Source organism: Ziziphus jujuba, chromosome 12, assembly GCF_031755915.1.
Source record: "Ziziphus jujuba cultivar Dongzao chromosome 12, ASM3175591v1".
NCBI lineage: Eukaryota > Viridiplantae > Streptophyta > Magnoliopsida > Rosales > Rhamnaceae > Ziziphus > Ziziphus jujuba.
The window spans coordinates 882,905-954,993 of NC_083390.1; the positions used below are offsets into that span (position 1 = coordinate 882,905).

The following is a 72,089-nucleotide window of genomic DNA, read 5'->3' on the forward strand; positions in this document are numbered from 1 at the left end:
CACGAGAGTTGGTTGTTGGTTTAAGGATGCATGCTTTAGAAGCACCTTATGGTTAGCGTTCGACTATGACCAAGACTTGCAGATCGTGTTCTCGTGGACCAATTTGAATATCCTTACTTAGTGGGCATGAGAAGGAAAGTTGCACAAGAGGGAAGTTAAAGTCACTATTAGGCGAATGTAGTGGCAGATGCCTTGAGTAAGAAGGCTACTGGATCCCTTGCTCACATCCAAGTCATCCAACTACCTCTCATGGTGGAGTTGAAGAAGATGGGGGTGTTAATGCATATGCATCCTTCAGGAGTTCTCATGGCTAGCTTCCAGGTACGACCGGTGTTGGTGGATCGTATAGTAGAGACCCAAATGGAAGATCCTAAGTTGAGGACAATTAAAGGCAAGGTACAAGAAGGTCTTGATCCGGAATTTTCCATAAGGAGGGATGGAGCCCTCGTGTATAAAGGACGACTTTGCGTTCCGGATATCCCAGGACTCAAGAAGGAGATTTTGGAGGAGGCGCATAGCTCGATGTATGCGATGCATCCTGGGAGTACCAAGATGTATCGGACGCTTGTTAAGTATTATTGGTGGAGAGAAGTGGCAGACTTTGTATCAAAGTGTTTGATTTGTCAACAAGTGAAAGCAGAAAGACAGAAGCCTTCGGGACTACTCCAACCTTTACCGATTCCCGTGTGGAAGTGGGAAGAACTCAACATGGACTTCGTATTCAAGCTTCCTTCCACACCTAGAAGGTACGACGGCATTTGGGTAATCATTGATCGTCTCACCAAGTCGGCACACTTCCTACTGGTACGAGAACGTTTTTCACCAGAGAAGTTAGCCCAGTTGTTCGTGCAAGGCATACGTGGGATCAGTTCAAGATGGCCTTCTCTACTGAGTTTTGTCCTCCTGCCTACCGTGAAGCAAGAAGGAGAGAGTTCGAAGAACTACGACAGGGGAACATGACAGTGACAGAGTACGAGAGGAGATTCCGAGAACTATCAGAATTCTACATGCACCTAATTCCCGACGATCACACGAAGAAGGTGAGGTTCATAGACGGATTGAAAGAGAGCATCAGCTACACCCTTTCTGGATCAGTACATCCCACCTATCAGTCTGCCAGGGATGCAGCGCTCGAGCTAGAGAGACAGGAGGAGATACACAGACCCGCGAGGCGCAGAACATTCGAAGGTTCGTATAGCGGAGTACCTCGACAGGGGGCAGCTAAGAAGAGCCATAGCTCAGGCTCAGACAATGATGGGTTAAGCCCACGAGGCAGATTCCAAAGGAGAGATAGTTATCGTATGCCCCAGCCAGCTCGCCATTCGATCAGTGTGGATACAAGCTCGTATCAGCAGTCACGCATTGGTTCTCCGCGGATTTGTCCACTTTGTAGGGGGGAATCATTCTGGGCAGTGTCAGATGGATGGTTTATGCTTTCGGTGTGGGCAGCCAGGCCACATAAGGAGGGATTGCCCTTATGGTAGCGGCAGTGTGCTAGAAGCAGGTCGACGGACACAGCATACGGGGATATTTCCAGGACAGAGTTCCCAGGGGAGTCAGCCAGTAGGAGTTTCTTCGGGATCAGTCCAGCCGTCTGCAGGATCAAGTCGAGGTAGAGGAAGGAGAACCCAGCAGACAAGTCAAGGCCGGGTGTTTGCTATGACGCAGCAGGGAGCCAAGACTACGCCCGACGATTTCACAGATCAAGGGATGGAAGCAGACCTGATCCTGTTGGATCTATCCGGACTTGAAGTAGTGTTGGGCATGGATTGGTTGGCAAGGAACTACTTAGTCGAGGAACCAACGTGGGAACCCGAAGCACAGATGCGTGAGCAGTACCCGTATCTGTTCCAGTGACGTGCGGAAATTTCGAGGACGAAATTTTTGTAAGGGGGGAAGGCTGTAACACCCCGTCCCAAATCGCACCGGAATCCGTGCACGTTGACCGAGGTTGACTGTTGACCGTTGACCGAAGGGGGTCAAAAGTTGACTTTTTGACTCGGTGAGAATTTTGAGTTGACTAGGGTACCGTGGCGAAGTGCACGATGCCACGAGTTCGTAGACTGGTAGCACGTCGAAAATGGAGCTATGGTTTGAAAGTTATGGACGAAACAAGTTGCGGTCCAAACTGTCCAAGGGGTGCCGGAGTTGACTTTTTGTTTATGGGGAATTGAGCTTTGACTCATGCATGGTTGTGAAGGGCTCGTCGATACGAGTTCACAGACTAGCGGCACGCTCAAAACGGACATCCGGTTAAAAAGTTATGGACGTTTGAAGTTTACCGGATACCGTATTATTTTAATATTTTTTTTGGGTCGGTGAACAGTGAAACGCCACGTGTCAGTTTCTGATTGGTCCACGTGGCATGAACAGTGTCACACAGGGTTTTAATTTTGAAAAACTCTCGGGGAAGAGAGAGAAAGAGAAAGAAGAGAGAGAAAGAGAGAGAGGAGAGAGAAAGAGAGAGAGAGAGAGAGCCACCGCCGGCCACCGGATTTTGCCACTATTCTGGCCGAGTTACTGTACACGCGCCGGACAGAAAGCTTGCCCACCTCATTTCCGGCAAAACCTCCAAATTTCACGGCGAACGGCCGCCGGACGCGCCCGGATCGGACGTCCGAAGTTTGGCGGCGATTTTTCCCCTCCACCGCCGGCCACCGTGAATCGGCACTATTCCGGCCGATATACAGTACACGCGCCATACACCCAGCATCCTCTCCTCAAGTCCGGCCTACCCACCAAAAATCACGGCCATCGGACCACCGACGCGCCGGGATCGGAGCGTTTTCCGGCGAGGGGTCGAAAATCTTCAAACGGTGATTTCTCCGCCGTCCGACCTCCGTTTGGCTCACCGTTGGTCCCGTTGGATTGCTCTCCTCACGATCTACAAATCTGCAAAATTTCACAGCAAACGGCCACCGTCGGAAATTACTGTTCCGGCGACGGTTGCCGGTGACGTGGCGGCCCGCCGGAAATTACTGTTCCGGCGAGTACCCGAAAATTCCGGCCAGCTCCAGTCCGCAGTGTTCGACCTCCTGAACCCAAATCCGACTTCCGTTTCCGCCAATTCGCGACGGTTTGGGAGAATTGCGGAGCCGAAACCCGAAAAGCTTCCCGACGAAATTCAAACCCCGTCGGGTACGATCATCGGAAATTAAGACCGGATCTGTGATTAGCATCACTCGAGCTTCGATTCGGTATATGATTCGTAAATTTTAGTTATCGTTTGTGTTTTGACCCCCCGGGTACCGGGTATTATTTACCCGAATAAAATATTAATTTATTTGACTGTCTGTGAATTTTGTTCTAGGAGCACCGGTGAGTCGTAGAATTGATCCCGTAGTGGATCATGGGTTAATTGCGTGTTCCAGGTGAGTGACCCACCTTCAAATTAATTTTGGGGAATTTAATTGATGAATATATTATGTGTGAATTAAATATTTGGAATTTAATTTCTATGTGCCAAATATTTATTGGATTTATTGTAGAATTATTTATGAATTTATTGGATTTAAGAAAATATGAATTCTACAATTTATGCCATGTGGAATTATTTTATGGTTTTGAGGATTTTGAAATTGGTGTGGTTTTAATGGTAAATTGGGCACGATTTGATTTTCAAATATTTCAAGGAAAATATTTGGTTATGTTGGTGATTTCAATTTTTATGAAATATGCCCATAAAATATTATGCGATTTGATTATGATATTTCGAGAAGTTATTTATGCTTGGAAAAAATGTGGATATTTGAATTGATGGATTTGGGAGTTGGTGGATTTGAAAATCATGGAATTTATGGTATGGATTATAAGGAAATTGTGGAGAATTTCCCGGTTCAAACGGATGGATTATGCCCGCTATGCTTATGAAAAATGTGAAATTTGTTTTATGATTTAAATTTATGGATTTTATAATTTTTAGATGCACCGTGCACGTACTGGTGTTCTGATTATGTGATACGGTATATGTGATATGGTTAGTGTGCACACAGTTGTGATTAGCGCGCAGGTGGGTGTGAGTAGCGCGCGGTTGATATTATGAGGGTGTCCTGTGGATGCCATCGGAGAGGGCGGCCACCCCCCTTTGGCCGGGACACCAGGTTACCAGCGGCGCTGTGGGACGCCACGCGACCGTATGCCGGTTTCTTTCTATAACCTCCTGTCTGGCGGTACCTTGGGACGCTGGGTACTGTTGGCGCCACTGGTATATAGTGGGTGCATCAAATGATTTTCAGAACTGTGTTTTAAAAATAAAATGTTTGGAAACTGAATTGGAATTAAAAATATAATTGTTACCGCTTCTGGTATTTAATTGATGTCTTGGTTTTCGGGGAATATGGATAAAGGGTTTTGTGAAATTGTTTTCAAAGGGGAACCTTTCCAACTGAGAGAATTGTAAGGGTTTTGAGAGAAAATATTATTTCCAAATAATTATTATTTATACTTATTACTGTGATATTATATGGTATAGTAGTAGGGTCGCTCACTGAGATGATTAGCATCTCACACTCTTAAATTCCGTTCCTCTAGGTACCAGGTTGTCGGTGTTCACTCGGAGCGGACTTGATCTTCCTCGCTGTTTTAGTTCGGCAGTACCCTGTTATTCTTTTATTGCAGTTGTAATATTTCTTTCATTCTTGTTGTATTTATTTTGCACTGGATTACTGTATTTTGTTTTGAAGTGCTGGAATTTGTGGAACCAATTTGTAGTTTGTGGGAGGAACAAGGGGATATTTTTGAAGTGTGTTTTCAGTGTGCAGGTAAATTTGTGGTAAGTAAATCCCTTAGGGGAGGCTCTGCCGGATTTTCCGTTGGAGAGTTCGGTAGGGTTTCCCTGGGATCAGGGCTGTCTAGGGTTCCGGGGAAGGAATTCTGGACGGGTCGTGACAAAAAGCATTGGTTTTGGCCTCCCAATTATTTTTTTATTAAGTTTGAATTTTATAATTTTAAATGATTCTTGTAAAAGTATCAAAAAAATTTTAAAAATTACAAAAGAATTAAAAGAATTAAAAAATTGACATAAGCGGACGCTTTTACAATGTAAAGCGTCGTCTTTTAACTCCTCAATTTTTTATTGTTTTAATTATTTTTAATATATCAAAGGAAGAGCGAATCAAATTACAAACACTCAGCCTAAGAAATAATGGCGTCTGCTTTTTGTGAGGCCAACACTATGTGTTTATTTCCTAGCCACATGTATGTTAGGACCCGTCCAAAATTCCTCACCGGAACCCTAGACAAGCCCTGATCCCAGGGAAACTCTACCGAACCTTCCTATGGAAAATCCGGCCGAACCTCCCCTAAGGGATGGACTTATCACAAATTCCTGCACTGAAAACACACTTCTATAAACATCCCCTTATTCCTCCCCACGATACTACAAGTTGATTCCATAAATTTCAGCACTTCAAAATAAATAACAGTAATCCAGTGCATAATAAATACATAGGTGTCCCATACAGTATACAGAGCTTCATGAAGTACTACTAAGTAGAATACAGCAAGAGTGAAAGAAATATTACAACTGCAATAAAAGAAGAACAGGGTACTTCACGAACTAAGACAGCGATGAAGATCAAGTCCGCTCCGGATGAACACCGACGACTGGTACCTAGAGGAACGGAATTTAAAAATATGAGATGCTAATCATCTCAGTGAGTGACCCTATCTACTATACAATTATAATACCACGGTAGTAAAGTAGATAAATAATAATTAATTGGAAATAATAATTTCTCTCAAAACCCTTACAATTCTCTCGGTTGGAAAAGTTCCCCTTTTAAAACCTTTTCACAAAACCCTTTGTTCGTATTCCCCGAAAACCAAGATATCAATTAATTCACCAAATATCAAATAAAATATAAGAAGTCAAGCATCCAAAAATTATAATTTAAAGGAAATTTATTTATTGAATAATTAAGTAAAGAGAAAATTAAACCAATTTAAAATCCCCAATCAAATAAATACCAGAAATAGTAATAATTATATTTTTAATTCCAATACAATTTCAAAATATTTATTTTAAAATTCCAGTTCTGAAAATCACTTGATGCACCCACTATATACTAGTGGCGCCAACAGTACCCAGAGTCCCAAGGTACCGTCAGACAGGAGGTTATAGAGAGAAACCGGCATATGGTCGCGTGGCGTCCTACCGCACCGCTGCTAACTGGTGTCCCGGCCATGGAGGGGCTGCCTACCCTCATCCGATGGCAACCACAGGACAACTTCATAGAATCACCTGTGCGCTACTCACACCCACCCGCGCTAATCACATCCGTGTGCACACTAATCATATCACATATAAACAGAACACCAGTACGTGTACGGTGCATCTAAAAATCATAAATCAATACATCTCAAAATTCCAAATTTTCCATAAATATACCGAGTTTATTCCATCCAATTAAACCCGTAAATTTTTCACAATTCCTTTATAATCAACGTCATAAATTCCATGAATTCCAAATCCACCAACTCCCAAATCCACCAATTTAAATATTCCAATTTTTCCAATAGCATAAATAATTCTTGAAATATAATAATGTAAATCACATAATATTCCATGGGCATACTTTATAAAAATTGAAGTCACCAACATAAACAAATATTTTCCTTGAAATATTTGAAAATCAAATCATGCCCAAATTAATGTTAAAACCACAAGAATTTTGCAATCCTCAATACCATAAAATAATTTTCACATTTGCATAAATTTATATAATGCATATTTTCTTAATCAAAATAAATTCACCAATAATTCCACGATAAATCAATTAAATATTTGGCACATAGAATTTAAATTCCAAATATTCAAATCATACATAATATTCACCAATTTAATTCCCGAAATTAATTTGAAGGTGGGTCACTCATCTTAAGCATGTATCTCAATCAAGATCCTCCGTAGGATCGATTCCGCTACTCGCACGTGCACCTAAAACATCCACAATACACCAAACCACAAATATTAATATTTTAATCGAGTAACTCCCAAATGGGTACCCGGGAAGCGAACACCAAACGACAACTAAAGTTGACGAGTAATATACCAAATCGAAGCTCGAGCGACGAGGATTACAAATCCGGTTTTACTTTCCGGAGATCGGACCGGTGGTGGCCGAAATCTCGGCGGAAAGCTTTCGTGATTCAACTCTTCGATCCTCTCAATCCATCACGAATTAGCGGAAAAGGATGCCGGATTCGGGTTCAGGAGGTCGAACACAGTGGACAAGGACCGGCGGTGTAACTGGGTACTCGCCGGAACAGCAACTTCCAGCCAGCTGCGATTTTTGGCAGTTTTGTAGATCAAGGGGAGAGGATTCCAACTGGACCAGCGGTGAGGCAAACGGAGGCCCGACGGCGGAGAAATCGGGGTTTGAAGATTTTCGGCCCCCCGCCGGAAAACGCTCCGATCCCAGCGCGTCGGAGGTCCGGTGGCCGTGAAATTTGGCGGGTAGGCCGGACTTGAGGAGGTGGTGAGGGGTGGCTGGTGCGTGTGGCCTGAAAATGGCCAGAAACAGGGCAAACGGCAGTGGCCGGCGGTGGAGGGAAAAATCGCCGCTGAACTTCGCCGCCTCGATCTGGGCGCATCCTGCGGTCGTGAGATTTTGGGGTTTGGCCGGAAATGAGGAGAGGCTTCCGTCTGGCCGGCGCGTGTAACGAGAATCGATCGAAAAATTGGTCGAAATCCGGCAGCCGGTCGGTTTCTCTCTCTCTCTCTCTCTCTCTCTCCTCTCTCTCTTTCTCTCTCTTCCCCGAGATTTTTGTCAAATAAAAACCAGCGTGGTGACACTATTCATCCACATGGACCAATCAGGTGATGACACGTGGCGTTACTGTAACACCCCGTCCCGAACCATGTCGGAAAGTTTTTTGCACGTTGACCGAGGTTGACCGTTGACCGTTGACCAAGGGATCGAAATTTGACTTTTTGATCCGGTTGGAATTCTAGGTTGACTGAGGTACCGTTACGGAGTACACATTGGCACGAGTTCGTAGACTAGTAGCACGTTCAAAATGGAGCTACGGTTTGGAAGTTATGAGCAAAACAAGTTGAGGTCCAAACTGTCCAAGGGGTGTTGGAGTTAACTTTTTATTCATGCAAGGTTGAGCGTTGACTCATGCATGGTTGTGAAGTGATCGTCGATACGAGTCCGTAGACTAGCGGCACGTCCGATTTGGACATGTGGTTTGAAAGTTATGGACCTGTAAAGTTTTTCAAATACCGTATTATTTTAATATTATTTTTAAACGCGTAACGATGTGCCACGTGTGACTTAATGAAGGTGACCATGTGTCACCATGGTGAAATGCCACATGTCAACCATGTGTAAAAATCAAATTGTTTTATTATTATTTTAAATAATAATATTATTATTAATATTATTTAATCATTTTTATTTTATTTCTTTTTCTTTTTCTTTTTCTTTTTCTTTTCTTTTCCCCACGTGGGAAAACACCTATTTTTTTTTTCTTTTTTTTCTTTTCCTTTTCTTTTCTTTTTTCCCTTCTTCCCCGAGCATCAAAACACAAAAAAACACAGTTTTTTTCTCCCACCGGTCGTCCCTCTCTCTCTCCTTGCTGCACTTTTTCAGGCCACCCATAGCCCTCACGCGCCGGCCACCAAGGAAGCCCGCCACCCCGCGACCTCAGCCACCAAATTTCCTGGCCAGCCGCCGCCGAACGCGCCCAGATCGGGCCGGTGAAGTCGCGGCGGCGAGGTGAAATTTTCCGGCGATTCTCACCGTTTCCGACCAACCCAGCCCATCCCATACCTCTATCCCACTATTTTCGACTCCTCGGAGTCCATTTCCGGGGTTAGATTGCCCAAAATCCCCACCGTTTGAAAGATCCCTCAAGATCAAAACCGGCCGAAGCTTTCCGGCCACCTCCGGCGGAATTGGGGTCGATGGAGACCGGTAATGCACTCCTCGTTCCACGAGCTTCGATTCGGTATATCATTCGCCTATTTTGGTTACCGTTTGTGTTTGACCCCCGGGTACCGGGTATTATTTACCCGAATAAAATATTAATTTATTTGACTGTCTGTGAATTTTGTTCTAGGAGCACCGGTGAGTCGTAGAATTGATCCTGTGGTGGATCATGGGTTAATTGCGTGCTCCAGGTGAGTGACCCACCTTTAAAAATATTTTTAGGGTAATTAATTGTATTTATGTGGTATTAATTTGATATCTGTAATTTGTGCTCATGTGGTGTATTTTAAATACAATCGGGAAAAATATTATTTTATATATATAATTACCCATTGGTGCTGAATGAAATTTTGGGGTCATTAGAAATTCCCGATTATGATTTTATTATGATTAAATGGTATTTATTACACATGAGCAAGTATTTTTCAGAAATTAATTGCGTCTGGATTTTTTATCATTTTTGGGCAATTAATTATGTTTAATTGGTATTTAAATTAGACTCATGTGGTATGATTTAATTATGGTTTTATTGTGGTTTAATTTATTTATTATGCATGAGCAAAGTATGTTTCGGTATTAATTGTATGTGATTTTAAGTAATAATTTCCGGGCATAATTGGGTTAAATATTTTACGAAAATATTTGTTTAAATTTTATAAATTATGCCCGCGGTATTTTTATAGTTGCATCTCGTACTTCGAGGAAATTGTGGTTTGTTGGTTATCAATATTTCGTACCGGGTTATTGAATAAAAAATATGTGGGATGGTAAGTGTGAGAATTTAATGTATTTCCCACGGTAATTTTGGAAAACGGTACGGTTGGTTATTATTGTTTATTTTTAGACGCACTCATACAGTATTGGTGTTCTGGTGTATGGTGTATGGACACATGGTAGCACGCGGTTATTATGTGGTTTAGCGTGCGGTTATTACTTCACCCGTGAGTTGCCATTGGACCGTTGGCAGGCAAGATTGTTGTGCACAGCCGCCCCCCTCCTTGGCCGGGTTGATGGTTTTAGCAGCGGTACTGTCGGGACGCCGAAGTGACCGTTGCAGGTTTCTCTCTTTAACCCCCCCCCCCCCCCCAGTCGGTGCTCAAGACGCTGGGTGTCAGGACCCGTCCAGAATTCCTTTTCCCGGAACCCTAGACAGCCCTGATCCCAGGGAAACCCTACCGGACCCTCCAACGGAAAATCCGACAGAGCCTCCCCTAAGGGATTTAATTACCACAAACTACCTGCACTGAAAACACACTTCTAAAAAAAACATCCCCTTATTCCTCCCACAAACTACAAACTGGTTCCACAAATTTCAGCACTCCAAAATAAAACAATAGCAGCAACCCAGTGCATAATTAACAACCACACGTCCAATACAGTATACAGAGCATTATACAACAAATGTGGAATTTATAAAATAACAGATAAAGAAGCAATACAAGACAGAGAGGAAAAAGGGAAGAAAACTTCTTGAACCTTCGGCAACGAACTGAGACGTTGGGCTCGCCCCGGACAATCAACGTCTCCAACCTGGACCTAAGGGAACAGAATTTAAGAGTGTGAGATGCTAATTATCTCAGTGAGCGACCCTATCTACTATATAATATAATACTACGGTAATAGGTATAAATAGTAATTATTTGGAAATAATATTTTCTCTCAAAACCCTTGCAATTCTCTCAGTTGGAAAGGTTCCCCTTTTAAAATATTTTCACAAAACCCTTTATTCGTAATCCCCAAAAATCAAGACATCAATTAATTCACTAAATACCAAATAGAATATAATAAGTCAAGCATCAGACAATTAATTTAAAGGAAATTAATTTATTGAATAATTAAGTAAAGAGAAAATTAAACCAATTTAAGAACCCCAATCAAATAAATACCAGAACAGTAATAATTATATTTTTTGTTCCAACACAGTTTCAAAACATTTTATTTTTAAAACACAGTTCTGAAATCAGTTGATGCACCCACTATATACCAGTGGCGCCAACAGTACCCAGCGTCCCGAGGTACTGCCAGACAGGAGGTTATAGAAAGAAACCGGCATATGGTCGCGTGGCGTCCCACTGCGCCGCTGCTAACCTGGTGTCCCGGCCAAAAGGGGGTGGCCTACCCTCATCCGATGGCAACCACAGGACAACCTCGTAATATCAACCGCGCGCTAATCACACCCACCTGCGCGCTAATCACATCACCTGCGCGCTAATCACACCCACCTGCGCGCTAATCACAACCGTGTGCACACTAACCATATCACATATAAACAGAACACCAGTACGTGCACGGTGCATCCAAAAATCATAAAATCCACATATTTAAATTATATAACAAATTTCACATTTTTCATATAAATAGCGGGCATAGTCCATCCGCTTGAACCCGGAAATTCTCCGTAATTTCTTTATAATCAATACCATAAATTCCATGATTTTCAAATCCACCAACTCCCAAATCCATCAATTCAAATATCCACATTTTTCCAAGCATAAATAATTCTCGAGATAAAATAATTAAATTTCATAATATTCCATGGGCATATTTTATAAAAATTGAAATCACCAACATAACCAAATATTTTCTTTGAAATATTTGAAAATCAAATCATGCCCAATTTAACATTAAAACCACCCGAATTTCAAAATTCGCAAAACCATAAAATAATTTCACATGGCATAAATTGGTGAAATGCACATTTCTTAAATCTGATAAATTCACAAATAATTCCACAATAATTCAAATAAATATTTGGCACATAGAAATTAAATTCCAAATATTTAAATCACACATAATTTATTCACCAATTAAATTCCCAAAATCAATTTGAAGGTGGGTCACTCACCTGGAGCACGCAATTAACCCATGATCCACCACGGGATCAATTTCACGACTCATCGGTGCTCCTAGAACAAAATTCACAGACAGTCAAATAAAGTAATATTTTATTCAGGTAAATAATACCCGGTACCCGGGGGTCAAAACACAAACGTTAACCAAAATAGGCGAATGATATACCGAATCGAAGCTCGTGGAACGAGGATCACCAATCCGGTCTCCATCGACCCCAATTCCGCCGGAGGTGGCCGGAATTTGGCCGGAAAGGTTCGGCCGGTTTTCAATCCCTCGTATCTCGCACACCACTTCGAATTTTTGAGATTGAAGGCCAGTTTTGGATTCAGAGGACCCAAAACAGGGGGAGAGGAGGCTCAATTGGGAGTGGGCTGGCTGGAAAACACAAGAAAAGAGGAGAGAGAAAATCCGACGGCCGGCGGCTTCTCTGGCCCGATCGGCGCGCGTCCGTCGGCGGCTGGCCGTGAAACTTGGCGGCTGAGCTCGCCTCCTCCTTCCGCACGTCACTGGCCGGCGCGTGTACAGTATGGGTGGCCGGAATTTGAAAAATACGGTGAGAGAGAGACGGCCGGTGGGGAGAGAAAAAAAAAAAGGTACTGTGCATGTGTGTGTGTTTCGGGGAAGAAGAAGGGAAAAAAGAAAAGAAAAGGAAAAGAAAAAAAAAGAAAAAAAGAAAAACAGGTGTTTTCCCACGTGGGGAAAAGAAAAAGAAAAAGAAAAAGAAAAAAAGAAAAGAAAAGGAAAAGAAAAAGAAATAAAATAAAAATAATTAAATAATATTAATAATAATATTATTAATTAAAATAATAATAAAAATAATTTGATTTTATACATGGTTGACATGTGGCTTTTCACCATGGTGACACATGGTCACCTACATTAAGTCACACGTGGCACATCGTTACGCGTGTAAAAATAATAATAAAATAATATAGTATTTGAAAAACTTTACAGGTCCATAACTTCCAAACCACATGTCCAAACTGGACGTGCCACTAGTCTACGGACTCGTATCGACGAGCACTGCACAACCATGCATGAGTCAAAACTCAACCTTGCATGAATAAAAAGTCAACTCCGGCACCCCTTGGACAGTTTGGACCTCAACTTATTTTGCTCAAAACTTTCAAACCGTAGCTCCGTTTTCAACGTGCTACCAGTCTACGAACTCGTGCCAACGTGTAATCCGTAACGGTACCTCAGTCAACCTAGAATTCCAACCGGATCAAAAAGTCAACTTTTGACCTCTTCGGTCAACGGTCAACAGTCAACCTCAGTCAACGTGCAAAAATTCCGACATGGTTCGGGACGGGGTGTTACACTGGGTATCGGAGGGCATCACCGGTATATGGTGTGGTGCGTCGGTGTAAATTGCAAATAATGTTTTAAACCCCAAAGGTGTTCTAAAATTATTTATTATAATTTATTGCAGTTTATTTATATTTGGGGTATTTATTTATTTATTTGTTATTTGTTAAATATTTGGTTCCTTGGTTTTCGGGAAGTATGACTATCGGGTTTTTTGAAAATATTTTAAAAGGGGAACATTTCCAACGGAGTGAATAGTGAGGGTTTTGAGAGAAAGAATTACTTCAATTGTTTATTTATTTATTTATTTAATTGTTCGGTACTGGTTAATTAAATTCCTTTATTTTTATATTATTATTATTAAAGGTATATAGTAGATAGGGTCACTCACTGAGATGATTAGCATCTCACACTCTTAAATTCCGTTCCCCTAGGTTCAGGTTGGAGACGTTGATTGTCCGGGGCGAGCCCAATGTCTCAGTTCGTTGCCGAAGGTTCAAGAAGTTTTTCTTCCCTTTTTCCTCTTGAACTTGTATTGTTTCTTTATCCGTCATTTTATAAATTCCACATTTATCTGTATAATGCTCTGTATACTGTATTGGACGTGTGGATGTTATTTATGCACTGGGTTGCTGCTGTGGTTTTATTTTGAAGTGCTGCAATTTGTGGAACCAATCTGTAGTAATGTGGGAGGAATAAGGGCATGTTTATAGAAGTGTGTTTTCAGTGCAGGTAGTTTGTGGTAAGTAAATCCCTTAGGGGAGGCTCTGTCGGATTTTCCGTTGGAGGGTCCGGTAGGGTTTCCCTGGGATCAAGGCTTGTCTAGGGTTCCGGAGGAGGAATTTTGGACGGGTCCTGACAGTTACTGTACACTTAAGTCAGATATAATAAAATATTACGGTATCCGGCGAACTTCAAAAGTCCATAACTTTTTAACCAAATGTCCGATTTAAGCGTGCCGCTAGTCTATGAACTCGTATTGACGAGTACTTTACAACCAAATAAGAGTCAAAACAAAATTACACAACAAGAAAAAGTCAACTCCTGGTACCTTTTGGACTGTTTGCACCTCAACTTGTTTTGCCCATAACTTTCAAACTATAGCTCCGTTTTCGACGTGCTACTAGTCTATAAACTCAGGGCATCATGCACTTTGCCATGGTACCCTGGTCAACTTGAAATTTCAACTGAAACAAAAAGTCAACTTTTGACCCGCTCGGTCAACGGTCGGTCAACCTCAGTCAACGTGCACGAATTCCGATGTGGTTTGGGTCGGAGTGTTACATGTATGCATCAAGTATTTTTAATTTCTCGCTCTATTTCAAAATGGTCCCACTGAAAACTTATTTTGGATGCTTTATAGGTCAAAGCAGACGCTTTTAAATTTTAAAATCGTTTGTTTTTGTAAATTTTTTTAATTGTTTTATTATTTTTTGAATTTATATATATATTTATATATATTTTTATTTTTACAAATATGATTCAAAATTATAAAATTTAAATTTAACAAAACAAATTGAGTGCCAATTGAAAATTACAACATTAAAAGATAACAAAAAAAAGGGGGTCAAAGCCAATGTTTTTACATTGTAAAGCCGTTGGCTTTTGTAACTTTTTTTTTTTAATTTTTTTGGTAATTTTTTTGAGTAATTATTTTGTAATTTTTTTCTTTTTCTTTCTTTATTTTTATTTATTTATTTTTTTTGATAAGTTTGAGTTTGGTACGACGAGGCTGCAACAGCTTACGTGCGAGCTGGAGATGATGGTGAAAGCAGAGGAAAAAAATACTATAGGAAAAGAGGAAGGTGTGAATGGGAATTAGAGGAGAAGAAGAGAAGAGGCATGGTGCGAATGGGTATCAGAGAAAAAGAGACTCGGTGCGAATAGCAATTTTTGACACTTTTTGGCACGTGAGCTTCCTTACAATCTGAGTCGTCCGAATAAAACCATTTGACTCCAATGGTCCATTTTTTTTACCTTTTTTTGGTCCGCACTACATTGGTCACGTACGACCTGACCATAAAAGGATTATATATATATATATATATATTTGTATGTATAAATATACATAGTTTTGATAGACAATGAATAATTAAAAATGAGTCAATTTTGAACAATAAATAAAGCGTATATTTAATAGCTAAACCAATCTTGAATAACTTATGAATACAATACCTTAAAATATCTCTAATGGTGAATGTGAATTTCTCTATATGTAGCAGAGACATTGACGCTGTCTAAGACATTGTTCGGGGTTGATTTTAGAGCTCAAATTCTAATTGGTAAAGAACCTAAAGCTAATTTTAGTGTTTGGTAAAATAATAAAATTTTAATTTTACAAAAATTTATATTTTCTAACAATTATTTTTTAAAAGCAGCAAAATACTAACCTTTGAGACTGTGATTTTAGCTTTTATAATTATTTATAATGAAAATACCAATTTTTACCCTTATTTATAAAGTTAATATCATTCTTGTCTTAGGTGTAGAACTTGAGAAATCCAATTACTGAAAGTGTTATGCATAGTAGATAATTTTTATATACATATATATATATATATATATATTGTAATTTCTTTTCTACATGGATTATTTTTTTTAAAATTCTCATTTTATAAAATTTTAGTTACGCATTTAATATATTTTATCCTTTAATACTGTTGTGATGAAAATATAATTTTTGATAAATATTTAGTAATATAGGTTGTATATATTAACAAAAAACGATACCACAACCAAAAAAGATGATGATAAATCATGTATATTTTAATCATTACAATAGCAATAATAATTAAATAATAAAATACTGATTTTGAATCGTACAATAATATAAAATAATAGTTTACCAAACACTTAACTGATTTTTTCTGCATAGTTAAAGTTGATTATTTTAGAAGCTACAACAATATCAAACTAAAGTCTGAATCTAAATATATAAATATATAATCAATTATAAAATTATTTTTCAATCGTAATATGCATAAAAGCAATTTATGGCTATTAATTAATTGAATATATCATTAGTTTATTTTATTTTGCATAAAAAAAAAACTAAATAACTTTTTAAAAAAAAAATTTGTTTTTTAAGAAATTTTAGAATGCCTAAAAGACGGTGTTTAGTTTTGTTTTCGAAATCACATCAGTTTAACATGGTATTTAGGCAAATCCATTGGAGAGAGTTTTTTTTTTTTTTTTTTGTTTTTCTTGGACATGGCAAAAGAATAATCTAACAATAGTAAAAACCATTAGAGATGCTCCTATGAATTCTTTGATATTTTAGTAATAATTTAAACATATAGAAACTTTTAATGCATTAATAATATTATTTATATTTAATTTATAAATAAATTAACAAAAATAAATGAAATGTACTAATAATCTAACATTAAAAAAAAAAAAAGTAAATGCTCAATTTCTTTTAAATTTTTGTCTTATAATGAGTTAGCCGAGTTAAGCTTTAACTTTTTATCAATGAGTCGAGACAATTTTTAACAAAAAATTTCAAAATTTTGCAAGTTTTAACTGACTTTGATCACTTTTAAAATTATGCTAGCCGAGTTTGAGAATTCTAATTTAGATTTGGCTTGACTGATTGACACTCTTACAAAATACATTTCATATAACTCAGTAATCTTAGATATAGTTTCTACAGTGTAAATGCAATGACAAAATTATTATTTCCTTATATAGTGATCCCAAATTCGAATTCCTTACTTATCAATATTGGAAAAGCCCCAAAAAAAAAAAAGTCTTAATTAATTATAAGCAAGGTGGCAGAGCTCTTCAACATCCATAAAAAGAAATAAATAATCTTAGCCAATAAACACACAGACAGGGATAGATGGAGCCCTAAAATTTTTAGAATTGATCGATACCTATATATGCAAGGCGTGCATTAATTGTGTGTGCCATTGTGTGATTATCTCATAGCCTAGCCACAGAAAGATGGACCCTAAAATTTTTAGAATTGATCGATATCTATGTATGCAAGGCGTGCATTAATTGTGTGTGCCACTGTGTGGTTATCTCATTGCCTAGCCAGAGAGAGATGGAGCTGTAAAATTTTTAGAATTGATCGATATATACATATGCAAGGCGTGCATTAATTGTGTATGCCACTGTGTGATTATCCCATTACCAAGCCAGCACCATACGAGACATGCGCACAAATGCTTGTGGGAGATGCTTTACAGGATGACCTAAAGTTCTTCATCAACCCGCGGATTGAACCGCACCTTTATGTCCAGATTTTTATTTGCCGATCATAATCGCAATAACAATACGTACATATAATCAAAATTGGCATATAATGTACCACAATGACTGCAAGGGACTTATAAGTAGAAGTTTCTAATAAAAAAATCCCAAACATTTTAATGTTTTATTCATCCATTCACACTTCTTACTCGAGACCATATCTCTAACAAATTGGATTAATTGTCTAGAGTGAATTTGAAACGTATATTAGGACCATCTATTTATTTCCTTGCCAATTTTTCTCATGCTGACGGGATTTCATTATTTTATTAGAAAAGAAACTATTCTATTACAAACTTGTACGTTCACATTAGACATTCTTTGTTTAAGGACAAAACGAAAGAAAATTCGAAATATATATATATATATATATATATATATGTATATATATTTTTGGTAAATATGTATATGTATATACTTTGAGGGGACTACTAATGACCTGTTGCATGTTTGTACTTCACTATCCCTAGTCATAGCTCCCTATAAATGAGTCCCCATGATTTAACGCCAGGTGTATTAAATTTTTCCACGTTGCTGACCTCATGCACTGTGACGTCAAATACCAAATGGAAATAGTTTCACACGATAAAACATATATGGGAGTCGTAGACCTGGGAGACTGGTCAGCAGTTCTCTAGCTAGTGCAGATATAATCTTTTTATTTTAATTCATCTTAATTGTTATTATATTTTATTAGTTAATTTGTCAATGCAATTCAAAAAATTTATACAAAATAATTAAATTATTTAACCGCCATCATCTCAAAAAATACGAAATCCAATTTTAGTTATAAAAATAAAAATAATTATGATAAAAACTACATCTTGTGTTTTTTATTTGGTTCTTCGTTTAACAAGATGTATGGACGTATAGTGATTATGTACAACAGCACTCTACTCATGTAGATCAACATCAAGACTGGAGCCATCATAGAAACTCTATCTTTTCTCATCTAACAAATAGATATGAGAGAGATAGTTTACCACGTGAACAATTTAAGTGCAAATTATTTTAGCAACAAAATAATAATAATAATATTAATAAATAAATAAATAAAACACAAAAAAAAAAAAACTCTTTTTACGAAACAAAATTTAAGTGTAAAGCTCTTTTAAAAGATCCGTATGAAGTTAGGTCGGTTCTGCTTTACTGTACCATAATTAAAGTTGTTGTGTACAAATTGTATGAATACATGCAGTCGCTTGTTAATATACAGTAAATATGTTCAAGTTTATTCATATATATTTTCTTGATTTCCTTATTGTCAAAATTTATCATATAGTTTACAGTTGGTGAACTCACGCATGTATATATGTAAATTTATAAAGCATCAAATACAGGTTATATACAATTATATGATGTGTTGTGAACCAATATTTAATGGGTGTGGAAATTTTGCATCAATTAATTAATTACCCAACCTAGAGCAGTGGGCCAGATCCGGAGTTTGTTTTTTTCTAAATAGATAGCACTGAGTAATTAGTGCCCAGCTACTTGTGCTAGCTGGCACAAATTTTCTTACTATATATATAGATATATAGTTTATTGATTGGCAATGAACAATTAAACTATTTTCTTAGTACGTACTTAAGAATATAGTGAGTAATAGCTAGCTGATCCAAGAAATGGCCATTGAGAACCTGTTCACGTTAGGCAAAATCTACAATGCCACTGGAATCAAACTTTCTGGGCGGCACCATGACTGGTATGGTGTGTATGGAAGTCAAGGATACCCAGCACAGCTGGATCGAGGACAGAAGGGTTGGTTTATTCATCTCGGATCTGTTCCAGTTGCAGGACCACCTGCTCGTTCATCAGGGGCCATCGTCTATCGTGGCCATATTAATGACGAAATTGAGTTTGATTGGATTGTGGCGTGGGACAATCAAATCAATTCCCCGAATAAAGTAACTACATAAATATAATTAAGCTACCTTGCTACTATATATTATATTATATCATATTTTAATAATATTGTACTACTGTTTTATTACGTAAATTACATACTAGCAAATCATCATGATGCTCATGCATTTTCTATATAATTGTTTTATTTATATATTATTATTTTTTCATTTTATATGTATATATATATATATTTGCTTAGTTTTATCAAATACATGATTAGACATATATATGATTGGGATTTTTATACGCATGATATGATATGCAGGTATACACTTCAGTCAGGGCACCAGTCCTGAAGCCCGTTGATTGGAACGAGATACAGCAAGAGCTGATCAATTCTAAGAATGAAAGCACTAGCAGCGATGGTGGATTATTGGCCCATGTGTCAATTGGTGATGGCAATTTTCCTGTACTTCGCGCAGTACTCTCACCACAAGCACCTTCCAGGAACTAGGCTGCCATCTGGCACTAGTCATATAGTATATATAATATATGTGCATGCATGCTTGCATGTATGGTATGTGGAATAATGCCATCATATAATATGTATGGTCACATTTTATGTTAAGTATATTGTATGCTGAGGCTGCCTAGCTGTAGCTGATGACAGTCATAATTAATATGCAAGGTGTGTGGAATAATGCCATTGTGGTTTATGACATGGCAACTTTATGTTAATTTTATGTTATATATGCTATGGCTTTCAATGAATATTATTAAATTATATTATCATTTTGTCTTCACATATATCAAGAAACAATTCTTGTTATGTATGTCAACTATCGAATCCAGATTTTCAAGTCCATTTTTAATATTTTTATCCTTGTGGAACACTGATATAATTTCATCTCATGCATTAAAAATCGTTAATAAAAAAATAAACGAACTGTAAAAAAATAAATAAATTATTTTTTAAAATAAAATAAGATTCTATCAGCCATATATAGGAACAAAATAATAAAAATAAAAGATTTCCATCCGTCATATACATTTGAAGTGTTGCTATATACAACAGCCAATTGATTGTCCTATCCTTCAAAAGTTTTGGGTATATTTTATTTAGATCTTTAAAATTTATACCTATTACAATTTAGTAAATATTTTAGTGTATGTAACATAAGTGCTCTAATAAATTGGTTTAGGTTTTGTTTGGTAATATGGTTTCTTTTTTATTTCTTGTTTTTCATTTTTGTTTATGTTTTGTTTTTTTTTTAAAAATAGTAACATATTTGATGATCATTTCTGTTTTTTATTTTATTCATAAAAAAAAAATTAGAAAATATGTTTGGTAACCTCTTTTCGTTTCATGTTTCTTTCATTCGTTTTTTTTTTTTTTTTTTTTTTTTTTCTTTCCCTCCCAGAATTCATTAGTTATTACCAGCGAGGTTTGAATCGATTAAACAGGGGTCAAAGTTTACCTAATTCTCATGGACTAGTTACCCAAAACTTTGACCCATCAGAATTTAGGGCACTCAGCCTTTGGAAGAAAAAAAAATAAAGAAAAAAAAAGGGAAAATTTTCATTCTCTATTGTTTAACAATTTTTTTTCTCGAAAAAAAACAAAAACAGAAAAGGATTACTGCACATATTTATGTTTTCTTTTCTTAAAAAAAGGACAACACCTTAATTGTCCAATGTGAATATGATATATATATATATAGAGAGAGAGAGAGAGAGAGTTTAAAGTAAAATCTATATTTATTTATTAAACTAAGGTTCATTCTTAATAACTACTGGATTCTATATCAATGAGTCAAGTCTTATATTTTAATAAAAATTCCCTAATCATCAAGGGTGGATCTTAGTTAATAAAGTAAGGTAAACCTACTTGAGACGAACTATGTATTAATTCATGTTCTTAACATTAGGATTCTATTTTTTATTTTTTGGATTGCATCAAGGGATGAAATTGAAAATTATATTAATTACTAAGTTCTAACAAAATTCGCTTTTACTAAATAGGATTAGTATATCCCGACAAGATTTATTTTTTCTAAACAAATTAGTATATCATTAAATCTATAATTGATCTTTTTTAAAATTTAAATTTTAATATTCGATATGATTCAAAATCTAATAAAAGAATATTTGATATTAAAGTCATCACATCATCATGTATATATTCTTACCATCATCTAAACTCTATTTATCTTTTATTCAATATTTTTTTTCTATTTTTATCGGACATCATTATATATTATATTACTTAATTTCCTGCTAATATATATATATATATATATAGTACAATATATACTTATTTCAAAAAATAATGCTATAGTTAATATGTATCCTGCTTGATAGTATGGGGGGTCTAATTATTTATCTGTATATTTTTAAATAGATAAAAGTCTAAAAAAATTTTAAAAATGTGTCTCTTTGAATATATATATATATATATATATATTAGATCGTATTCTAAGTGTGCTTAATTGTCTAAGGAGAGTATGAAACGAAAGAAAATTGTAGAATTTGGGACTACTCATGTCACGTATGTACTCACTACTCCTATAGCTACCTGTATGATTTAAGGCAACGCCACGTATATTAAATTTTTACACGTTGCATGCTGATCTCATGCACTGTGACGTCAAATACCAATTAATAATTACTTTTCATAGCGACGGGCCTACTTCTACAGCCACAGGAGGGTGGGGGGAGCAAAGCTCTGCTAAAAAAAATCTTGATTCTTCGTGGTTATCCGGGCACATTCATTGACAATTGTTCTAATAACAGGAATGGAGGGGTGTCTTGAACGGCCACAATGTATGAATTGAAAATTTTGAAGAAAAACAACTAAAGAAACCCAGAAAAACAAAAAAAAAAAAGGGAAAATTTTCTTTCTCTATTGTGATAAATATCAGTTTTGTGGTTGTCTATTGACAGATTATATGTCAATATATTGAGCTATTATTTTGAGATTTTCTTTTTCAATTTTTTACATGAGACGCTGATATGGTTTGATGCTTATGATAATTAGGTCATTGTGAAATGTATCTTAAAAGGTTTAACTAGTTAGTTGCTTTTTTATATTAAAAATTAAGTACATACAATCAAAAGAAAAAGTATATAGCTATAATATGTATATATATATATATATATATAATATAATGTGAATGAATTAATAATAATTAAAAAAAAAAGTTCAATGGATAAAAGAATTGATTGCCTTATTAATTGCCTTTTTGTGGTTGGTTATGAAATATTTGTAGTATGTGGAGCTTAATTGTTTGTTTTATGTTCATTTCCACCAAAAACATGCTGAATATAATTTTATTAATGATCCTTAACCAAAAAATCTACAAAAGATTTAGAAAAAAATGAGAAAATTTCAAACAAAGTTGATTATCGACGGTCCAACGGTAATTATCGATGAAACCGTCGGTAATCCAATATGGGTCTTAACGTATTTGTTCCGATAACTTTGATAATGTGTGTTTTTTACCAAGAACACGTAAAAACTAACTTTATTAATGATCCTCAACAATACAATCCACAAAAAATTTGGAAAAAGTTAGAAAATTTCAACCAAAGTTGATGACCAATGGGTCATCGATAATTACCAACGATCCGTTGGTAATCAACTTTGGTTGAAATTTTCTAACTTTTTCCAAATTTTTTGTGGATTGTATTGTTAAGGATCATTAATAAAGTTAGTTTTTGCATGTGCTTGGTGGAAGCACATATTATCAAAGTTGTTAGATTGAAAAAAATGACAAATTGTAATTATCGACAAGGTTTCAGTAATTACCGATGAAATCGTTAGCATCTGTAATTACCGATGCACCATTAGTAATCAACTTTATTTGAAACTTTTCCACTTTTTTCCGATTGTTTTTGGATTCTTTTGTTGAGAATCATTAATAAAGTTAGATTTAGCATGTTCTTGATGGAAACTCTCATTATTGAAGTTGTATAAGTTTTCGTTTTGTTGATTTGGATTCAACAATTGGAGAATTTGCAATTACCGAATATATTTGTGCAACCTTCAATTCCAGTAAATAAGTATAGCCTATTAATACCATGGACTAAAACATCACGCTTAAAATCCAATAACGTAGAAACTAAGAAGAAAAATTGGACTAGGAGAAGTGACATTACCAATCAAATATTGCATTCAAGAAAAAATCATCATTTCATCAAATATATGTACAGGCAGATTTAACTATTTTGTTATGATTCCATTTTCATTTCCACTTGAGCCAAAGTATAATCAGCAGACAAAAGCAAGACGTATACCATAACCACATTTCACTTATAAACATGATTCAACAAAATTGATAAATTATTGATGGAGGTGCAGAAACACGGCAACAGCAGCAGCACGGCAGCAACACAGCAGCATGGCAGCACCAGTAGCAACAATGGCAACAACAGTAACCTCAAAACAATGGCAACTTCAGCATGAATAGTAACAACACCTAAAACAGGGGAGAACAGAGTCTGAGAGTGGTTGAGAAACAACAAAGATTCTTTTTGGTGGTGGTTACTGGACATAGGGAAAAATAAAATGAATGGATATGGATGTCATTTTTAATTTTTATTAAGGTTAAATTTGATATGCAGGGGTAAAACAAAAAAGATAAAAAATAGATGGGCAAATATCATTAAGGCCCTTGAAACAAGGGTATTGGGCAAAATTCCCCTTTGATTATTCATATTGTTGGGGCACAAGCTACCTAAAGACCCAGGACATAGGTAAGGGTATTTATTTTACATAATCATCATTTTGTCTTTTTCCACTGCCTTCTATATAAATTTTCAAAAAGACCATTCTTTATTAAATGTTTGTTAAATTCCAGCTAAGCAATTTTAAACTAGCCCTTCCAAACATCATTTAATATAAAATTGGCCCTTCCAAAAGGATATTTGATGTTAGAATCTTATCTTATGGGGTGAACCAATTTTTTTTATAGCAAGCTTGTATATATATATATATATATATATAGTGTCAGGACCCGTCCAAAGTTTCTCACCGGAACCCTAAACAAACCCTGATCCTAGGAAAACCCTACTAGACCTTCCAATGGAAAATCCGGCAGAACCTCTCCTAAGGGTTGGACCTACCACAAATTTTCTGCACTGAAACACACTTCTATATACACCACCTTATTCCTCCCACACACCACCTTATTCCTCCCACATTACTACAATATAATTCCACAATTTTCAGCACTCCAAAATAATAATGAGGAATTAATGCAGTATTTAATAAAATGTGTCCAATACAGTATACAGAGCGTTATGCAAGTAATATGAAATTGATTCAATGTCAGATAAGGAAGCAATATAGATGAAGAGCAAAAAAGGAGAAAATGCTTCTTGGACTCTTGGCAATGAACTGAGACGTCGGCTCGCCCCGGACGATCAACGTCTCCCAAACCTTGTACCAAGGGGAACGAAATTTAGAAATATGAGATGCTAATCATCTCAGTGAATGACCCTATCTACTGTACAATTATAAAGCCACGATAATTATAGTAATTAAGAATAAATAATTAATAATTAATTGGAAATAATATTTTCTCTCAAAACCCTCACCATTCACTCCTTTGAAAAGGTTCCTCTTTTAAAAACATTTTCGCAAAACCCAATCTTTTATATCCCAAAAATCAAGGAAAACAATTAGTCAATAAATTTCGAATAAAATACAAGAATTTAAGGATCCAAACTTATAATGGAAATATAGAATAAGACATCATTGGATACCATAAATAAAATCATAAATAATACTTATATTAAAGAACTTTTGCATAAGAACAAAAATAAATCCAATATAATAATTATTAAATTTATTGTTTAAATCAAGAAAATAACCAAAGGAATATTTTAAATCAATTTAAACATCTATATAAAACAAATGATAAAAAAAAATATAATAGAATTTATTTTAAAATATCAATCGATTTAAATGATAAAATCGAGACAGATAACTCTTAAACATTAATGAGAATAGGTAATAAAATTACGATAACAATTTCATAAAATTTGTGTAAGGCTTTAAATTTAAATAAATAATAAAAACAACAATTTATACAACATATACAATGTACCATACGATGTACCAATCTGTAAACCGTGAGATACACCCACCTTACGACCCTCAATATATGAATGGTGTCGTGGAAATAATAAATAACCGTCGGGACGTACCTAACCTCACGGTCCGTGGCAATAATAAACCGTTGGACGATACCAACCTCACGGCACCGTAGTAATAATAATAAACCGTAAGATAAATCCGACCTCACAGTCCGTGGTAATAATAGATAACCATTGGATGAAACCAACCTCATGGCACCGTGGTAAACCCAGCGCGCGGTAATATAATATAATATAATACTGATCCAAGGTATTGGCATTACATGGTACATCAATTTAAAATTACCGATACAGTATCCTACTGTATCATAATAATAATTTAATGGTCAAGTTCAACCGCTTGTTCAAATATTTCAAAATTTTCAAAATCGTTATTTCATACGAAAATCAGAAATACCACAGTGAAATATATTCACCATAGACCAATTTTAAACACATAAAATTATAAAATATTTGATCATGCTTAAAATCATAAAATTTTCCATCTGCTTCTCAAATAAATCATTTCCGAAATGATTTAAAACCCTAATTTAAACACTAAAATATTTAACTACTCCAAGTTCACTTATGAACCCATTAGAATATAAAACCATTTAATACATTGTCAAACCTTACGTAAAATGACAACTCATATTTAATAAGACAAATATTTTTATATGCATAATCCAAACATTCAATCCAATGGTATATAAGCCAAATTATTCGAACACATATATATTATATTATACCCCAAAACAATTTTTAAAACTAATAACTATAGCAATAATTAAAATAAATCAAACCACAATTTCTTTAAATTTCCAAATATATTCTTTTGGCACCAAAACATATATTAAAAACATTATAAATTAGCAATACAATTTATATGGAAATTCTCTTAATATCAAATACATAAAACATATTTATCAAATATTTAATTATGAAATATTTCAACAATGAAAATTTAATAATAATTGCCAAAATAACAAATTCCTTAAAACCAAAATATTTTATAGTACACAAATATTTAATTCCATTCAATTTTGGCATCAAAATTCCGAATATAAATTTACTAAATATTTGGCACATAAAATATCAATTTCAAATATTTAATTCACACAAAATATTCACAAATTTAATTCCCGAAATTAATTTGAAGGTAGGTCACTCACCTCGAGCACGCAATTAATCCAAGATCCTTCATGGGATCAATTCCACGACGTATACGTGCTCCTAGAACAACAATATTACACATCTCAAATAAATTAATATTTTATTCAGGTAAATAATACCCGGTACCGAGGGGACTAACACAAACGTTAACCAAAATTGACGAGTAACATACCGAATCGAAGCTTGTGGAACGAGGATCACATTACCGGCCTCCATTGACCCCAATTCCGCCGGTGGTGGCCGGAATTTGCCCGGGAAGTACCGGCCGAATTTCATCTCCTCAAAACTCACGAACCACTTCGAATTTAAACAATTGGAGATCATATTTGAACTCAGAGGATCCAAAATAGGGGGAAAGGGGTGGAAGACTGGACTGGGTTGGCTGGAAAGGGCGAGAATTGCCAGAAAAACTCAAACCGCCACCGCCGACTTCACCGGCCCGATCTGGGCGCGTCTAGCAGCGTCTGGCCAGGAAATTTGGAGGTCGGGGTCGCCGGAAACTGGGCTTCACTGGTGGTTGGCGCATGTGGCCGTCCGGTGGCCGGAATTTAAGAAACGGCAAAGACCCGAGAGGAAGAAAAGGAAAGGAAAGGAAGAAGAAGGAGGAAGAAGAATAAGAAGGAATTCGGGGGGGGGGGGGGGGGGTGGGGTGTTTTCCCACTTGGGGGAAAGGAAAAAAAGAAAAAAGAAAAGAAAAAGAAAGAAAAAAGAAAATAAAAAGAAAATAAAAGAAATAATTAAATAATAATAAAATAATATTATTGTATAAAATAATAATAAAATAATATGGTATTTCATCATGGTTGACATGTGGCATCTCACCGGTGTGACACATGGCACCTTTTATTAAGTCACACGTGGCACACTGTTCACATATTTAAAATAATATTAAAATAATATTGTGTTTGAAAAATTCTACAGGTCCATAACTTTCAAACCACATGTCCAAATCGGACGTTGTAACACCCCGTCCCGAACCATGTCGGAAATTTTTGCACGTTGACCGAGGTTGACTGATGACCGTTGACCGAAGGGGTAAAAAGTTGACTTTTTGACTCGGTTGGAATTCTAGGTTGACTGAAGTACCGTTACGAAGTACACGTTGGCACGAGGTCGTAGACTAATAGCACGTTGAAAACGGAGCTACGGTTTGAAAGTTATGAGCAAAACAAGTTGAGGTCCAAACTGTCCAAGGGATGCCGGAGTTGACTTTTTATTCATGCAAAGTTGAGCGTTGACTCATGCATGGTTGTGAAGTGCTCGTTGATACGAGTCCGTAGACTAGCGGCACGTCCGATTTGGACATGTGGTTTGGAAGTTATGGACCTGTAGAGTTTTTCAAACACCGTATTATTTTAATATTATTTTTAAACGCGTAACGATATGCCACGTGTGACTTAGTGAAGGTGACCATGTGTCACCATGTTGAGAAGCCACATGTCAACCATGTGTAAAATCAAATTATTTTTATTATTATTTTAAATAATCATATTTTTATTTAATTATTTAATTATTTTTATTTTCTTTTTTCTTTTTTCTTTTTCTTTCCTTTTTCTTTTCTTTTTCTTTTTCTTTCTTTTCCCCATGTGGGAAAACACCCTTCCCTTTCTTTTCCTTTCCTTCCCTTCTTCTTCCCCGAGCCCGACAGAGACAAAACGCAGACTTTTTCTCTCTCTTTCTCTCTCCTTTGACTGACCGGTTGGCCGGATTTCAGTAGCCGGAATGCCACACGCGCCTGTCACCGGTGTATCCCATCTCCTCGCGACCTCGGCCTTCAAATGTCCTGGCCAGTCGCCGCCGGACGCGCCCAGATCGGGCCGGTGAAGCCGGCGGCGGCCGGTTACGTTTTTCCGGCGATTTTCGCCGTTTCCGACCAACCCAGCCCGACCTATACCTTTATTTCACCATTTTCGACCTCTCTGAGTCCAAATATGGCCTCCAATCTCAAAAATTCGAAGCGTTTTGCGAGATACGAGGAATTGAAAACCGGTCGAAGCTTTCCGGCCAAATTCCGGCCACCTCCGGCGGAATTGGGGTCGATGGAGATCGGATTTGTAATCCTCGTCGCTCAAGCTTCGATTCGGTATATTATTCGTCTATTTTGGATAACGTTTGTGTTTGTCCCCCCGGGTACCGGGTATTATTTACCCGATTAAAATATTAATTTATTTGACTGTGTGTGAATTGTGTTCTAGGAGCACCGGTGAGTCGTGGAATTGATTCCATGGTGGATCATGGTTTAATTGCGTGCTCCAGGTGAGTGACCCACCTTTAAAAATATTTTTGGGGTAATTAATTGTATTTATATGGTATTAATTTGATATCTGTAATTGGTGCTCATGTGGCGTATTTTAAATAAAATCGGAAAAAATATTATTTTATATATATATATTTATCCATTGGTGCTGAATGAAATTTGAGGGTCATTAAGAAATTCCCGATTATTATTTTATCGTGATTAAATGGTGTTTATTACACATGAGCAAGTATTTTTAGAAATTAATTGTGTATGGATTTGATATCATTTTTGGGCAATTAATTATGTTTAATTGGTATTTAAATCATGCTCATGTGGTACAATTGGGTTATGGTTTTATTGTGGTTTAATTTATTTATTATGCATGAGCAAAGTATATTTCCGTATTAATCGTACGTGGATTTATGTATGATTTTTCGGGCATAATTGGGTCAAATATTTTATGAAAATATTTGTTTAAATTTTATAAATTATGCCCGCGGTACTTTTATTGTTGAACCTCGTACTTCGAGAAAATTGTGGTTTATTTGTTATCGATGTTTCGTACCGAGTTATTAAATAAAAATACGTGGGATGGTAAGTATGAGAATTTAATATATTTCTCACGGTAATTTTGGAAAACGGTACGGTTGGTTAATAATAATTATTTTAGACGCACTCACACAGTATTGATGTTCTGGTGTATGGACACGTGGTAGCACGTAAGTATTATGTGGTTTAGCGCACAGGTATTATTTCTCCCGTGGTTGCCATTGGACTGGGCAGGCAAGTTTGATATTGGCCACAGCCGCCCCTCCCTTGGCCGGGATGATGGTTTCAGCAGCTGTACTGTCGGGACGCCGAAGTGCCGTTTGCAAGTTTCTCTCTTTAATCTCCCCGCCAGTCGGTGCTCGGGACGCTGGGTATCGGAGGGCATCACTGGTATATGGTGTGGTGCGTCAGGTGTAATTTTCAGATAAAGTTTCAAACCCCAAAGGTGTTCAAAAATTATTTATTATAATTTATTACATTTTAATTATATATTGGGGTATTTATTATTTATTGTTTATCAAATGGTTTAATCCCTTGGTTTTCGGGGAGTACGTACATCGGGTTTTGTGAAAATGTTTTAAAAGGGGAACATTTCCAACGGAGTGAATAGTGAGGGTTTTGAGAGAAATTGTTACCTCAATTGTTTATTTATTTATTTATTTAATTGTTCGGTATTGCGTAATTAAATTCCTTTATTTTTTTATATTATTAATATTAAAGGTGTACAGTAGATAGGGAGTCGAAACTCGTATCGACGAGTACTTTACAACCATGTATGAGTCGAAACTCAACCTTGCATGAACAAAAAGTCAACTCCGATACCCTTTGGACAGTTTGGACCTCAACTTGTTTTGCTCATAACTTTCAAACCGTAGCTTCGTTTTCGACGTGCTACTAGTCTATGAAGTCGTGATAATGTGTACTTTTTAACGGTACTTGGTCAATGTGAAATTCCATCAGCAGTAAAAAGTCAATATTTGATCCCTTTTCGGTCAACGACGGTCAAACCCGGTCAACCTTGGTCAAATTTCCAAAATTTTCGATGTACTTCGGGACGGGGTGTTACATGTAGAATAATTATTCGATCAAGATATCCTAATTTTATAAAATCAGAATACAATGCAAAAAAGTCAAGCTTAATTGAAAATAATTGATTTATACTGAATGATTTAAATTATATCTTGATTTTATAAAATTATTATATATTGATTCGATCTGAACTGTATATATATATGCAGTAGAAATATATGTTGAAGTGTGGCAATTTTGCCACTTGATGGTGCATGTCACCGGCTAGCATGCACACCTTGGTATCAAATCATTTCCTTTTATGAGTTTATATATATTTTTTTTGTATGTTTTAATTTATGCAAGGTATATTTTGATAATGTTTTGTGCCAAAGTTATGTATGCAAAAGTATAGGCAAAATTATGCACAAAAGAGTAGGAATGTTATGCTTGAAATGCCTATGGTGCTGGATTCATAATTTCCAGCAACATAGTTCTACTATTTATCTTATATCTCAGGTTGCAAATGGAGTTTTGGGCTGAAATTTTGAGGGATGTCTTGTCAGGACCCGTCCAGAATTCCTCCTCCGGAACCCTAGACAGCCCTGATCCCAGGGAAATACCACCGAACCTTCCAACGGAAAATCCGGCAGCACCTCCCCTAAGGGATTTACTTACCACAAAATTCCCTGCACTGAAAACACACTTCTAAAATTATCCCCTTATTCCTCCCACAGTACTACAAATCGATTCCACAAATTGCAGCACTTAAAAAAATAAATACAGTAATCCTGTGCAAAATAAATACAACAAGAGTGAAAGAAATATTACAACTGCAATAAAAGAATAACAGGGTACTGCCGAACTAAAACAGCGAGGAAGATCAAGTCCGCTCCGAGTGAACACCGACAACCTGGTACCTAGAGGAACGGAATTTAAGAGTGTGAGATGCTAATCATCTCAGTGAGCGACCCTACTACTATACCATATAATATCACAGTAATAATAATATTTTCTCTCAAAACCCTTACAATTCTCTCAGTTGGAAAGGTTCCCCTTTTAAAACAATTTCACAAAACCCTTTATCCATATTCCCCGAAAACCAAGACATCAATTAAATACCAAAAGCGGTAACAATTATATTTTTAATTCCAATTCAGTTTCCAAACATTTTATTTTTAAAACACAGTTCTGAAAATCATTTGATGCACCCACTATATACCAGTGGCGCCAACAGTACCCAGCGTCCCAAGGTACCGCCAGACAGGAGGTTATAGAAAGAAACCGGCATACGGTCGCGTGGCGTCCCACTGCGCCGCTGCTAACCTGGTGTCCCGGCCAATGGGGGGTGGCCACCCTCTCCGATGGCATCCACAGGACACCCTCATAATATCACCTGCGCGCTACTCACACCCACCTGCGCGCTAATCATATCCGTGTGCACAATATCCATATCACATATACCATATCACATAATCAGAACACCAGTACGTGCACGGTGCATCTAAAAATCATAAAATCCACAATTTAAATTATAAAACAAATTTCACATTTTTCATAAACATAGCGGGCATAATCCATCCTCTTGAACCGGGAAATTCTCCACAATTTCCTTATAATTAATACCATAAATCCCATGATTTTCAAATCCACCAACTCCCAAATCCATCAATTCAAATATCCACATTTTTTCCAAGCATAAATAATTTCTCGAAATATCATAATCAAATCCCATAATATTTTATGGGCATATTTCATAAAAATTGAAATCACCAACATAACCAAATATTTTCCTTGAAATATTTGAAAATCGAATCGTGCCAAATTTACCATTAAAACCACACCAATTTCAAAATCCTCAAAACCATAAAATAATTCCACATGGCATAAATTGGTGAAATACACATTTTCTTAAATCCGATAAATTCACAGACAATCAAATAAATTAATATTTTATTCGGGTAAATAATACCCGGTACCCGGGGGGTCAAAACACAAACGATATCTAGAATTTACGAGTCATATACCGAATCGAAGCTCGAGTGATGCTAATCACAGATCCGGTCTTAATTTTCGATGATCGTACCCGACGGGGTTTGAATTTCGTCGGGAAGCTTTCCGAGTTTCGGCTCCGCAATTCTCCCAAACCGTCGCGAATTGGCGGAAACGGAAGTCGGATTTGGGTTCAGGAGGTCGAACACTGCGGACTGGAGCTGGCCGGAATTTTCGGGTACTCGCCGGAACAGTATTTTCCGGCGGGCCGCCACGGTCATCGGAACAGTATTTTCCGGCGGTGGCCGTTGGCTGTGAAATTTTGCAGATTTGTAGATCGTGAGGAGAGCAATCCAACGGGACCGACGGTGAGCAAAACGGAGGTCGGACGGCGGAGAAATCACCGTTTGAAGATTTTCGACCCCTCGCCGGAAAACGCTCCGATCCCGGCGCGTCGGTGGTCCGATGGCTGTGATTTTTGGTGGGTAGGCCGGACTTGAGGAGAGGATGATGGGTGTATGGCGCGTGTACTGTATATCGGCCGGAATAGTGCCGATTCGCGGTGGCCGGCGGTGGAGGGGGAAAAATCGCCGCCAAACTTCGGACGTCCGATCCGGGCGCGTCCGGCGGCCGTTCGCCGTGAAATTTGGAGGTTTTGCCAAAAATGAGGTGGGCAATCTGGCTGGCTGGCCGGTGACTCTCTCTCTCTCTCTCCTCTCTCTTTCTCTCTCCTCTCTCTCTTTCTCTCTCTTCCCCGAGTGTTTTAACAAATAAAAACCCTGCATGATACTGTTCATGCCACGTGGACCAATCAGAAGCTGACACGTGGCATTTCACTGTTCACCAACCCAAAAACATTAAAATAATACGGTATCCGGTAAACTTCAAACGTCCATAACTTTTTAACCGGATGTCCGTTTTGAGCGTGCCGCTAGTCTGTGAACTCATATCGACGAGCACTTCACAACCATGCATGAGTCAAAGCTCAATTCCCCATAAACAAAAAGTCAACTCCGGCACCCCTTGGACAGTTTGGACCGCAACTTGTTTCGTCCATAACTTTCAAACCGTAGCTCCATTTTCGACGTGCTACCAGTCTACGAACTCGTGGCATCGTGCACTTCGCCACGGTACCCTAGTCAACTCAAAATTCTCACCGAGTCAAAAAGTCAACCTCGGTCAACGTGCACGGATTCCGGTGCGATTTGGGACGGGGTGTTACAGCCTTCCCCCCTTACAAAAATTTCGTCCTCGAAATTTCCGCGCGTCACTGGAACAAACAAGGGTTCTGATCACGCACCTGCGCTTCGGGCTCCCATGTCGCTTCCTCGACTAAGTAGTTCCTTGCCAACCAATCCATGCCCAACACTACTTCAAGTCCGGATAGATCCAACAGGATCAGGTCTGCTTCCATCACTTGATCTGTGAAATCGTCGGGCGTAGTCCTGGCTCCCTGCTGCGTCATAGCAAACACCCGGCCTTGACTTGTCTGTTGGGGTCTCCTTCCTCTACCTCGACTCGATCCTGCAGACGGCTGGACTGATCCCGAAGAAACTCCTACTGGCTGACTCCCCTGGGAATTCTATCCTGGAAATATCCCCGTATGCTGTGTCCGTCGACCTGCTTCTAGCACACTGCCGCTACCATAAGGGCAATCCCTCCTTATGTGGCCTGGCTGCCCACACCGAAAGCATAAACCATCCATCTGACACTGCCCAAAATGATTCCCCCTACAAAGTGGACAAATCCGCGGAGAACCAATGCGTGACTGCTGATACGAGCTTGCATCCACACTGATCGAATGGCGAGCTGGCTGGGGCATGCGATAACTATCTCTCCTCTGGAATCTGCCTCGTGGGCTTAACCCATCACTGTTTGAGCCTGAGCTATGGCTCTTCTTAGGTGCCCCCTGTCGAGGTACTTCGCTATACGAACCTTCGAATGATCTGCGCCTCGCGGGTCTGTGTATCTCCTCCTGTCTCTCTAGCTCGAGCGCTGCATCCCTGGCGGACTGATAGGTGGGATGTACTGATCCAGAAAGGGTGTAGCCGATGCTCTCTTTCAATCCGTCTATGAACCTCACCTTCTTCGTGTGATCGTCGGGAATTAGGTGCATGTAGAATTCTGATAGTTCTCGGAATCTCCTCTCGTACTCTGTCACTGTCATGTTCCCCTGTCGTAGTTCTTCGAACTCTCTCCTTCTTGCTTCACGGTAGGCAGGAGGACAAAACTCAGTAGAGAAGGCCATCTTGAACTGATCCCACGTATGCCTTGCACGAACAACTGGGCTAACTTCTCGGGTGAAAAACGTTCTCGCACCGGTAGGAAGTGTGCCGACTTGGTGAGACGATCAATGATTACCCAAATGCCGTCGTACCTTCTAGGTGTGGAAGGAAGCTTGAATACGAAGTCCATGTTGAGTTCTTCCCACTTCCACACGGGAATCGGTAAAGGTTGGAGTAGTCCCGAAGGCTTCTGTCTTTCTGCTTTCACTTGTTGACAAATCAAACACTTTGATACGAAGTCTGCCACTTCTCTCTTCATACCAATCCACCAATAATACTTAACAAGCGTCCAGTACATCTTGGTACTCCCAGGATGCATCGCATACATCGAGCTGTGCGCCTCCTCTAAAATCTCCTTCTTGAGTCCTGGAATATCCGGAACACAAAGTCGTCCTTTATACACGAGGGCTCCATCCCTCCTTATGAAAAATTCCGGATCAAGACCTTCTTGTACCTTGCCCTTAATTGTCCTCAACTTAGGATCTTCCATTTGGGTCTCTACTATACGATCCACCAACACCGGTCGTACCTGGAAGCTAGCCATGAGAACTCCTGAAGGATGCATATGCATTAACACCCCCATCTTCTTCAACTCCACCATGAGAGGTAGTTGGATGACTTGGATGTGAGCAAGGGATCCAGTAGCCTTCCTACTCAAAGCATCTGCCACTACATTCGCCTAATAGTGACTTTAACTTCCCTCTTGTGCAACTTTCCTTCTCATGCCCACTAATTAAGGATAGTCAAATTGGTCCACGAGAACACGATCTGCAAGTCTTGGTCATAGTCGAACGCTAACAATAAGGTGCTTCTAAAGCATGCATCCTTAAACCAACAACCAACTCTCGTGACTCGATCAGCACTTTAAAAGGTTAGATTAGAACTTAAGTCTAATTTCCTCAAATACTAGTATCACCAAGTTAAGGTTGAGATTAATTCACTTGTCTTCGATTACCCTCCTAGTACTTACAATTATAAAACCCTTGCTCCTCATTGATTAACCAATAGTCTTAATCTCGACAAACATCAATCTTTCTTTTAACTAAATTCATCAAGGTCATGAATAAAATTCTCAACATCCAAATACCATTCTTGAAAACCCTAAGTTTTCCCCATTTCAAATAGATTCCATGAATCCACACCTCAAGCAATAAGAAATTTAAATCTTAATTCTAGCATCACCACCAATACTATGAACAAATCACTAGATCCTTAACCCAATAAAGTATTCCACACTTCTTAAATTCTAACTCCGTCCCAAAAATCATACTCCTTATCATTGTAAATTATCACCAACAATATCAACCACCTTGAATCGATGAAGCACCATCAATACGAACCTTAAATCTCCAAGGAAATAAGATATCAAGATCTTAGCTTCTAGAATGAAAAATAACCATGCTTAAACATCCAACCATGCCTAAGGAATCATCCTCATCTCATTAACCTCATCAACCACCAAGTAGAACTTTAGTCGCTATCCGGAGCTTGCTTGATTCTCTAAACGCTGTCGTACCTTCTCTTTGTGAATGATAGTTTAAGCACGAAATCCATATTTACATCTCCCTACTTTTACTTATCGGTGACCTAAGTACCTTTATTCGGATCTTGCAACTTCCTTTATCGTGCCAAACCACCATGTCATCCAGTGAGCATTCCATACGTCTTGGTACCCTTGGGGTGTATCGCATACCTTGAATCACGTGCGTCCTTTAGGATCCCCTTTTTGAACTCAACAATACCCTGCTTTGGATTCTTAATTGGCGATACTTAACCTTAAGTCACTTTTGGAAAAACCATAACATAAAACAAATAATAAAATATATTTTTCAAATATACCTAACTTGCATAGGCAATTGTTAAAACTCCACATTGAAAATCATATCTTAAAATCCATAGCATAAAATAAAATATGCACGCTTGTAATGGAGGTACGTACGACACCTTCTACATGTTACGTAATCCATGATTCCAACTGTCGCCGACACTCTGCTACCAATACAAACCAGGGTGGTTGCCTATATTGGCCGTCCAATTCCCCGGGCTCGTAGGCAACATGATCATGGGGCTAGCTCTACATGGACCACATTGGTTCGCCGCCTCCATATGGTGCAGTATAATATCAAACAATATAACATACAGATACATGTATGAACACAAACCAAAAATACTTGAATAAAACACCTTGAAAAGCATTTAAATTTTGATAATCGATCGGGAAAATATTTTGACGCCTTGAAATCAATCGACACACATCCTTAGGCAATCATCCTTCTTCTCCATGAACGAAACGGATACCATTCACGATGATAAGCTTGACCTTCAAAAAGAAAAGGCATCTTCGACCATCGACTAGGCCATAGGAATTTCCCGTTAGGCTAGATGATCCTAATTGACACCCTCGAAGATTAGAGTTATTCAAACTCGGGCAACGAATTTACTTCGAGACAAACAGAAAGAACGCTTCCACGCGGGTAAAACGAGAGACTAGACATGGATGGGACACACAACAATGCACAGTCCCTTAGGAATACTAGAACCTAGAGCTCTGATACCAACTGTCAGGACCCGTCCAGAATTCCTCCTCCGGAACCCTAGACAGCCCTGATCCCAGGGAAATACCACCGAACCTTCCAACGGAAAATCCGGCAGCACCTCCCCTAAGGGATTTACTTACCACAAAATTCCCTGCACTGAAAACACACTTCTAAAATTATCCCCTTATTCCTCCCACAGTACTACAAATCGATTCCACAAATTGCAGCACTTAAAAAAATAAATACAGTAATCCAGTGCAAAATAAATACAACAAGAGTGAAAGAAATATTACAACTGCAATAAAAGAATAACAGGGTACTGCCGAACTAAAACAGCGAGGAAGATCAAGTCCGCTCCGAGTGAACACCGACAACCTGGTACCTAGAGGAACGGAATTTAAGAGTGTGAGATGCTAATCATCTCAGTGAGCGACCCTACTACTATACCATATAATATCACAGTAATAATAATATTTTCTCTCAAAACCCTTACAATTCTCTCAGTTGGAAAGGTTCCCTTTTTAAAACAATTTCACAAAACCCTTTTATCCATATTCCCCGAAAACCAAGACATCAATTAAATACCAGAAGCGGTAACAATTATATTTTTAATTCCAATTCAGTTTCCAAACATTTTATTTTTAAAACACAGTTCTGAAAATCATTTGATGCACCCACTATATACCAGTGGCGCCAACAGTACCCAGCGTCCCAAGGTACCGCCAGACAGGAGGTTATAGAAAGAAACCGGCATACGGTCGCATGGCGTCCCACTGCGCCGCTGCTAACCTGGTGTCCCGGCCAATGGGGGGTGGCCACCCTCTCCGATGGCATCCACAGGACACCCTCATAATATCACCTGCGCGCTACTCACACCCACCTGCGCGCTAATCATATCCGTGTGCACAATATCCATATCACATATACCATATCACATAATCAGAACACCAGTACGTGCACGGTGCATCTAAAAATCATAAAATCCACAATTTAAATTATAAAACAAATTTCACATTTTTCATAAACATAGCGGGCATAATCCATCCGCTTGAACCGGGAAATTCTCCACAATTTCCTTATAATTAATACCATAAATCCCATGATTTTCAAATCCACCAACTCCCAAATCCATCAATTCAAATATCCACATTTTTTCCAAGCATAAATAATTTCTCGAAATATCATAATCAAATCCCATAATATTTTATGGGCATATTTCATAAAAATTGAAATCACCAACATAACCAAATATTTTCCTTGAAATATTTGAAAATCGAATCGTGCCCAATTTACCATTAAAACCACACCAATTTCAAAATCCTCAAAACCATAAAATAATTCCACATGGCATAAATTGGTGAAATACACATTTTCTTAAATCCGATAAATTCACAAATAATTCCACAATAATTCAAATAAATATTTGGCACATAGAAATTAAATTCCAAATATTTAAATCACACATTATATATTCACCAATTAAATTTCCAAAATTAATTTGAAGGTGGGTCACTCACCTGGAGCACGCAATTAACCCATGATCCACCACGGGATCAATTCTACGACTCACCGGTGCTCCTAGAACAAAATTCACAGACAGTCAAATAAATTAATATTTTATTCGGGTAAATAATACCCGGTACCCGGGGGGTCAAAACACAAACGATATCTAGAATTTACGAGTCATATACCGAATCGAAGCTCGAGTGATGCTAATCACAGATCCGGTCTTAATTTTCGATGATCGTACCCGACGGGGTTTGAATTTCGTCGGGAAGCTTTCCGGGTTTCGGCTCCGCAATTCTCCCAAACCGTCGCGAATTGGTGGAAACGGAAGTCGGATTTGGGTTCAGGAGGTCGAACACTGCGGACTGGAGCTGGCCGGAATTTTCGGGTACTCGCTGGAACAGTATTTTCCGGCGGGCCGCCACGGTCATCGGAACAGTATTTTCCGGCGGTGGCCGTTGGCTGTGAAATTTTGTAGATTTGTAGATCGTGAGGAGAGCAATCCAACGGGACCGACGGTGAGCAAAACGGAGGTCGGACGGCGGAGAAATCACCGTTTGAAGATTTTCGACCCCTCGCCGGAAAACGCTCCGATCCCGGCGCGTCGGTGGTCCGATGGCCGTGATTTTTGGTGGGTAGGCCGGACTTGAGGAGAGGATGATGGGTGTATGGCGCGTGTACTGTATATCAGCCGGAATAGTGCCGATTCGCGGTGGCCGGCGGTGGAGGGGGAAAAATCGCCGCCAAACTTCGGACGTCCGATCCGGGCGCGTCCGGCGGCCGTTCGCCGTGAAATTTGGAGGTTTTGCCGGAAATGAGGTGGGCAATCTGGCTGGCTGGTGCGTGTACAGTAACTAGGCCGGAAAACGTGAAAATGGCCGGCGGCCGGTGACTCTCTCTCTCTCTCTCCTCTCTCTTTCTCTCTCCTCTCTCTCTTTCTCTCTCTTCCCCGAGTGTTTTAACAAATAAAAACCCTGCATGATACTATTCATGCCACGTGGACCAATCAGAAGCTGACACGTGGCATTTCACTGTTCACCAACCCAAAAACATGAAAATAATACGGTATCCGGTAAACTTCAAACGTCCATAACTTTTTAACCGGATGTCCGTTTTGAGCGTGCCGCTAGTCTGTGAACTCATATCGACGAGCACTTCACAACCATGCATGAGTCAAAGCTCAATTCCCCATAAACAAAAAGTCAACTCCGGCACCCCTTGGACAGTTTGGACCGCAACTTGTTTCGTCCATAACTTTCAAACCGTAGCTCCATTTTCGACGTGCTACCAGTCTACGAACTCGTGGCATCGTGCACTTCGCCACGGTACCCTAGTCAACTCAAAATTCTCACCGAGTCAAAAAGTCAACCTCGGTCAACGTGCACGGATTCCGGTGCGATTTGGGACGGGGTGTTACATGTCTACAGACATATATAGAAGACTATGGTTCAAATTTCAGGTCCAAATGACATGGGAAAGTCCATTTTCTATTCCAAACAGATTGCTGTATCTGATGGGCCCAGTATGCAGAGTATGGGTCAGTTTTGGAGCTGTTTGGCCCATGATCCGATTCTAGAACATTCCTAGCTCTTGGAACAATATTTATTGATGACCAAGGATGCTTCAAACCAAGTTTCATAGGCAGATACAAAGGGAAACTAAGTAGGTGAAGCTAGTTTGGTTGTTTACCCAAACTAGTTAAACAATAGGAACTTAGTTCAAACCATGTGCCACTTTTTACTATATTTGGAATAGACATGTTGCAGCTGTTTTTGACCTCTTTTGTGTATGAAAAGTTAGGTGTTGACCATTTTACTTTTTAAATTTCAAATACTTTACTCATTTTGTAAGCTCACATGCTTGGCATGTGTGAACTAGTTGTAATTTCAAGCTTATATTGCAAAATGAATGAAATGGCTATAGATCTAAACCTCATTTTCAAAACCCAACGTGGTCCCCTTCTTCTCATCTCTTCTTCAACACCTTAGAACACTCTAGGAACCCTAAAAACCAGAAAACACCATAACCAAAACCTAAAAACACAACTCACACACAACCATTCCCAAGAGCATCACCAAAAGCTTGCTTGTTGCTAACACTTCAAGCTAGCTTGCTCTTGGTCATAACCTTCTCACCCCAACAATATATATTGTAGAAATATATACCTTATACCAATAGAAAAATAAATTAAAGAACCAGCCAGATATTCTTTTAATATATATGTTTTGCATGTGCCTTTAATATTTGAAGAGCTAGAGTCCTAGGCTTGGTTTAATATAGTTGTAGCTTCTAATAAAATTAGCTTCAACTGCATAGAGAAATAATTAGTTATAAAAATAATCGGTTAAGTGTTTGGTAAACAGATATTTCAAAATTGTTGTAAGTTTTAAAACCAACATTTAAAACTGTAGTAAATAAAAGTTTTTAATTGTTGTTAATTATTGCATCCTTAGTAGCACTATTACAAATATTATTGCAATTTTTTTACCAAAAAAATATTATTGTAAATTTTTTCTTAATAATATTACTATTCTTTTATTTAGAACAACTAAATAAAAGGAATATATATATATATATATATATTTAAGGTATCAAAGCTCATTTACTATAAAAATATAAATTGGAAAAAAAAAATAAAGGCTTTATTAAAAAGGGTTAAAATTGGTATTTTTGTGATAGTAAGTGGAAAAAGTTAGAAGAACCTGCTTCTATATATATATATATATATATATACTCTTCTGCTGATTCAAAATTAGGCTCTGGACATCTAGATTTTTGAAGAATAAAATGATTTTTTTTTTTTAATTTTATTTAATACCAAAATTAGTTTTTGATTGTTTTATAATGAAATTTGAAGTTCCAAAAACAATCCCAAACAGGGCCTTAGCTCACCAAGCTAGACTAGCCGCACCACTCAACCCTAACGTAGCTATATGTATTTGAAAACAATTGACTGCCCTGCTTTCACCGTTACATCCAAAATTTTCTCCTAACTTTGGCTATAATAAATTTGAAAAAAAAAATCACATTACAGTTTGAAGTAGAATACAGATAACTGGATCATTCTACATACTATAAATTAACTATAATTGTAGATCAAAATACACTACACATAACTCAACAATCTTAATTATATGGTTTTTGGATCTGCAGGGACAATCTGAAAAATTATTAATTTTTTGGTTAGCAATTTAAGTTTGAATTCCCCATCCCAATATTAAAAAAAAAAAAAAATTAAAAACAGTTGTAATTAACTATAAGCAAGCTGGCTGAGCTCTTCAACAGCCAGAAAATTAATCAAGCCAATCATAGTCATAATGGGAACGCATATATATATAATCAAAATTGGCTTATATTGATGCAAATCAACGTGATATTAGCTCATTGACCATATTGTGCCACAATGACCATGCAAGGGTCTTATAAGTAGAAGTTTCTAATGAAGAAGAATTCCAAACATTAATGTTTTATTCCCTTCACACTTCATTAGAGCTAGACTTCCTAAAACTTGAACCACATCTTTCGAATTTGTAGGTGTGATAGTTGAATAATTTCTTTTTGTTAAACTATCATCTTTAATGATGGGGCATATTTAATATTAGGATCATGCTTAATTTTAATGATATATATAGATTTTTCAAAAAAGTAAAAATGAGAATTTTAAGGCTTGGGGGACACGGCCGAGTCAAGTCTCAATGTAGTTCCATATACATTTATATCGTGTGTGAACCATTGTGTGTTGTGTGTGAAAATTCAAGATTTTCTCCTAACGTAGCTTTATGTATTTGAAAACAATTAACTGCCCCGCTTTCACCGTTACATCCAAGATTTTCTCCTAACTTTGGCTATAATACATTTGAAAAAAAAAATTGCATTACAGTTGAAGTAGAATACAAATAACTGGATCATTCTACATACAATAAATTAATTATAATTGTAGATCAAAATACACTCCACATAACTCAACAATCTTAATTATATGGTTTTTGCATCTACAGGGACAATCTGAAAAATTATTAATTTTTTGGTTAGCAATTTAAGTTTGAATTCCTCATCCCAATATAAAAAATATAGAAAAAATTAAAAAAATTAAAACTTAAAAACAGTTGTAATTAATTATAAGCAAGTTGGCTGGGCTCTTCAACAGCCAGAAAATCAATCAAGCCGATCATAACCATAATGGGAACGCATATATATAATCAAGATTGGCCTATATTGATGCAAATCAATGTGCTATTAGCTCATTGACCATATTGTACCACAATGACCATGCAAGGGTATTATAAGTAGAAGTTTCTAATGAAGAAGAATTCCAAACATTAATGTTTTATTCCCATTCACACTTCATTAGAGCTAGACTTCCTAAAACTTGAACCACATCTTTCGAATTTGTAGGTGTGATAGTTGAATAATTTCTTTATGTTAAACTATCATCCTTGATGATGGGACATATTTGATATTAGGATCATGCTTAATTTTATATGATATATACAGATATTTCAAAAAATAAAAATAAAAATAAAAATTGAAAGGCTTGGGGGACATGGCCTCGTCAAGTCTTAGTATAGTTCCATATACATTTATATCATGTGTGAACCATTGTGTGTTGGGTGCGGAAATTCTGCTTGACTCAATGTAGTTCCATATACATTTATATCATCTGTGAACCAATGTGTGTTGGGTGTGAAAATTTTGCTGAAATATCTGTGTAAGATATATATTTCTTTTGGGAATAATCTGTCTAAGATGTTGATATAGTAATTAATGCCCATCTAATTGTGCTTCCAATAGCTAGCTATATTGAACAAATTCTCTCTCTCTATCTCTAAATATATATATATATAGATACATATGGGTTTTTTAACCACTATAACAACACCAGATCCTGGGTTCAAGGCTTGATTCTAAATTTTGTCCTCCCAATTTATCAAATATCTATATCTATATACATATATATATATATATATACATACATATATATATATATATGTATATAAGTATATCTATATATAGAATCATTTTATGGTTAGGTCGGACCTGACAAATATGGTGTTAACTAAAAACATGTTAAAAATCTAGACTATTGGATTCAAATGGTTTTATTCGGTCGGCTTAGATTGTAAGGAAGCTCACGCACAAAAAATTACCAAAAATTGCCATTCATATCGAGCCTCTTCTCCTTTGATACACATTTGCACAATGCCCCTTCCCATTTTTTCCTCTTCTCCTCTTATTTCCATTTGCATGTTCTTTTTCTCCTATAGTGGTTTTTTTCCTCCCCTTCCACCACCATCTCTAGCTTGCACACAAGCCATTCTAGCCTCATTGTACCAAATTCAAATTTATCCCCCCAAAAAAAAAAAAAAAGAAAGAAAAAAAGAACTCAAAAATTACAAAAAATTACAAAACAAATTACTCAAAAAAATTACCAAAAAAAGGAAAAATTAAAAAAATTTCAAAGAATTACATAAAACAATTTTCAAAAGCCAACGTTTTTACAAAGGAAAAGCATTGGTTTTGGCCTCCCAATTTTTTTTTTTGGTTAACTTTCAATTTTGTAATTTTAATCGATCCCCAATTATTTTTTTATTAAGTTTGAATTTTATAATTTTAAATGATACTTGTAAAAGTATCAAAAAAATTTAAAAAATTACAAAAGAATTAAAAGGATTAAAAAATTGACATAAGCGGACGCTTTTACAATGTAAAGCGTTGTCTTTTAACTCCTCAATTTTTTATTTTTTTAATTATTTTTTATTTATTTTTAATATATCAAAGGAAGAGAGCGAATCAAATTACAAACACTCAACCCAAGAAATAATGGTGTCCCCTTTTTGTGAGGCCAACACTATGTGTTTATTTCCTAGCCACATGTATGCATAAAGTATTTTTAATTTCTCTCCCTATTTCAAAATGGTCCCACTGAAAACTTATTTTGGATGCTTTATAGGTCAAAGCAGACGCTTTTAAATTTTAAAAGCGTTGGTTTTTGTAAATTTTTTAAATTGTTTTATTATTTTTTAAATTTATATATATTTATATATATTTTTATTTATACAAATATGATTCAATATTATAAAATTTAAATTTAACAAAAAAAATTAAGTACCAATTGAAAATTATAAAATTAAAAGATAACCAAAAAAAAGGGGTCAAAGCCAATGTTTTTACATTGTAAAGCTGTTGGCTTTTGTAACTTTTTTTAAATTTTGTTGGTAATTTTTTTGAGTAATTCTTTTGTAATTTTTTTTTCTAATTTTTGAGTAATTTTTTTTCTTTTTCTTTCTTTCTTTTTTTTTTTTTTCGATAAGTTTGAGTTTGGCACGACGGGGCTACAACAGCTTACGTGTGAGCTGGAGATGATGGTGAAAGCAGAGGAAAAAAATACTATAGGAAAAGAGGGAGGTGTGAATGGGAATCAGAGGAGAAGAAGAGAGGAGGCATGGTGTGAATGGGTATGAGAGAAGAAGAGACTCGGTGCGAATGGCAATTTTTGACAATTTTTGGCATGTGAGCTTCCTTACAATCTGAGTCGTCTGAATAAAGCCATTTGAATCCAATGGTCCATTTTTTTTACCTTTTTTTGGTTCGCACCACATTGGTCATGTACGACCTGACCATAAAAGGATTATATATATATATATATATATATATTTGTATGTATAAATATACATAGTTTTGATAGACAATGAATAATTAAAAATGAGTCAATTTTGAACAATAAATAAAGCATATATTTAATAGCTAAACCAATCTTGTATAACTTATGAATACAATACCTTAAAATATCTCTAATGGTGAATGTGAATTTCTCTATATGTAGCAGAGACATTGACGCTGTTTAAGACATCGTTCGGGGTTGATTTTAGAGCTCAAATTCTAATTGGTAAAGAACCTAAAGTTAATTTTAGTGTTTGGTAAAATAATAAAATTTTAATTTTACAAAAATTTATATTTTCTAACAATTATTTTTTAGAAGCAGCAAAATACTAACCTTTGAGACTGTGATTTTAGCTTTTATAGTTATTTATAATGAAAATACCAATTTTTACCCTTATTTATAAAGTTAATATCATTCTTGTCTTAGGTGTAGAACTTGAGAAATCCAATTAGTGAAAGTCTGATGCATAGTAGATAATTTATATATATATATATATATATATATATTTTTGTAATTTCTTTTCTACATGGATTTTTTTTTAATTCTAATTTTATAAAATTTTAGTTATGCATTTAATATATTTTATCCTTTAATACTGTTGTGATGAAAATAAAATTTTTGATAAATATTTAGTAATATAGGTTATATATATTAACAAAAACGATACCACAAGCAAAAAAGATGATGATAAATCATGTACATTTTAATCGTTACAATAGCAATAATAATTAAATAATAAAATACTGATTTTGAATCGTACAATAATATAAAATAATAATTTACCAAACACTTAACTGATTTTTTCTGCAGCATAGTTAAAGTTGATTATTTTATAAGCTACAACAATATCAAACTAAAGTCTGAATCTAAATATATAAATATATAATCAACTATAAAATTATTTTTCAATCGTAATATGCATAAAAGAAATTTATGGCTATTAATTAATTGAATATATCATTAGTTTATTTTATTTTGCATAAAAAAAATAAATAACTTTTTTAAAAAAATAAGAAAGTTTAGAATGCCTAAAAGACGGTGTTTAGTTTTGTTTTCCAAATCACATCAGTTTAACATGGTATTTAGGCAAATCCATTGGAGAGATTTTTTTTTTTTTAAGTCGCTGTTTTTTTTTTTTTTTTCTTGGACATGGCAAAAGAATAATCTAACAATAGTAAAAACCATTAGAGATGCTCCTATGAATTCTTTAATATTTTAGTAATAATTTAAACATATAGAAACTTTTAATGCACTAATAATATTATTTATATTTAATTTATAAATAAATTAACAAAAATAAATGAAATGTACTAATAATCTAACATTAAAAAAAAAAAAAAAAGTTAATGCTCAATTTCTTTTAAATTTTTGTCTTATAATGAGTTAGCCGAGTTAAGCTTTAACTTTTTATCAATGAGTCGAGACAATTTTTAACAAAAAATTTCAAAATTTTGCAAGTTTTAACTGAGTTTGATCACTTTTAAAATTATGCTAGCCGAGTTTGAGAATTCTAATTTAGATTTGGCTTGACTGATTGACACTCTTACAAAATACATTTCATATAACTCAGTAATCTTAGATATAGTTTCCACAGTGTAAATGCAATGACAAAATTATTATTTCCTTATATAGTGATCCCAAATTCGAATTCCTTACTTATCAATATTGGAAAAGCCCAAAAAAAAAAAAAAGTCTTAATTAATTATAAGCAAGGTGGCAGAGCTCTTCAATATCCATAAAAATAAATAAATAATCTTAGCCAATAAACACACAGACAGGGATAGATGGAGCCCTAAAATTTTTAGAATTGATCGATACCTATATATGCAAGGCGTGCATTAATTGTGTGTGCCACTGTGTGATTATCTCATGGCCTAGCCACAGAAAGATGGACCCTAAAATTTTTAGAATTGATTGATATCTATGTATGCAAGGCGTGCATTAATTGTGTGTGCCACTGTGTGGTTATCTCATTGCCTAGCCAGAGAGAGATGGAGCCGTAAAATTTTTAGAATTGATCGATATATACATATCCAAGGCGTGCATTAATTGTGTATGCCACTGTGTGATTATCCCATTACCAAGCCAGCACCATACGAGACATGCGCACAAATGCTTGTGGGAGATGCTTTACAGGATTGCCTAAAGTTCTTCATCAACCCGCAGATTGAACCGCACCTTTATGTCTAGATTTTTATTTGCCGATCATAATCGGAATAACAATACGTACATATAATCAAAATTGGCATATAATGTACCACAATGACTGCAAGGGACTTATAAGTAGAAGTTTCTAATAAAAAATCCCAAACATTTTAATGTTTTATTCATCCATTCACACTTCTTACTCGAGACCATATCTCTAATAAATTGGATTAATTGTCTAGAGTGAATTTGAAACGTATATTAGGACCATCTATTTATTTCCTTGCCAATTTTTCTCATGCTGACCGGATTTCATTATTTTATTAGAAAAGAAACTATTCTATTACAAACTTGTACGTTCACATTAGACATTCTTTGTTTAAGGACAAAACGAAAGAAAATTCGAAATATATATATATATATATATATATATATATGTATATATATTTTTGGTAAATATGTATATGTATATGTATATACTTTGAGGCGACTACTAATGACCTGTTGCATGTATGTACTTCACTATCCCTAGTCATAGCTCCCTATAAATGAGTCCCCATGATTTAACGCCAGGTGTATTAAATTTTTCCACGTTGCTGACCTCATGCACTGTGACGTCAAATACCAAATGGAAATAGTTTCACACGATAAAACATATATGGGAGTCGTAGACCTGGGAGACTGGTCAGCAGTTCTCTAGCTAGTGCAGATATAATCTTTTTATTTTAATTCATCTTAATTGTTATTATATTTTATTAGTTAATTTGTCAATGCAATTCAAAAAATTTATACAAAATAATTAAATTATTTAACCGCCATCATCTCAAAAAATACGAAATCCAATTTTAGTTATAAAAATAAAAATAATTATGATAAAAACTATATCTTGTGTTTTTTATTTGGTTCTTCGTTTAACAAGATGTATGGACGTATAGTGATTATGTACAACAGCACTCTACTCATGTAGATCAACATCAAGACTGGAGCCATCATAGAAACTCTATCTTTTCTCATCTAACAAATAGATATGAGAGAGATAGTTTACCACGTGAACAATTTAAGTGCAAATTATTTTAGCAACAAAATAATAATAATAATATTAATAAATAAAATAAATAAATAAATAAAACACAAAAAAAAAAAATACTTTTTTTACGAAACAAAACTTAAGTGTAAAGCTCTTTTAAAAGGCCCGTATGAAGTTAGGTCGGTTCTGCTTTACTGTACTATAATTAAAATTGTTGCGTACAAGTTGTATAAATACATGCAGTCGCTTGTTAATATACAGTGAATATGTTCAAGTTTATTCATATATATTTTCTTGATTTCCTTATTGTCAAAATTTATCATATAGTTTACAGTTGGTGAACTCACGCATGTATATATGTAAATTTATAAGGCATCAAATACAGGTTATATACAGTTATGTGATGTGTTGTGAACCAATATTTAATGGGTGTGGAAATTTTGCATCAATTAATTAATTACCTAGAGCAGTGGGCCATGACTGGTATGGTGTGTATGGAAGTCAAGGATACCCAGCACAGCTGGATCGAGGACAGAAGGGTTGGTTTATTCATCTCGGATCTGTTCCAGTTGCAGGACCACCTGCTCGTTCATCAGGGGCCATCGTCTATCGTGGCCATATTAATGACGAACTTGAGTTTGATTGGATTGTGGCGTGGGACAATCAAATCAATTCCCCGAATAAAGTAACTACATAAATATAATTAAGCTACCTTGCTACTATATATTATATTATATCATATTTTAATAATATTGTACTACTGTTTTATTACGTAAATTACATACTAGCAAATCATCATGATGCTCATGCATTTTCTATATAATTGTTTTATTTATATATTATTATTTTTTCATTGTATATGTATATATATATATTTGCTTAGTTTTATCAAATACATGATTAGACATATATATGATTGGGATTTTTATACGCATGATAATGATATGCAGGTATACACTTCAGTCAGGGCACCAGTCCTGAAGCCCGTTGATTGGAACGAGATACAGCAAGAGCTGATCAATTCTAAGAATGAAAGCACTAGCAGCGATGGTGGATTATTGGCCCATGTGTCAATTGGTGATGGCAATTTTCCTGTACTTCGCGCAGTACTCTCACCACAAGCACCTTCCAGGAAATAGGCTGCCATCTGGCACTAGTCATATAGTATATATAATATATGTGCATGCATGCTTGCATGTATGGTATGTGGAATAATGCCATCATATACATATGTATGGCCCCATTTTATGTTAAGTGTATTGTATGCTGAGGCTGCCTAGCTGTAGCTGATGACAGTCATAATTAATATGCAAGGTGTGTGGAATAATGCCATTGTGGTTTATGACATGGCAACTTTATGTTAATTTTATGTTATATATGCTATGGCTTTCAATGAATATTATTAAATTATATTATCATTTTGTCTTCACATATATCAAGAAACAATTCTTGTTATGTATGTCAACTATTGAATCCAGATTTTCAAGTCCATTTTCAATATTTTTATCTTTGTAGAACACTGATATAATTTCATCTCATGCATTAAAAATCGTTAATAAAAAAATAAACGAACTGTAAAAAAATAAATAAATTATTTTTTAAAATAAAATAAGATTCTATCAGCCATATATAGGAACAAAATAATAAAAATAAAAGATTTCCATCCGTCATATACATTTGAAGTGTTGCTATATACAACAGCCAATTGATTGTCCTATCCTTCAAAAGTTTTGGGTATATTTTATTTAGATCTTTAAAATTTATACCTATTACAATTTAGTAAATATTTTAGTGTATGTAACATAAGTGCTCTAATAAATTGGTTTAGGTTTTGTTTGGTAATATGATTTCTTTTTTATTTCTTGTTTTTCATTTTTGTTTATGTTTTTTTTTTTAAAAAAAAATAGTAACATATTTGATGATCATTTCTGTTTTTTATTTTATTCATAAAAAAAAAATTAGAAAATATGTTTGGTAACCTCTTTTCGTTTCATGTTTCTTTCATTCGTTTTTTTTTTTTTTTTCTTTCCCTCCCAGAATTCATTAGTTATTACCAACGAGGTTTGAATCGATTAAACAGGGGTCAAAGTTTACCTAATTCTCATGGACTAGTTACCCAAAACTTTGACCCATTAGAATTTAGGGCACTCAGCCTTTGGAAGAAAAAAAAAAAAAAAAAAAAGGGAAAATTTTCATTCTCTATTGTTTAACAATTTTTTTTCTCGAAAAAAAAACAAAAACAGTAAAGGATTACTGCACATATTTATGTTTTCTTTTCTTAAAAAAAGGACAACACCTTAATTGTCCAATGTGAATATGATATATATATATATAGAGAGAGAGAGAGAGAGAGAGAGTTTAAAGTAAAATCTATATTTATTTATTAAACTAAGGTTCATTCTTAATAACTACTCGATTCTATATCAATGAGTCAAGTCTTATATTTTAATAAAAATTCCCTAATCATCAAAGGTGGATCTTAGTTAATAAAGTAAGGTAAACCTACTTGAGACGAACTATGTATTAATTCATGTTCTTAACATTAGGATTCTATTTTTTATTTTTTGGATTGCATCAAGGGATGAAATTGAAAATTATATTAATTACTAAGTTCTAACAAAATTCGCTTTTACTAAATAGGATTAGTATATCCCGACAAGATTTATTTTTTCTAAACAAATTAGTATATCATTAAATCTATAATTGATCTTTTTTAAAATTTAAATTTTAATATTCGATATTATTCAAAATCTAATAAAAGAATATTTGATATTAAAGTCATCACATCATCATGTATATATTCTTACCATCATCTAAACTCTATTTATCTTTTATTCAATATTTTTTTTCTATTTTTATCGGACATCATTATATATTATATTACTTAATTTCCTGCTAATATATTTATATATATATATATATATATATTTATAGTACAATATATACTTATTTCAAAAAATAATGCTATAGTAAATATGTATCCTGCTTGATAGTATGGGGGGTCTAATTATTTATCTGCATATTTTTAAATAGATAAAAGTCTAAAAAAATTTTAAAAATGTGTCTCTTTGAATATATATATATATATATATATATTAGATCGTATTCTAAGTGTGCTTAATTGTCTAAGGAGAGTATGAAACGAAAGAAAATTGTAGAATTTGGGACTACTCATGTCACGTATGTACTCACTACTCCTATAGCTACCTGTATGATTTAAGGCAACGCCACGTATATTAAATTTTTACACGTTGCATGCTGATCTCATGCACTGTGACGTCAAATACCAATTAATAATTACTTTTCATAGCGACGGGCCTACTTCTACAGCTACAGGAGGGTGGTGGGAGCAAAGCTCTGCTAAAAAAAATCTTGATTCTTCGTGGTTATCCGGGCACATTCATTGACAATTGTTCTAATAACAGGAATGGAGGGGTGTCTTGAACGGCCACAATGTATGAATTGAAAATTTTGAAGAAAAACAACTAAAGAAACCCAGACAAAAAAAAAAGGGAAAATTTTCTTTCTCTATTGTGATAAATATCAGTTTTGTGGTTGTCTATTGACAGATTATATGTCAATATATTGAGCTATTATTTTGAGATTTTCTTTTTCAATTTTTTACATGAGACGCTTATATGGTTTGATGCTTATGATAATTAGGTCATTGTGAAATGTATCTTAAAAGATTTAACTAGTTAGTTGCTTTTTTATATTAAAAATTAAGTACATACAATCAAAAGAAAAAGTATATAGCAATAATATGTATATATATATATATATATATAATATAATGTGAATGAATTAATAATAATTAAAAAAAAAGTTCAATGGGTAAAAGAATTGATTGCCTTATTAATTGCCTTTTTGTGGTTGGTTATGAAATATTTGTAGTATGTGGAGCTTAATTGTTTGTTTTATGTTTCATTTCCACCAAAAACATGCTGAATATAATTTTATTAATGATCCTTAACCAAAAAATCTACAAAAGATTTAGAAAAAAAAGAGAAAATTTCAAACAAAGTTGATTATCGACAGTCCAATGGTAATTATCGATGAAACCGTCAGTAATCCAATATGGGTCTTAACGTATTTGTTCCGATAACTTTGATAATGTGTGTTTTTTACCAAGAACACGTAAAAACTAACTTTATTAATGATTCTCAACAATACAATCCACAAAAAATTTGGAAAAAGTTAGAAAATTTCAACCAAAGTTGATGACCAATGGGTCATCGATAATTACCAACGATCCGTTGGTAATCAACTTTGGTTGAAATTTTCTAACTTTTTCCAATTTTTTTGTGGATTGTATTGTTAAGGATCATTAATAAAGTTAGTTTTTGCATGTGCTTGGTGGAAGCACATATTATCAAAGTTGTTAGATTGAAAAAAATGACAAATTGTAATTATCGACAAGGTTTCAGTAATTACCGATGAAATCGTTAGCATCTGTAATTACCGATGCACCATTAGTAATCAACTTTATTTGAAATTTTTCCACTTTTTTCCGATTGTTTTGTGGATTCTTTTGTTGAGAATCATTAATAAAGTTAGATTTAGCATGTTCTTGATGGAAACTCTCATTATTGAAGTTGTATAAGTTTTCGTTTTGTTGATTTGGATTCAACAATTGGAGAATTTGCTATTACCGAATATATTTGTGCAACCTTCAATTCCAGTAAATAAGTATAGCCTATTAATACCATGGAGTAAAACATCACGCTTAAAATCCAATAACGTAGAAACTAAGAAGAAAAATTGGACTAGGAGAAGTGACATTACCAAACAAATATTGTATTCAAGAAAAAATCATCATTTCATCAAATATATGTACAGGCAGATTTAACTATTTTGTTATGATTCCATTGTCATTTCCACTTGAGCCAAAGTATAATCAGCAGACAAAAGCAAGACGTATACCATAACCATAACGCAGACAAAAGCACTGTCAGGACCCGTCCAGAATTCCTTCCCCGGAACCCTAGACAGCCCTGATCCCAGGGAAACCCTACCGAACCTTCCAACGGAAAATCCGGCAGAGCCTCCCCTAAGGGATTTACTTACCACAAAATTCCCTGCACTGAAAATACACTTCTAAAATTATCCCCTTATTCCTCCCACAGTACTACAAATCGATTCCACAAATTGCAGCATTTAAAAAAAATAAATACAGTAATCCAGTGCAAAATAAATACAACAAGAGTGAAAGAAATATTACAACTGCAATAAAAGAATAACAGGGTACTGCCGAACTAAAACAGCGAGGAAGATCAAGTCCGCTCCGAGTGAACACCGACAACCTGGTACCTAGAGGAACGGAATTTAAGAGTGTGAGATGCTAATCATCTCAGTGAGCGACCCTACTACTATACCATATAATATCACAGTAATAAGTATAAATAATAATTATTTGGAAATAATATTTTCTCTCAAAACCCTTACAATTCTCTCAGTTGGAAAGGTTCCCCTTTTAAAACAATTTCACAAAACCCTTTATCCATATTCCCCGAAAACCAAGACATCAATTAAATACCAGAAGCGGTAACAATTATATTTTTAATTCCAATTCAGTTTCCAAACATTTTATTTTTAAAACACAGTTCTGAAAATCATTTGATGCACCCACTATATACCAGTGGCGCCAACAGTACCCAGCGTCCCAAGGTACCGCCAGACAGGAGGTTATAGAGAGAAACCGGCATACGGTCGCGTGGCGTCCCACAGCGCCGCTGCTAACCTGGTGTCTCGGCCAAAGGGGGGTGGCCGCCCTCTCCGATGGCATCCACAGGACACCCTCATAATATCAACCGCGCGCTACTCACACCCACCTGCGCGCTAATCACAACCGTGTGCACACTAACCATATCACATAATCAGAACACCAGTACGTGCACGGTGCATCTAAAAATTATAAAATCCATAAATTTAAATCATAAAACAAATTTCACATTTTTCATAAGCATAGCGGGCATAATCCATCCGCTTGAACCGGGAAATTCTCCACAATTTCCTTATAATCCATACCATAAATTCCATGATTTTCAAATCCACCAACTCCCAAATCCATCAATTCAAATATCCACATTTTTTCCAAGCATAAATAATTTCTCGAAATATCATAATCAAATCCCATAATATTTTATGGGCATATTTCATAAAAATTGAAATCACCAACATAACCAAATATTTTCCTTGAAATATTTGAAAATCGAATCGTGCCCAATTTACCATTAAAACCACACCAATTTCAAAATCCTCAAAACCATAAAATAATTCCACACGGCATAAATTTGTAGAATTCACATTTTCTTAAATCCAATAAATTCATAAATAATTCTACAATAAATCCAATAAATATTTGGCACATAGAAATTAAATTCCAAATATTTAATTCACACATAATATATTCATCAATTAAATTCCCCAAAATTAATTTGAAGGTGGGTCACTCACCTGGAGCACGCAATTAACCCATGATCCACTACGGGATCAATTCTACGACTCACCGGTGCTCCTAGAACAAAATTCACAGACAGTCAAATAAATTAATATTTTATTCGGGTAAATAATACCTGGTACCCGGGGGGTCAAAACACAAACGATATCTAGAATTTACGAGTTATATACCGAATCGAAGCTCGAGTGATGCTAATCACAGATCCGGTCTTAATTTTCGATGATCGTACCCGACGGGGTTTGAATTTCGTCGGGAAGCTTTCCGGGTTTCGGCTCCGCAATTCTCCCAAACCGTCGCGAATTGGCGGAAACGGAAGTTGGATTTGGGTTCAGGAGGTCGAACACTGCGGACTGGAGCTGGCCGAAATTTTCGGGTACTCGCTGGAACAGTATTTTCCGGCAGACCGCCACGGTCACCGGCAACGGTCACCGGAACAGTATTTTCCGGCGGTGGCCATTGGCTGTGAAATTTTTCAGATTTGTAGATCGTGAGGAGAGAAATCCAACGGGACCGACGGTGAGCAAAACGGAGGTCGGACGGCGGAGAAATCACCGTTTGAAGATTTCCGACCCCTCGCCGGAAAACGCTCCGATCCCGGCGCGTCGGTGGTCCGATGGCCGTGATTTTTGGTGGGTAGGCCGGACTTGAGGAGAGGATGATGGGTGTATGGCGCGTGTACTGTATATAGGCCGGAATAGTGCCGATTCGCGGTGGCCGGCGGTGGAGGGGGAAAAATCACCGCCAAACTTCGGACGTCCGATCCGGGCGCGTCCGGCGGCCGTTCGCCGTGAAATTTGGAGGTTTTGCCGGAAATGAGGTGGGCAATCTGGCTGGCTGGTGCGTGTACAGTAACTAGGCCGGAAAAAGTGAAAATGGCCGGCGGCCGGTGACTCTCTCTCTCTCTCCTCTCTCTTTCTCTCTCCTCTCTCTCTTTCTCTCTCTTCCCCGAGTGTTTTAACAAATAAAAACCCTGTATGATACTGTTCATGCCACGTGGACCAATCAGAAGCTGACACGTGGCATTTCACTGTTCACCAACCCAAAAACATTAAAATAATACGGTATCCGGTAAACTTCAAACGTCCATAACTTTTTAACCGGATGTCCGTTTTGAGCGTGCCGCTAGTCTGTGAACTCGTATCGACGAGCACTTCACAACCATGCAATAGTCAAAGCTCAATTCCCCATAAACAAAAAGTCAACTCCGGCACCCCTTGGACAGTTTGGACCGCAACTTGTTTCGTCCATAACTTTCAAACCGTAGCTCCGTTTTCGACGTGCTACCAGTCTACGAACTCGTGGCATCGTGCACTTCGCCACGGTACCCTAGTCAACTCAAAATTCTCACCGAGTCAAAAAGTCAACTTTTGACCCCCTTCGGTCAACGGTCAACGGTCAATCTCGGTCAACATGCACGGATTCCGGTGCGATTTGGGACGGGTTGTTACAAGCACGGCAGCAACACAGCAGCATGGCAGCACCAGTAGCAACAATGGCAACAACAGTAACCTCAAAACAATGGCAACTTCAGCATGAATAGTAACAACACCTAAAACAGGGGAGAACAGAGTCTGAGAGTGGTTGAGAAACAACAAAGATACTTTTTGGTGGTGGTTACTTGACATAGGGAAAAATAAAATGAATGGATATGGATGTCATTTTTAATTTTTATTAAGGTTAAATTTGATATGCAGGGGTAAAACAAAAAAGATAAAAAATAGATGGGCAAATATCATTAAGGCCCTTGAAACAAGGGTATTGGGCAAAATTCCCCTTTGATTATTCATATTGTTGGGGCACAAGCTACCTAAAGGCCCAGGACATAGGTAAGGGTATTTATTTTACATAATCATCATTTTGTCTTTTTCCACTGCCTTCTATATAAATTTTCAAAAAGACCATTCTTTATTAAATGTTTGTTAAATTCCAGCTAAGCAATTTTAAACTAGCCCTTCCAAACATCATTTAATATAAAATTGGCCCTTCCAAAAGGATATTTGATGTTAGAATCTTATCTTATGGGGTGAACCAATTTTTTTTATAGCAAGCTTGTATATATATATATATATATATGTAGTGTGAGGACCCGTCCAAAGTTTCTCACCGGAACCCTAAACAAACCCTGATCCTAGGAAAACCCTACTAGACCTTCCAATGGAAAATCCGGCAGAACCTCTCCTAAGAGTTGGACCTACCACAAATTTTCTGCACTGAAACACACTTCTATATACACCACCTTATTCCTCCCACACACCACCTTATTCCTCCCACATTACTACAATATAATTCCACAATTTGCAGCACTCCAAAATAATAATGAGCAATTAATGCAGTATTTAATAAAATGTGTCCAATACAGTATACAGAGCATTATGCAAGTAATATGAAATTGATTCAATGTCTGATAAGGAAGCAATATAGATGAAGAGCAAAAAGGGAGAAAATGCTTCTTGGACTCTTGGCAATGAACTGAGACGTTGGCTCGCCCCGGACGATCAACGTCTCCCAAACCTTGTACCAAGGGGAACGAAATTTAGAAATATGAGATGCTAATCATCTCAGTGAATGACCCTATCTACTGTACAATTATAAAGCCACGATAATTATAGTAATTAAGAATAAATAATTAATAATTAATTGGAAATAATATTTTCTCTCAAAACCCTCACCATTCACTCCTTTGAAAAGGTTCCTCTTTTAAAAACATTTTCGCAAAACCCAATCTTTTATATCCCAAAAATCAAGGAAAACAATTAGTCAATAAATTTTGAATAAAATACAAGAATTTAAGGATCCAAACTTATAATGGAAATATAGAATAAGACATCATTGGATACCATAAATAAAATCATAAATAATACTTATATTAAAGAACTTTTGCATAAGAACAAAAATAAATCCAATATAATAATTATTAAATTTATTGTTTAAATCAAGGAAATAACCAAAGGAATATTTTAAATCAATTTAAACATCTATATAAAACAAATGATAAAAAAAATATAATAGAATTTATTTTAAAATATCAATCGATTTAAATGATAAAATCGAGACAGATAACTCTTAAACATTAATGAGAATAGGTAATAAAATTACGATAACAATTTCATAAAATTTGTGTAAAGCTTTAAATTTAAATAAATAATAAAAACAACAATTTATACAACATATACAATGTACCATACGATGTACCAATCTGTAAACCGTGAGATACACCCACCTTACGACCCTCAATATATGAATGGTGTCGTGGAAATAATAAATAACCGTCGGGACGTACCTAATCTCACCGGTGTAGCCCATCTCCTCGCGACCTCGCCCTTCAAATTTCCCGGCTAGTCGCCGCCGGACGCGCCCAGATCGGGCCGGTGAAGCCGACGGCGGCCGGTTACGTTTTTCCTGCGATTCTCACCGTTTCCGACCAACCCAGCCCGACCTATACCTCTATTCCACCATTTTTGACCCCTCTGAGTCCAAATATGGCCTCCAATCTCAAAAATTCGAAGCGGTTTGCGAGATACGAGGAATTGAAAATCGATCGAAGCTTTCCGGCCAAATTCCGGCCACCTCCGGCGAAATTGGGGTCGATGGAGATCGGATTTGTAATCCTCGTTGCTCAAGCTTCGATTGGGTATATTATTCGTCTATTTTGGATAACGTTTGTGTTTGACCCCCCGGGTACAGGGTATTATTTACCCGATTAAAATATTAATTTATTTGACTGTGTGTGAATTGTGTTCTAGGAGCACCGGTGAGTCGTGAAATTGATCCCATGGTGGATCATGTTTTAATTGCGTACTCCAGGTAAGTGACCCACTTTTAAAAATATTTTGGGGTAATTAATTGTATTTATGTGGTATTAATTTGATATTTATAATTGATGCTCATATGGCGTATTTTAAATAAAATCGGGAAAAATATTATTTTATATATATATATTTATCCATTGGTGCTGAATGAAATTTGAGGGTCATTAAGAAATTCCCGATTATTATTTTATCGTGATTAAATGGTGTTTATTACACATTAGCAAGTATTTTTAGAAATTAATTGTGTATGGATTTGATATCATTTTTGGGCAATTAATTATGTTTAATTGGTATTTAAATCATGCTCATGTGGTACAATTTGGTTATGGTTTTATTGTGGTTTAATTTATTTATTATGCATGAGCAAAGTATATTTCAGTATTAATCGTACGTGGATTTATGTATTATTTTTCGGGCATAATTGGGTTAAATATTTTACGAAAATATTTGTTTAAATTTTATAAATTATGCCCGCGGTATTTTTATTGTTGAACCTCGTACTTCGAGAAAATTGTGGTTTATTTGTTATCGATGTTTCGTACCGAGTTATTAAATAAAAATATGTGAGATGGTAAGTATGAGAATTTAATATATTTCCCACGGTAATTTTGGAAAACGGTACGGTTGGTTAATAATAATTATTTTAGACGCACTCACACAGTATTGATGTTCTGGTGTATGGACACGTGGTAGCGCGCAAGTATCATGTGGTTTAGCGCGCAGGTATTATTTCTCCCGTGGTTGCCATTGGACCGGGCAGGCAAGTTTGATATTGGCCACAGCCGCCCCTCCCTTGGCCGGGATGATGGTTTCAGCAGCGGTACTGTCGGGACGCCGAAGTGCCGTTTGCAAGTTTCTCTCTTTAATCTCCCCGCCAGTCGGTGCTCGGGATGCTGGGTATCGGAGGGCATCACTAGTATATGGTGTGGTGCGTCAGGTGTAATTTTCAAATAAAGTTTCAAACCCCAAAGGTGTTCAAAAATTATTTATTATAATTTATTACATTTTAATTATATATTGGGGTAGTTATTATTTATTGTTTATCAAATGGTTTAATCCCTTGGTTTTCAGGGAGTACGTACATCGGGTTTTGTGAAAATGTTTTAAAAGGGGAACATTTCCAACGGAGTGAATAGTGAGGGTTTTGAGAGAAATTGTTACCTTAATTGTTTATTTATTTATTTATTTAATTGTTCTATATTGCTTAATTAAATTCCTTTATTTTTTTATATTATTAATATTAAAGGTGTACAGTAGATGGGGTCACTCACTAAGATGATTAGCATCTCACACTCTTAAATTCCATTCCCCTAGGTTCAGGTTGGAGATGTTGATTGTCCGGGGCGAGCCCAACGTCTCAGTTCGTTTGCCGAAGGTTCAAGAAGTTTTTCTTCCCTTTTTCCTCTCCATCCTGTATTACTTCTTATCTGTCATTTTATAAATTTCACATTTATCTGTATAATACTCTGTATACTATATTGGACGTGTAGTTATTATTTATGCACTGGATTGCTGCTGTTATTTGAAGTGCTGAAATTCGGGAATCAATTTGTAGTATTGTGGGAGGAATAAGGAGGTGTTTATAGAAGTGTGTTTTCAGTGCAGGGATATTAGGACCATCTATTTATTTCCTTGCCAATTTTTCTCATGCTGACGGGATTTCATTATTTTATTAGAAAAGAAACTATTCTATTACAAACTTGTACGTTCACATTAGGCATTCTTTGTTTAAGGACAAAACCAAAGAAAATTCGAAATATATATATATATATACGTATATATATTTTTGGTAAATATGTATATGTATATACTTTGAGGGGACTACTAATGACCTGTTGCTTGTTTGTACTTCACTATCCCTAGTCATAGCTCCCTATAAATGAGTCCCCATGATTTAACGCCAGGTGTATTAAATTTTTCCACGTTGCTGACCTCATGCACTGTGACGTCAAATACCAAATGGAAATAGTTTCACACGATAAAACATATATGGGAGTCGTAGACCTGGGAGACTGGTCAGCAGTTCTCTAGCTAGTGCAGATATAATCTTTTTATTTTAATTCATCTTAATTGTTATTATATTTTATTAGTTAATTTGTCAATGCAATTCAAAAAATTTATACAAAATAATTAAATTATTTAACCGTCATCATCTCAAAAAATACGAAATCCAATTTTAGTTATAAAAATAAAAATAATTATGATAAAAACTATATCTTGTGTTTTTTATTTGGTTCTTCGTTTAACAAGATGTATGGACGTATAGTGATTATGTACAACAGCACTCAACTCATGTAGATCAACATCAAGACTGGAGCCATCATAGAAACTCTATCTTTTCTCATCTAACAAATAGATATGAGAGAGATAGTTTACCACGTGAACAATTTAAGTGCAAATTATTTTAACAACAAAATAATAATAATAATATTAATAAATAAAATAAATAAATAAATAAAACACAAAAAAAAAAAATACTCTTTTTACGAAAAAAAAACTTGAGTGTAAAGCTTTTTTAAAAAATTCGTATGAAGTTAGGTCGGTTCTGCTTTACTGTATTATAATTAAAGTTGTTGCGTACAAATTATATGAATACATGCAGTCGCTTGTTAATATACAGTGAATATGTTCAAGTTTATTCATATATATTTTCTTGATTTCTTTATTGTCAAAATTTATCATATATTTTACAGTTGGTGAACTCACGCATGTATATATGTAAATTTATACGGCATCAAATACAGGTTATATACAGTTATATGATGTGTTGTGAACCAATATTTAATGGGTGTGGAAATTTTGCATCAATTAATTAATTACCCAACCTAGAGCAGTGGGCCAGATCCGGAGTTTGTTTTTTTCTAAATAGATAGCACTGAGTAATTAGTGCCCAGCTACTTGTGCTAGCTGGCACAAATTTTCTTACTATATATATAGATATATAGGTTATGGATTGGCAATGAACAATTAAACTATTTTCTTAGTACGTACTTAAGAATATAGTGAGTAATAGCTAGCTGATCCAAGAAATGGCCATTGAGAACCTGTTCACGTTAGGCAAAATCTACAATGCCACTGGAATCAAACTTTCTGGGCGGCACCATGACTGGTATGGTGTGTATGGAAGTCAAGGATACCCAGCACAGCTGGATCGAGGACAGAAGGGTTGGTTTATTCATCTCGGATCTGTTCCAGTTGCAGGACCACCTGCTCGTTCATCAGGGGCCATCGTCTATCGTGGCCATATTAATGACGAACTTGAATTTGATTGGATTGTGGCGTGGGACAATCAAATCAATTCCCCGAATAAAGTAACTACATAAATATAATTAAGCTACCTTGCTACTATATATTATATTATATCATATTTTAATAATATTGTACTACTGTTTTATTACGTAAATTACATACTAGCAAATCATCATGATGCTCATGCATTTTCTATATAATTGTTTTATTTATATATTATTATTTTTTCATTTTATATGTATATATATATATATATATTTGCTTAGTTTTATCAAATACATGATTAGACATATATATGATTGGGATTTTTATACGCATGATAATGATATGCAGGTATACACTTCAGTCAGGGCACCAGTCCTGAAGCCCGTTGATTGGAACGAGATACAGCAAGAGCTGATCAATTCTAAGAATGAAAGCACTAGCAGCGATGGTGGATTATTGGCCCATGTGTCAATTGGTGATGGCAATTTTCCTGTACTTCGCGCAGTACTCTCACCACAAGCACCTTCCAGGAAATAGGCTGCCATCTGGCACTAGTCATATAGTATATATAATATATGTGCATGCATGCTTGCATGTATGGTATGTGGAATAATGCCATCATATACATATGTATGGCCACATTTTATGTTAAGTGTATTGTATGCTAAGGCTGCCTAGCTGTAGCTGATGACAGTCATAATTAATATGCAAGGTGTGTGGAATAATGCCATTGTGGTTTATGACATGGCAACTTTATGTTAATTTTATGTTATATATGCTATGGCTTTCAATGAATATTATTAAATTATATTATCATTTTGTCTTCACATATATCAAGAAACAATTCTTGTTATGTATGTCAACTATCGAATCCAGATTTTCAAGTCCATTTTTAATATTTTTATCTTCGTGGAAGACTGATAATTTCATCTCTCATGCATTAAAAATCGTTAATAAAAAAATAAACGAACTGTAAAAAATAAATAAATTATTTTTTTAAAATAAAATAAGATTCTATCAGCCATATATAGGAACAAAATAAAAGATTTCCATCCGTCATATACATTTGAAGTGTTGCTATATACAACAGCCAATTGATTGTCCTATTTTTCAAAAGTTTTGGGTATATTTTATTTAGATCTTTAAAATTTATACCTATTACAATTTAGTAAATATTTTAGTGTATGTAACATAAGTGCTCTAATAAATTGGTTTAGGTTTTGTTTGGTAATATGGTTTCTTTTTTATTTCTTGTTTTTCATTTTTGTTTTTTTTTTTTTTTAAAAAATAGTAACATATTTGATGATCATTTCTGTTTTTTATTTTATTCATAAAAAAAAATTAGAAAATATGTTTGGTAACCTCTTTTCGTTTCATGTTTCTTTCATTCGTTTTTTTTTTTTTTTTTCTTTCCCTCCCAGAATTCATTAGTTATTACCAACGAGGTTTGAATCGATTAAACAGGGGTCAAAGTTTACCTAATTCTCATGGACTAGTTACCCAAAACTTTGACCCATTAGAATTTAGGGCACTCAGCCTTTGGAAGAAAAAAAAAAAGAAAAAAAAAGGTAAAATTTTCATTCTCTATTGTTTAACAATTTTTTTTCTCGAAAAAAAACAAAAACAGAAAAGGATTACTGCACATATTTATGTTTTCTTTTCTTAATAAAAGGACAACACCTTAATTGTCCAATGTGAATATGATATATATATATATATATATATATATAGAGTTTAAAGTAAAATCTATATTTATTTATTAAACTAAGGTTCATTCTTAATAACTACTGGATTCTATATCAATGAGTCAAGTCTTATATTTTAATACAAATTCCCTCATCATCAAGGGTGGATCTTAGTTAATAAAGTAAGGTAAACCTACTTGAGACGAACTATGTATTAATTCATGTTCTTAACATTAGGATTCTATTTTTTATTTTTTGGATTGCATCAAGGGATGAAATTGAAAATTATATTAATTACTAAGTTCTAACAAAATTCACTTTTACTAAATAGGATTAGTATATCCCGACAAGATTTATTTTTTCTAAACAAATTAGTATATCATTAAATCCATAATTGATCCTTTTTAAAATATAAATTTTAATATTCGATATGATTCAAAATCTAATAAAAGAATATTTGATATTAAAGTCATCACATCATCATGTATATATTTTTACCATCATCAAAACTCTATTTATTTTTTATTCAATATTTTTTTCTATTTTTATCGGACATCATTATATATTATATTACTTAATTTCCTGCTAATATATATATATATATATATATTTATAGTACAATATATACTTATTTCAAAAAATAATGCTATAGTAAATATGTATCCTGCTTGATGGTATGGGGGTCTAATTATTTATCTGCCTATTTTTAAATAGATAAAAGTCTAAAAAAATTTTAAACATGTATCTCTTTGAATATATAAATATATATATATATATATATATATATATTAGATCGTATTCTAAGTGTGCTTAATTGTCTAAGGAGAGTATGAAACGAAAGAAAATTGTAGAATTTGGGACTACTCATGTCACGTATGTACTCACTACTCCTATAGCTACCTGTATGATTTAAGGCAACGCCACGTATATTAAATTTTTACACGTTGCATGCTGATCTCATGCACTGTGACGTCAAATACCAATTAATAATTACTTTTCATAGCGACGGGCCTACTTCTACAGCTACAGGAGGGTGGGGGGAGCAAAGCTCTGCTAAAAAAAATCTTGATTCTTCGTGGTTATCCGGGCACATTCATTGACAATTGTTCTAATAACAGGAATGGAGGGGTGTCTTGAACGGCCACAATGTATGAATTGAAAATTTTGAAGAAAAACAACTAAAGAAACCAAGAAAAAAAAAAAAAGGGAAAATTTTCTTTCTCTATTGTGATAAATATCAGTTTTGTGGTTGTCTATTGACAGATTATATGTCAATATATTGAGCTATTATTTTGAGATTTTCTTTTTCAATTTTTTACATGAGACGCTTATATGGTTTGATGCTTATGATAATTAGGTCATTGTGACATGTATCTTAAAAGGTTTAACGAGTTAGTTGCTTTTTTATATTAAAAATTAAGTACATACAATCAAAAGAAAAAGTATATAGCTATAATATGTATATATATATATATATAATATAATGTGAATGAATTAATAATAATTAAAAAAAAAGTTCAATGGATAAAAGAATTGATTGCCTTATTAATTGCCTTTTTGTGGTTGGTTATGAAATATTTGTAGTATGTGGAGCTTAATTGTTTGTTTTATGTTTCATTTCCACCAAGAACATGCTGAATATAATTTTATTAATGATCCTTAACCAAAAAATCTACAAAAGATTTAGAAAAAAAAGAGAAAATTTCAAACAAAGTTGATTATCGACGGTCCAACGGTAATTAACGATGAAACCGTCGATAATCCAATATGGGTCTTAACGTATTTGTTCCGATAACTTTGATAATGTGTGTTTTTTACCAAGAACACGTAAAAACTAACTTTATTAATGATCCTCAACAATACAATCCACAAAAAGTTTGGAAAAAGTTAGAAAATTTCAACCAAAGTTGATGACCAATGGGTCATCGATAATTACCAACGATTCGTTGGTAATCAACTTTGGTTGAAATTTTCTAACTTTTTCCAAATTTTTTGTGGATTGTATTGTTAAGGATCATTAATAAAGTTAGTTTTTGCATGTGCTTGGTGGAAGCACATATTATCAAAGTTGTTAGATTGAAAAAAATGACAAATTGTAATTATCGACAAGGTTTCAGTAATTACCGATGAAATCGTTGGCATCTGTAATTACCGATGCACCATGGAGTAAAACATCACGCTTAAAATCCAATAACGTAGAAACTAAGAAGAAAAATTGGACTAGCAGAAGTGACATTACCAAACAAATATTGTATTCAAGAAAAAATCATCATTTCATCAAATATATGTACAGGCAGATTTAACTATTTTGTTATGATTCCATTTTCATTTCCACTTGAGCCAAAGTATAATCAGCAGACAAAAGCAAGACGTATACCATAACCACATTTCACTTATAAACATGATTCAACAAAATTGATAAATTATTGATGGAGGTGCAGAAACACGGCAACAGCAGCAGCACGGCAGCAACACAGCAGCACGGCAGCACCAGTAGCAACAATGGCAACAACAGTAAGCTCAAAACAATGGCAACTTCAGCATGAATAGTAACAACACCTAAAACAGGGGAGAACAGAGTCTGAGAGTGGTTGAGAAACAACAAAGATTCTTTTTGGTGGTGGTTACTGGACATAGAGAAAAATAAAATGAATGGATATGGATGTCATTTTTAATTTTTATTAAGGTTAAATTTGATATGCAGGGGTAAAACAAAAAAGATAAAAAATAGATGGGCAAATATCATTAAGGCCCTTGAAACAAGGGTATTGGGCAAAATTCCCCTTTGATTATTCATATTGTTGGGGCACAAGCTACCTAAAGGCCCAGGACATAGGTAAGGGTATTTATTTTACATAATCATCATTTTGTCTTTTTCCACTGCCTTCTATATAAATTTTCAAAAAGACCATTCTTTATTAAATGTTTGTTAAATTCCAGCTAAGCAATTTTAAACTAGCCCTTCCAAACATCATTTAATATAAAATTGGCCCTTCCAAAAGGATATTTGATGTTAGAATCTTATCTTATGGGGTGAACCAATTTTTTTTATAGCAAGCTTGTATATATATATATATATATATGTAGTGTCAGGACCCATCCAAAGTTTCTCACCGAAACCCTAGACAAGCCCTGATCCTAGGAAAACCCTACTAGACCTTCCAATGGAAAATCCGGCAGAACCTCACCTAAGGGTTGGACCTACCACAAATTTCCTGCACTGAAACACACTTCTATATACACCACCTTATTCCTCCCACATTACTACAATATAATTCCACAATTTGCAGCACTTCAAAATAATAATGAGGAATTAATGCAGTATTTAATAAAATGTGTCCAATACAATATACGGAGCATTATGCAAGTAATATGAAATTGATTCAATGTCAGATAAGGAAGCAATAGAGATGAAGAGCAAAAAGGGAGAAAATGCTTCTTGGACTCTTGGCAATGAACTGAGACGTCGGCTCGCCCCGGACGATCAACGTCTCCCAAACCTTGTACCAAGGGGAACGAAATTTAGAAATATGAGATGCTAATCATCTCAGTGAATGACCCTATCTACTGTACAATTATAAAGCCACGATAATTATAGTAATTAAGAATAAATAATTAATAATTAATTGGAAATAATATTTTCTCTTAAAACCCTCACCATTCACTCCTTTGAAAAGGTTCCTCTTTTAAAAACATTTTCGCAAAACCCAATCTTTTATATCCCAAAAATCAAGGAAAACAATTAGTCAATAAATTTCGAATAAAATACAAGAATTTAAGGATCCAAATGTATAATGGAAATATAGAATAAGACATCATTGGATACCATAAATAAAATCATAAATAATACTTATATTAAAGAACTTTTGCATAAGAACAAAAATAAATCCAATATAATAATTATTAAATTTATTGTTTAAATCAAGGAAATAACCAAAGGAATATTTTAAATCAATTTAAACATCTATATAAAACAAATGATAAAAAAAATATAATAGAATTTATTTTAAAATATCAATCCATTTAAATGATAAAATCGAGACAGATAACTCTTAAACATTAATGAGAATAGGTAATAAAATTACGATAACAATTTCATAAAATTTGTGTAAAGCTTTAAATTTAGATAAATAATAAAAACAACAATTTATACAACATATACAATGTACCATACGATGTACCAATCTGTAAACCGTGAGATACACCCACCTTACGATCCTCAATATATGAATGGTGTCGTGGAAATAATAAATAACCGTCGGGACGTACCTAACCTCACGGTCCGTGGCAATAATAAACCGTTGGATGATACCAACCTCACGGCACCGTGGTAATAATAATAAACCGTAAGATAAATCCGACCTCACAGTCCGTGGTAATAATAGATAATCATTGGATGAAACCAACCTCACGGCACCGTGGTAAACCCAGCGCGCGGTAATATAATATAATATAATACTGATCCAAGGTATTGGCATTACATGGTACATCAATTTAAAATTACCGATACAGTATCCTACTGTATCATAATAATAATTTAATTGTCAAGTTCAACCGCTTGTTCAAATATTTCAAAATTTTCAAAATCGTTATTTCATACGAAAATCAGAAATACCACAATGAAATATATTCACCATAGACCAATTTTAAACACATAAAATTATAAAATATTTGATCATGCTTAAAATCATAAAATTTTCCATCTGCTTCTCAAATAAATCATTTAATACATTGTCAAACCTTACATCTGCTACTCCAAGTTCACTTATGAACCCATTAGAATATAAAACCATTTAATACATTGTCAAACCTTACGTAAAATGACAACTCATATTTAATAAGACAAATATTTTTATATGCATAATCCAAACATTCAATCCAATGGTATATAAGCCAAATTATTCGAACACATATATATTATATTCGAACACATATATATTATATCAAATTCCTTAAAACCAAAATATTTTATAGTACACAAATATTTAATTCCATTCAATTTTGGCATCAAAATTCCGAATATAAATTTACTAAATATTTGGCACATAAAATATCAATTTCAAATATTTAACTCACACAAAATATTCACAAATTTAATTTCCGAAATTAATTTGAAGGTAGGTCACTCACCTCGAGCACGCAATTAATCCAAGATCCTTCATGGGATCAATTCCATGACGTATACGTGCTCCTAGAACAACAATATTACACATCTCAAATAAATTAATATTCTATTCAGGTAAATAATACCCGGTACCGGGGGGACTAACACAAACGTTAACCAAAATTGACGAGTAATATACCGAATCGAAGCTTGTGGAACGAGGATCACATTACCGGCCTCCATTGACCCCAATTCCGCCGGTGGTGGCCGGAATTTGCCCGGGAAGTACCGGCCGAATTTCATCTCCTCAAAAATCACGAACCACTTCGAATTTAAACAATTGGAGATCATATTTGAACTCAGAGGATCCAAAATAGGGGGAAATGGGTGGAAGACTGGACTGGGTTGGTTGGAAACGGCGAGAATTGCCGAAAAAACTCAAACCGCCGCCGCCGACTTCACCGGCCCGATTTGGGTGCGTCCAGCGGCATCTAGCCAGGAAATTTGGAGGTCGGGGTCGCCGGGAACTGGGCTTCACCGGTGGCTGGCGCGTGTGGCCATCCGGTGGCCGGAATTTAAGAAACGGCAAGGACCCGAGAGGAAGAAAAGGAAAGGAAAGGAAGAAGAAGGAGGAAGAAGAAGAAGAAGGAATTCGGGGGGGGGGGGGGGGGTGGGGTGTTTTCCCACTTGGGGGAAAGGAAAAAAAGAAAAAAGAAAAGAAAAAGAAAGAAAAAAGAAAATAAAAAGAAAATAAAAGAAATAATTAAATAATAATAAAATAATATTATTGTATAAAATAATAATAAAATAATATGGTATTTCATCATGGTTGACATGTGGCATCTCACCGGTGTGACACATGGCACCTTTTATTAAGTCACACGTGGCACACTGTCACATATTTAAAATAATATTATGTTTGAAAAATTCTGCAGGTCCATAACTTTCAAACCACATGTCCAAATCGGACGTTGTAACACCCCGTCCCGAACCATGTCGGAAATTTTTGCACGTTGACCGAGGTTGACTGTTGACCGTTGACCAAAGGGATCAAAAGTTGACTTTTTGACTCGGTTGGAATTCTAGGTTGACTGAGGTACCGTTACGAAGTACACGTTGGCACGAGTTTGTAGACTAATAGCACGTTGAAAACGGAGCTACGGTTTGAAAGTTATGAGCAAAACAAGTTAAGGTCCAAACTGTCCAAGGGATGCCGGAGTTGACTTTTTATTCATGCAAAGTTGAGCGTTGACTCATGCATGGTTGTGAAGTGCTCGTTGATACAAGTCCGTAGACTAGCGGCACGTCCGATTTGGACATGTGGTTTGGAAGTTATGGACCTGTAGAGTTTTTCAAACACCGTATTATTTTAATATTATTTTTAAACGCGTAACGATGTGCCACGTGTGACTTAGTGAAGGTGACCATGTGTCACCATGTTGAGAAGCCACATGTCAACCATGTGTAAAATCAAATTATTTTTATTATTATTTTAAATAATAATATTTTTATTTAATTATTTAATTATTTTTATTTTCTTTTTTCTTTTTTCTTTTTCTTTCCTTTTTCTTTTCTTTTTCTTTTTCTTTCTTTTCCCCACGTGGGAAAACACCCTTCCCTTTCTTTTCCTTTCCTTCCCTTCTTCTTCCCCGAGCCCGACAGAGACAAAACGCAGACTTTTTCTCTCTCTTTCTCTCTCCTTTGACTGACCGGTTGGCCGGATTTCAGTCGCCGGAATGCCACACGCGCCTGTCACTGGTGTAGCCCATCTCCTCGCGACCTCGGCCTTCAAATTTCCTAGCCAGTCGCCACCGAACGCGCCCAGATCGGGCCGGTGAAGCCGACGGCGGCCGGTTACGTTTTTCCGGCGATTCTCGCCGTTTCCGACCAACCGAGCCCGACCTATACCTCTATTCTACCATTTTCAACCCCTCTGAGTCCAAATATGGCCTCCAATCTCAAAAATTCGAAGCGGTTTGCGAGATACGAGGAATTGAAAACCGATCGAAGCTTTCCGGCCAAATTCCGACCACCTCCGGCGGAATTGGGGTCGATGGAGATCGGATTTGTAATCCTCGTTACTCAAGCTTCGATTCGGTATATTATTCGTCTATTTTGGATAACGTTTGTGTTTGACCCCTCGGGTACCGGGTATTATTTACCCGATTAAAATATTAATTTATTTGACTGTGTGTGAATTGTGTTCTAGGAGCACCGGTGAGTCGTGGAATTGATCCCATGGTGGATCATGGTTTAATTGCGTGCTCCAGGTGAGTGACCCACCTTTAAAAATATTTTTGGGGTAATTAATTGTATTTATGTGGCATTAATTTGATATCTGTAATTGGTGCTCATGTGGCGTATTTTAAATAAAATCGGGAAAAATATTATTTTATATATATATTTATCCATTGGTGCTGAATGAAATTTGAGGGTCATTAAGAAATTCCCGATTATTATTTTATCGTGATTAAATGGTGTTTATTACACATGAGCAAGTATTTTTAGAAATTAATTGTGTATGGATTTGATATCATTTTTGGGCAATTAATTATGTTTAATTGGTATTTAAATCATGCTCATGTGGTACAATTTGGTTATGGTTTTATTGTGGTTTAATTTATTTATTATGCATGAGCAAAGTATATTTCCGTATTAATCGTACGTGGATTTATGTATGACTTTTCGGGCATAATTGGGTCAAATATTTTATGAAAATATTTGTTTAAATTTTATAAATTATGCCCGCGGTATTTTTATTGTTGAACCTCGTACTTCGAGAAAATTGTGGTTTATTTGTTATCGATGTTTCGTACCGAGTTATTAAATAAAAATATGTGGGATGGTAAGTATGAGAATTTAATATATTTCCCACGGTAATTTTGGAAAACGGTACGGTTGGTTAATAATAATTATTTTAGACGCACTCACACAGTATTGGTGTTCTGGTGTATGGACACGTGGTAGCGCGCAAGTATCATGTGGTTTAGCGTGCAGGTATTATTTCTCACGTGGTTGCCATTGGACTGGGCAGGCAAGTTTGATATTGGTCACAGCCGTCCCTCCCTTGACCGGGATGATGGTTTCAGCAGCGGTACTGTCGGGACGCCGAAGTTCCGTTTGCAAGTTTCTCTCTTTAATCTCCCCGCCAGTCGGTGCTCGAGACGCTGGGTATCGGAGGGCATCACTGGTATATGGTGTGGTGCGTCAGGTGTAATTTTCAGATAAAGTTTCAAACCCCAAAGGTGTTCAAAAATTATTTATTATAATTTATTCGTTTACCGAAGGTTCAAGAAGTTTTTCTTCCCTTTTTCCTCTCCATCCTGTATTACTTC

General features: G+C 35.5%; 2 protein-coding genes and 1 long non-coding RNA gene across 3 annotated transcripts; all 3 read left to right on the top strand.

Annotated features, from left to right (window-relative positions):
- The first annotated feature begins 18,911 nt into the window (after positions 1-18,911).
- LOC107428096 (23 kDa jasmonate-induced protein-like) lies at positions 18,912-19,991 on the top strand. The gene is made up of 2 exons (XM_048462180.2): positions 18,912-19,261; positions 19,528-19,991. Exons 1-2 carry the CDS (start codon positions 18,980-18,982, stop codon positions 19,714-19,716), a joined length of 471 nt encoding a protein of 156 aa, XP_048318137.2. The 5' UTR covers positions 18,912-18,979; the 3' UTR covers positions 19,717-19,991.
- Positions 19,992-48,942: 28,951 nt separating this feature from the next.
- Positions 48,943-49,877, top strand: LOC132800303 (uncharacterized). The gene is made up of 2 exons (XR_009635327.1): positions 48,943-49,147; positions 49,413-49,877. It is a non-coding gene; the product is annotated as an uncharacterized LOC132800303 (long non-coding RNA).
- Positions 49,878-61,692: 11,815 nt separating this feature from the next.
- LOC107424884 (23 kDa jasmonate-induced protein-like) lies at positions 61,693-62,778 on the top strand. Its single transcript, XM_016034772.4, has 2 exons — positions 61,693-62,042; positions 62,314-62,778. Exons 1-2 carry the CDS (start codon positions 61,761-61,763, stop codon positions 62,500-62,502), a joined length of 471 nt encoding a protein of 156 aa, XP_015890258.2. The 5' UTR covers positions 61,693-61,760; the 3' UTR covers positions 62,503-62,778.
- The last annotated feature ends 9,311 nt before the right edge of the window (positions 62,779-72,089 follow it).

Coding starts and splice junctions, on each gene's coding strand:
- LOC107428096 (XM_048462180.2), top strand. CDS start 18,980: ATGGCCATTGAGAACCTGTTCACGTTAGGCAAAATCTACAATGCCACT. Junction 19,262..19,527: donor AAATCAATTCCCCGAATAAA/GTAACTACATAA, acceptor TATGATATGCAG/GTATACACTTCAGTCAGGGC.
- LOC107424884 (XM_016034772.4), top strand. CDS start 61,761: ATGGCCATTGAGAACCTGTTCACGTTAGGCAAAATCTACAATGCCACT. Junction 62,043..62,313: donor AAATCAATTCCCCGAATAAA/GTAACTACATAA, acceptor AATGATATGCAG/GTATACACTTCAGTCAGGGC.